General features: G+C 32.4%; 1 protein-coding gene and 1 long non-coding RNA gene across 2 annotated transcripts in view; both read right to left on the reverse strand.

Moving 5' to 3' along the window:
* Positions 1–921: 921 nt before the first annotated feature.
* Positions 922–28,175, reverse strand: LOC143072224 (uncharacterized). Its single transcript, XR_012977077.1, has 2 exons — positions 28,069–28,175; positions 922–6,013 (listed from the first exon to the last, which is right to left on the reverse strand). It is a non-coding gene; the product is annotated as an uncharacterized LOC143072224 (long non-coding RNA).
* A 40,478-nt stretch (positions 28,176–68,653) lies between these two features.
* LOC143072225 (MFS-type transporter SLC18B1-like) overlaps positions 68,654–72,089 on the reverse strand; it is a 19,443-nt gene continuing 16,007 nt past the window's right edge. Inside the window, exons 12-14 of the mRNA XM_076247067.1 lie at positions 71,715–71,789; positions 71,190–71,283; positions 68,654–70,774 (exon numbers count right to left, since the gene is read on the reverse strand). Of these exons, the coding sequence (XP_076103182.1) occupies positions 70,625–70,774; positions 71,190–71,283; positions 71,715–71,789 (319 nt within the window). The 3' untranslated portion in view covers positions 68,654–70,624. The remainder of the gene's footprint in view (positions 70,775–71,189; positions 71,284–71,714; positions 71,790–72,089) is intronic.

Below are 72,089 nucleotides of genomic sequence, written 5' to 3' on the forward strand. Positions count from 1 at the left end.
TGGTTTGCTAATGGATCGTCTAGCTCCATTCCATCTTATCTATTGTGTCTCTTAACTTAAAATATTTTAAGCCTGTTCTTAACCTCCTATATGCCATAGGGCCGATTTGGCAGATCTTGTTCCCTCGGCCAAGCTATTTTTTTTTAATTTGATTCAACGTCCCACAGAATGTGACGTCACAGCCAAAACAACACCAAGTGACAATGTCAAAAATGGCCACGACGGCAGATCAGCCAATTCGGTTCCGTGTGTTTCCACCAGAGGCAGAGCTGGACACGCCATTTCACGGAGATGCATTTTGACCAATCAGGATGCCAGCTATAGATTCACCTCCTGTTCTGTATTTTTATCTGTTATTTTCACTGGATCTGATAAAAGAATTTATGAAGCAAACAAACAGGTATAGACTTTGGAAGAATTTTATTTAAAGCGATTTTTTTTCTTTGCTGTGTGGATGAAAAAAATCATACTCTGTCTTCAGGGCTTTCGGAACCAACTGGAAAGTTTGATACGGGAAAGCCGATCGATTTTTTTTTATTGAAAAACTAAACGAAAAAAAACAACGAAAGGACCGACTCCCAAAATATGTTACTTTACAACGCTTTGACTTAAACTATACGAAAAAAGTGAAATCACAAAAATACTGAACTCAGAGGAAATCCAAACGGAAAGTCCATAATTACGATTTTCCATTATAAATATATAAAGGCACATGCCTTGTGTGTCTGTTGTATCGGTCTGTATCATATGTTCATTTATAAATATATATATAATTCAAAGATGGACACCAAAATTGTAGAAAAATTGCAATAAAAGCAAATCAAATTCCCTTATTTTTTTTATTTTTTTATGGGCTAGGATTGTGAAAGGCTCAAACAGAAACGAAATCATATAAAAAAAACAAAACATAAACAGACAAGAAGTGTCATATCGTTTAATAGGAAAAGGTAAAATAACAAAAATACCGAACTCGAAAGAAAATTCAAAATGAAATTTGTCGGTAATGGTAAATTCAAAGCTCTAACACTTTAAACGACAACAGAACAATTGTCATATTCCTGGCATTTTTCAATGTTTCAGTTGATTAAAACTGTTTACGAAGGGAATCTTTGGCTTGTTGTTTCGTAATTCTTTTCCAGGACTCTGGAATTTCAGGCAACTTCATGTCAAACTTTTCAATAATCATGTCTTGAAAAGTAGCTGTCACCCAAGCCCAGTAGTTAGAAAGACTTAATGTATTATCTGGTGCAATATCCCAATCCGGAATAAATTTCTTATATTCAGTATAGGAATGCATCTGTTTCTCATCGCCTTGACACTTGCCCGATTTCTTACATTCGTTATGGCAAGCCCAACAATTAAATTTTCGTTTTGTTTTATCCGACATCATAACTGTACAATTGCAAATTTCGATTTTGAGATAATTAGAGGGTGAAATATAAGTACCTATCAAACCACTTATCCTATGCTGTAGACATTTGTGTGGTGTTATATCTATGTGGTCTTTCGATGTAAACTGACAGGGCTCACAACAAAAAGGACAGTGTTTGTTACATCCCCAAGTTTCAACAAAAAACGTATCGATTGGATTTTCACTACTCCACACTATGTTCTTCCTGGTTTTAGACCTAAACTTTGTTATCATAATCTGTTCCAATGTTTCGATTTCCCTTTTGAGGAAGTCCGAGAAGTCTTTTATATCACCATCAGAAAATTCTATGGTTATCTGGCGAAAATTTACAACAGATAGCGGCAAAGATATATTAACCTTCTTTGTAAAGTGTTTTATCCAAATATTTAAATTGCGACTTTTTGTGTTTTCGGTTGCAAATATAATACTATCAGTGACGCAACCTATTATGTTTTGAGTATATGTATTGGCTATTTTGCAGTATTCATTTTGATCACTACATGATTTTTCAAATAGTTTGGATTCAGCAAAATTGACTACCCATTTATGTGCAAAATCCTCCGTGCATTGCATATAAGACATTATAGATTCAAAAGAACCCTCATCTGCAAGTTTATCAAGTACCATGGTCATCATAGCATGCTTTGATGATCCAATTTCCCCGCGAAGAAAATATTTAATGTCTTCGGTCATGATCTCCGAAATGTGTTTAATAGCAACCTCTAGCACAACATTTTTAAAAAGAGAGGCTGCAATATACTCTTTTTCTTTTTCTAGTACAGAATTATAGAATATTTCCCACATATTCTTTTTGAATACCTTAACTTTTGCCTCCCAACCATGTTTCCTTTCATACCTTTCGTTCATCTTACCGTACACTTCTTTTGCATAGTTACATACGTGTACTGCTAACATCGCTCTATATGTATCAAGTATGTTAAACGCGTCGTTTTCACAACTGTTGAACTTGTCTATCTCATTCATAATGATATCTAAAAGTTCAGTAATGAAAATTGAATTGAATCTCTCGTCCAATTTGATTCTTTTTGCAACGGCTCTGTCAGACTTCAGAAAAATCTTGTTTGTAATGTCCAATGTTCTCTTTGCACAGGTTTTAAAATTATTCTTTTTAAAAATATTTTGACGCAGAACGTTAGGTATACTTATATATTTTTCATGAATATTTTCAAGTTGAATGCTATTGATTAAAGATTTCATATTTCCATAAGATATGTCTTGCTTAATTTTAACCTCTTTTAGAAACGATCCTATTGTGCCTAAACGATCCATCATTACAGCCTGTAGTTGATCGTTCAAAGAAAGTTCATTTTTCTCAAGTCGAGGTTTATGGCGTTCAATCCAATCTTGCATCATACTGTTGAACTGTCGTTTCAGTTCATCCTCTTGTAGTCGTTTTCCTTTCATCCTTTGGATAAGTTCCTTAACTTGTTGATTAATTTCTTTCTCATCTTTTTCCATTGAAGATGCATTCAGTAAAATGAGTTTGTAGTTTTCCTTTTTTCTATCTACATCTTTAGCTGTATTATGAATACATTCTTCAGTCATATTAGTTAATTTCATGATTGTCGTACTTTTCCACTTACCTACAATATTCTGAAGAGTATTATTTTCAAAAAATATTTCTAAATCCTTCTTCCTATCCTCAAGTTCACACTCTACCTGTTCTCGTAGCGTTTGTTTGTATTCATGACAGATTGACTCAAGTTCTTGTTCTGTACAACAAATAGCAAGTTTGCCTTTAATGACAGTTTGTAGGTAGCGGAAAACGAATGCTCTAATTTGAGAAGACAAATTTTGAAATTTTCTCTCTACTTTAATGTAAGCTTTAATTTCAAGGCTATTTCTGAAACTGAAAATGAAGTCTTCCGAAAGTATTCCTTTCCATAGATCTTTTATTCGTTGACATGTTTCTGGTAAAGTAAGAATGGAGGCTGTTTTTGTTTTATCCAATAAAATTTTACACCGTAGCTCCTCCACACGTCTACTATACCCTGGGTTTGATGGTGCCATTGGGGGGTCTCCGTACCAAAGGTCGGGGAGGTACCATACGTCCTTTTGACCATCAAATTGAATAACTTGATTAAACGTTTTAATGTCTACTATATGCAGCTGATCAGCTGCTTCTCTTGTCATTGTATCTAGGGTTTCGACGGTTTTTTGTGTAGCATGAACTAATTTGCCCTTGGCATCCTGAAGGGAAACATTCTGATGCACAAAAATACAAGATTGCTTAAGCTTTATATTATTATTCACCAAAACTAACTTCATAAAAGCATGCACTGCGATTTGCAAAACATCTTGAACTTCACTGGTGTTTTCACCTTTAATATTTATGATAGTTATATCTCCTATACCAATAACAAACGTTGCTAGCTCATTGTCATGATCATATTTGAGCATTCCTAATTCTGGTGCTCTCAGACCTTCAGTGTCAACAACAAGAATATAATCAAAAAAATAGTCTTCGGTCGGAACAGGTAGCAATCGCATGAATACTCCACGGGTACATCTACCTGCTCTCACTGGAAATTCAAGACCAAACATACAATTAAGCAATGTTGATTTTCCCGAACTTTGTAGTCCAAGGATCGAAATCGTCAACAATTTTCGTTTGCCAATTAGGTTCTGAAGATTAAAAAAAACATCTGTTATCCATGATATAGCAACATTTGAGGCATCACCATCCATTATTTCAAATGGAAAGCCTTGGAGAATCAGCTGGGCTACTATCTCTGGAAACTTTCGTATTGAGAGGAAATTTGTAGGTGCTTTATCTTCATCAATATCTGAAATTGTCTCGTACATCTGTCCAAATTCTCTAATTACATGTTCTAAACCAAAATACGATTGAGATAAATTCATTTCAGCATCATCAACTACATGTCTGAGTTTTTCAATTCTACCAGTTTTGTTACTTTCGACTGCAGCTTTCCATTTATTCCAATGACATTGATATTCATTACTATATTTAGGAATTACTTTTCTAGAATGACAATCAAGTTTTTGTTGAAGATAATAGAAAAAGTAGATCAAACAATTATTCTGTTTTGATTCTATAATTTCATTTAAGTAACTTACAATGTCTTGCATAACCGGTGACAAATTTTTTAGAATTTTAATCTGTTGCTCTCTAAGATCACGCATTTCTCTTTGGATTCGATTTTTGTCTTTATATTGTGTATTGGTTCCTACTCTGTTATAAGCTTTCTGCATGAAAGACCATTCAGTCCATAGCTTTGCCTGCAATGGTAGAATTTTGTTTTTTGGTTTGTCGCCTATCTTTCCCATTATGACGTTTGTTTTCCTATTAACCCGTACAAAAGGCTCTGTTTCTTCCTCATTTTTGATACCCAATTCTTTGAATAGCTGAATGCATTCTATCAAAGATTTTCCGTGTTCCTTTAATTTTAGCAAATCGGAAATTACCACTCTGAAACGCTGCATCATATTAGCTTCACTCTCATGAGTTTTCCTTGACTTAATTGACATTACTTTAAGTAAATTGCCACCCACATTGGCGTTCAGTACATATTCTCGTAAAGTTTTTTCTACGTCTTGGTGAGCATGGAACGTTGCATCGAGAAAAAAAATAATTGGAATTTTTTTTTTATGAATGCTCTGAAATATTTTGTTCATCTCATCCTTATTCTCTAGGACTCGAGAGTCCATGAATGCTACGACAAGACTTGCAACTTGCATCAATATATTTGCTAGTGATGCTTCCACAAATGCATCACCTCTTAAATTTAAAAATGCTAATGTATCATTGAAAACTTCGTCTTTTTTTCCAGATGGAAAATACCAGGATATTTCTACTGATCCATTGGAAAGGATACGAGGTGAATTGCCCATTTGACAGTTTCGGTGATAAAATGTATTATGAGATTTTTCTGATAACACTTTGTTGATTATTTCAGACTTCGATATCGAAGAGTTACCAAATCTTAAACAAGTTACTATCTTATTAGGCTGGTCTACTAATGCATCCTCGTATTTTATTCCATCACTGTTTATACGTTGACTCGTAAGGGCTCTGAATGGCCATATCAAGCATGTAAGTCCTCGTTCTGTTGACTGGTAGATAAAAGGGATAGCAAGACGACACCTACTCATTTTTGTAGTAATTAGTTGTTTAAGTATTGGGTTACAGCATAAAAAAGTTGCAAAAGCAATATCTAACGGATTTGCTTCTTCAAAACTGTTGATATTATCCGCATCGTCGTCGTCGGTATCGTCTTCGTCGTCGTCGTCGCTTAAATCACCCATAATGCCTTTCAGTTGATCATTTACATCAAGCAATTTTTTTCGTGAATCTGAGCTTGGACTTTTTTTGCAGCGATAATAAATCGTTTTTATTTCTAAGTCTCGGGCATCAGGATTTGTCATTACAATTTTTGATAGATAATTCCACGGAATATGTTCAAACGTATTAGGTTTCCTTTTTTTCATTGCTTCACACATAACATCATTTAATGTTATTTTTTCCGGATAAGAGTTAGTCAATCCAAACTTTTTCAGAAACGCTTCAAAAAGTTCTCTTTGCATTTTTGATGTAAAGGAATTATCGTCAGAATTTAAAACCTACAAAAACGAAGTTCACTCTTAATACTTTAATAAGATTTTGATTGGATTAACAATGGCATAGTTATGCACTGAAGTCTACAGAGATTTTATTCATTAAATTTAACTTTCTATAATTACAATTCACCGAATCAGATTATTATGTAGGGATTATATTAACAATCAATTTATCATGTTCTGATTAGTTGCTTTTGATTATACAATATTTTGTCCTCGGCTTAACACCATTGCTATTTACACTGAACTCAACACAACAATAGTGTAATGCAGTTTCCAGTGATAGCAAACTAACTTTCTTTACCAGAAAGCAGCATTTGAAACGTAAAGACTTCCTAAATAATTGATGGTAGTATTTTGATCATATTCAAACTTTGCATGTTTCCATTTGTCTTCAAGGTAGAAGATTTCAGGCCCAAGAAAATAATTTGTAGGACAACTATTTCAAATTTGGACAAAATGTCTGGAAATGCATAGGATCCAGAAGCAATGAGAAATGTAAATGAAAACCATAGAGATTTTTATATGATGAAGTCACAATCACGTCATAGTACCGTTTTCTCTACAACGAGGAAAAATAAAGAATTTATGCAGTTTTGCATCGTTATTTCCACTGAGGAAACATCGTGAGCATCCAAGAAACAACAAAATAATTTAACAGAAGCTTTATAATGACTATTGAAATAATTTCACCAAATATAAAGTTGTTGCTTGGCTGCACACGTACTTTTCCAATCTAAACTATATTTATTTGGCCCAAAAATTACTGCAAATTCAAAAGTTGTCATACATATTGTTAAATGACTAAAAACTTGACTGAGGTATAAGATACCAAGAAAAGCAAAACAAATTTAACATTGAACAAGTTACCATGGCAACAAATCATGACTTCATTTGCATATTTTGTCAAATTTCGTGATTTTCCTTGTTTTTTTCATCAAATTTTAAGTATATTTTAGATTAAAAAAAGTATGTGCGCACCAAAGAAACACCTTTATATTTTGTGAGATTATGCCAATAGTTATAATAAAGCTTCTGTTTAGGATGTATTCTTTTGACGTTTCAGTCTCGATGAAATCCCGTTCTGGAATTATTTCCAAAACATGGGATATAACAGTGGAATATATTAATGAATTTTAAGAATATTATAATCAAACATAACTCTGTGAAAAAACTATGTATATACAATGAATGGTTTTTGTATAATTCAGTATTCAAATTTTAGGACCAATCAAGTCAGTTTTTTTAGCCAAAATTTTGAGAAAATGGATAAGTGAAACAAAAAATGATTTTCAAAGAATCATGCACATCCCATATCATTTTTGTCTTTTCCAATTTCTTAGATACATATTTTTTTCAATCATTTATAACAATAAAGTTGAAATGATATGCATTTTTATCTTAAACTTAAGAAAAATCACATATTTACAAAATTGACAGCATTGTAAATTTGACACAAAAAAGCATCAAAATATGATAAAACTTTCATATATTAACACCTACCTATAGTATTTTTTAAGTTAAATTTATTCAGATATGTCCACTTCATCTTTATTGAAAGTATAAAAAAAAAGCTTAATTGTGGAACTGTGTTTTTTTCACGATTATAGTCCAAAAATAGGTAAAATTTGAGGAAAAACGAGAAAATCATCAAAATTAGGTATTTTCAAAAGAAGGGTCGTAGCAAAATAAAAGTGCACCACCAAATGTTTTTTTTTTCACCAATAGTTTTTTTACAGTCTTATAAACCCAAAAATCAGGTTAAGAAAAAAAAGTTCAATTCTAGAAATGTTTGGCTCCTCAGAGGTGTACATCCTTAAATTATTTGGTTGTTTCTCGGCTTCGCACGATGTTTCTACAACGGAAATAAAGATGAGAAACTGCATAAATTCTGTCTATTTCATCGTTTTAGTGAAAACAGTACATATTATGACGTAATTGTGACGTCAACAGATAACAATCTTTATGTTTTTCATTTATATTTCTTGACCCTATGCATTTCTTAACATTATGTGCCAATATAAATGGTTATCAAACATTTTATTTTCTAGGGCCAAAACTAATAAAAAAAAAAAAGGGAAATCAATTTTTTTTTCAAAATATGCAAATTTTGTCATAGTTTGTTGCCATTGTAACTCGATCAATATGAAATTTGTCTTTCTTTTCTGAATACCTTGTATCATGAAATTGAGAAAGGAATTAGGGAATGTGTCGAAGCGACAAAAACCCGACCATAGAGCAGACAACAGCTGAAGGCCACCGATGGGTCTTCAATGAAGCGAGAAACTCCCGGTGTCCTTCAGCTGGCCCCTTTAAAATATGTATACTAGTACAGTGATAATGAACGTCATACTAAACTCCGAATTATACACAAGAAACTAAAATTAAAAATCATACAAGACTAACAAATTTAAATTAAACAAAGGCCAGAGGCCAAAGGCTCATGGTCTAGTTTTGACAAATTAAAGAATATGTATGATAACTTTTTTAATTTCGGTAATGTTTGGGTCAAATAATGCCTTAGTGCTCCTACTCCACAGATTGAACAATTTTTTTGAAGGTTTTTGACGGAATCTGACCACCATGAAAAATAGCATTCAAATTTGTAAGCTAGTAATCAGATCCATTCAGTATGCAAGTATAAATACTAGTAGTTATGCCCCTTCAATTTAATGATACATTTCAAATACAAAAATTGTATATATGTATACCCGGTTGGAGAGAATTTAGTTAATTATAGGACTTTAAAGAGCATTTTGAACTTCTTTTTTTTTTAAATTCTATTAGTGTGGACGCAGAATTTCATTTTAAGCATATTTAAGGAATGATTGTAGTATTTTGTCTGTCTATAAAGAAATAACATCAAAAATGTGATGCACATTGAATGACCGGTGTAGCAAGTTATTTTAAAGTGTTATTCCTTATTATTTAATTCTTAATTCCTTTTTAAGCCGTTTAAATCATGAAAAAAACGTTGATGACGTCACGGTTACAAAACAAAATTATGTCTACAAAAATGTATGAGCTGTTAAACAAATCAATGTCAGCCAGTCAACACTAAAAAATATCCAGGTACCTGATGTTCAGTTGTTGTCGTTTGTTGATGTGGTTCATAGATGTTTTCTCGTTTGAATGGTTTACACTATTATTGTTAAGGCCTTTTATAGCTTGCTGTTCGGTGTGTACCAAGGCTCCGTGTTGAAGCCCGTACCTTGACCTATAATGATTTACTTTTACAAATTATGACTTGGATGAAATTGTGACTTGGATGGAGAGCTGTGTCATTGATACTCATACCAGTTTTTCTTATATCTTTTTAATTAAGCTCCTTTAAGTTGCATATGTATTGTAATAACTAATAAGTGAGGGAAAATTATTGTTGAAAGGGAATTGGCCAATATGCATGAAAAAGGAAACTAAGGAATACTTGAAGTACAATTATACTTACTAGATTAAAAATGATTTGTGCATAGAAGAGTAAATAGATATGGTATAGGCATATTTTTGTCATATGATTTTGCCATCTGATTATGGACTTTCCGATTGGATTTTCCTCTGAGTTCAGTATTTTTGTGATTTTACTTTTTAATTGAAAGTGCTAAAATAATGTCATACAATTGTGAACAAAAAGACAAAATGATCTTTCTATTTTAAATGAAGTATTGATAAAGAATATTGATAAAGAAACATTTGTTTTAAATCTTAAGTAAGGAATCTCAGAATATGGTAAACATTCTTTGATAGAAAGTCATGGAATTTTTATTTCAATCTAGTGAGGTAACTTCAAGATGCTTGGGTAGTAATTTGAGTTGAAAGAACTTAATTTTTATTATAAAACATCTTCATTTTATTGCAAAAGATAGCTTGTTATTTATCGAAATAACAAAAAGAAGACAATATGTACTCTCATCTGACGATTGTACATTATAAGTATCTACATGTACTTACTATCGTATGATATGCACACTATACCGAAGCAAATTCATAGCTTGCTTATTATATCATTTTACAGATGAAATGTAACTATTATTTAAATAATTTTAAGTATATAAAGGCAACAGTAGCATACCACTGTTCAATAATCGTACATCGATTTAGCGAAAACAAATCCAGGTCATGTACTCAATCCGACAGAAACACATCAACTATGAGAGGAAAACAACGGAAGATCAAGTAAACGCTAAGAAGAGAAATACAGTACTATCCCTTTCATTATTTGTTTTTGTCAAATGCTTTTTAATTGGTATACAGGTCAGTCTGTCAGATCGTAACAAAACAAGTGAAAACATGTAGCTAGAAGACCAGGATTTATTGTCTTGTGAAAGGATATTAAATGATTGTTGACTTTTACCAATTTAAAATTATGCACAAAGAAGGACCTTTATCAGCTTTGGAACAACATCCCAAAATGTTGGGTAACCCCTCAATGAGGACTTTAAGAACCACTTTTAAGTACAAATTCCCACATATTTATGTTTTTTGAAAAAACCTTCCCAAAAAATATACATCTATCTGTTATAATATGGTCCAAAATCATGTCCAAGAATTTTGTAATGTTCCTTCATTTTTATCTTCTGATAGGCTTCAAGGGATAAAAAGGTCTATGCAGGTCTAAGTTCTACAGAAAAGGGTAACCAATGCATATTGTTTAAACAAGTAATGGTAACATGAGTAAAGAACTATTGTCACTTAAACTTTATCAGTCTTGTATCGGAAATGATGTCTATTTTTTAACACAATTTGGTCTGGGCGAATGCAAACATTCATTAAATTCACTTTTAAACAGTCATTAAACCGATTCTCTAAGTTGAAACACATTTTTTTGGTGTTTTTTAAGAAAAGGCTAATGTTGATCTTTTGATTGCTACCTTTCTGTATAGTGAAATCGGTCAACCATATCGTTTAACAAGATTTTGGAAACACCATTGAAATATTTGTATTTAATTACAGTCCACTCTGACTTGATGGCAACTTCGTTCTCATGATAAATCGAACTGTTTTCTAGAATCCAGTCACTCCTTAATTTTAACTCAACTTTCCTCAATTAAAGCTTAGCATATACAATGCATTTATGGACGAAGACAGTGCGTTTCCTTTGATTTTTGGTAATGACCTCATCGACGCATATGCTGCATCTTCTGCATACTGTGGTATTATATACCCACGTTTTCAATAAGTAGTAAGAAATCGTTTTTTTTTTGTATGAATATTATATACCGATCAAGTGATAGAAATAATTTACATAAAAAAAAAACACAATTGTAGTGAAGAAACAAATGCAATTGTCCAGATTATTTCGCCATTAAAATTTTGTATAAAGTGAAATAAGAAACGTATCTTTTTATAGACTGTAAAGATACAGGAACTGGTCCAAACTATGAACTTTATAACTGTTCTCAATTTACCAACTGTCAGAATAACTGCCGTTAACATTAAGAGAAAGAAAAATAGGAAAATCCCTTGAACATGACGCTAAATGGTAACCATACCAGAAAGCTTCGGAAAAGGAAATATCGATGAGTAAGTATGTAACTGAGTGGAAACATTTATAGCACTAACAGCAAATATAGATATAAAAAGATGTGATATGAGTGCCCATATGACAACTCTAAACCAAGTCTCAATTTGTAAAAGTAAACCATTATAGGTCAAAGTACGGTCATCAACACGCCGCTTTTGCTTAGCCCGAACAGCATGCTATAAAGGGCCCAAAAATGACGAGAGTAAAATCATTCAAACGTGAAAATCAACGGTCAAATATACTTATTTTCCAAAAAAAATTATCGTTCTAACATAATGAATGATAATGATTGCAAAACTAAGAAATAAATACACATTCACATTTTACTTGACGTGAATAATCCTATTCAGGAACCGACTTGGATTAAATATTCCTGTGATTGAAAAAAAGGGTATTACGGACACAACATCACATCGGCATTGATTAAACCTATGGAATACAATCATCTTTGATATAATTTTGATGGACACTTAAATAAACCAAACTGTAGAGAGTATTTACAATCTATTCACAGACGCTTATTTAGGGCTTCCAATCTATATACTTTCAATCGGGATCATGGTGATAACACAAATACACTCATACAGGACAATTCAAAAAGTATTGCATGCAAAACAGAATATTCTCAACATTCATGTTCCTCTGGTAAAAATTTCATTTATATGAAAGTTTACATTGTTCAAAGTCTTAGTTTAATCGTTCTGTCTGATATTCATATGATGAAGACATAATCTTTCAATGATTTTAATTGAGGTCTGGAGCTGGCATGTCAGTTTACTGCTAGTAGTCTGTTGTTATTTATGTATTATTGTCATTTTGTTTATTTTCTTTTGTTACATCTTCTGACATCGGACTCGGAGTTCTCTTAAACTGAATTTTAATGTGCGAATTGTTGTGCGTTTACTTTTATACTTTAGCTAGAGGTATAGGAAAAACGGTACTATTTATTCTGCCATAGGCGACAATACTAACATTTTCTAAATTTACCAGTTTTTATAACAAAAACCTGGATAAAACAGTTATGTGGGGTGTTAGTACTTTATTACTCTATTTTAAAAATTGAAGCCAAATAGTACCATGACCAATTTCCAACGGAGCTTGTTTATGTTATCCATGCCCACCGTCATTTTACACCAAATTTATGAAATTTTGGAAGCCTTTTCGAATAATTCTCTAGAAAATATTTCAATTAGTTTTAAAATTTATATTGTAAATTTACACACTGCAGTTATTCATAGATAATAAAAAAATATATATTGTACCCTTACATCCAATCATAGCCCTCCTAAGTTGACTTCCTTCACCTGTCTTTGGTACACAAAAGGCCAACCTAATGCTGGGAAAATGTAATAGTACCGCTTTCCCTTTAGGGGGAGGGTTGAGATCTCATAAACATGTTTAATCCCGCCGCAATTTTGCGCCTGTCCGTAGTCAGGCGCCTCTGGCCTTTGTTCACTGTGCTTAAACGGCTGTGGGTAACTTAAGCTACCCACAGCCCAAGATGGCGGACTCTAAACTCGTTGATATTTAATTCATACAAAATGTACCTTTTGCGACGTTTTTCATGCAGAATGTAAATATTTATAGGATTATTGAATAAAGAAATAACTAAAAATTACCATACATTTGTTAATATAGAGTTCACTTAAGCGCAAGGCCCACTTTAAAAAATGCATAAGACGTCCGTAACTTTTTGATCGAAACTAAGCAGACTGTCCGTAACTTTATTTTCAAATGTGGGTAACTTTTGATTTAAAATTTTAAGAATTATCATTTCAACAAATAGAAGACAATTAACATCACATTTGTAACCTTCGCGGCCGTTAATACTACTCATTCACCACCAAATGTAGTTTTATTAGCAGAAGTTTTTATGTGGGGTTTGTGGTACTCTATCCTGGTTGTGGTTTGAACGTTTTCGATTCGCACCATGGCTTTGTCATACTCTTTTAAATATTTTAGTTTAATTATCTGTTTGCGGTTTATTTACACCTCTGTTTCTTTTTATGTGTATTTTGATGAATACTCTTTGACGCGGCTCGGTATTTATACATCCAACCAGTATGTTATAGTGTTATGTTTTTTTGAATACGTTTCCTAGAATGTTTTTTTTTTTATTTCTCTTTGTATGTTATCAGGGATTGTTAAACTATTAAATTGCCCTGTTGTCTTAGTTATTTATATTTTCAAATACTATTTCTAATTGTTACACTATGTTGATTGCTCTATTCCTTTTATGCCACTGAATTTTAACTATTGTGTCTTTTAGTTTAGTTCAATTTAATGTAATTTAATGCAACTTGCATACAAATTAAATATGCAGCTAGCTGTAAAACTAGGTTTTATACATTTTTACAAAATGTCCTTTTTTCAAGTTTTCTCATTTACTGCAAATCCATTAAGTTCGAGCATCGAATGCAACAGACCACTATAAATTCTAATATCGAATCGTTATGTCACTAGACTTAGAATTAAGTGATTTTTTTAAATCAATGGAAATAAATGTCTTTTGAATATAATCGTTTTTGGCTGAACCTTTGATAATTGTCATGTGATCGGGCAATTTTGCCCACCCCCCCCCCCCCCCCCCCCCCAAAAAAAAAAAAAGAATAATCCCGGGTTTACGCATGATCTATTCTTGTCATTGCTGGTAGAAAATCATTTAGTGCATACACGCCACATGCATGTGTAAAAAATACTTGTGTAGTCTACTTGTTCAAAAATAAAAATCAACAATGATGTTTCAACAGATTATCTACAATGGTAGGAAACAACCCTCCGAACTGGGCGATTTGGGTATCCCGACGTTATAAAAAATCAGACCTGAGTTTAACGGATTTATCGTTATTTTTTTCATATTTTCCCCAATTTTGTCTTCCATTCTAATTCAAATGAATTATATCATACTAGAGATCTTCTTCATTTCTGATTATGTACTCGATGCAATCTCTAGCATAAGTAAAACATTACATCCACGTATGTCGATTCTTTGAAAGTTACGGACATTCCTATTGGTATAATAAAAAAGTTACGGACAAGTTGTTTTTAAGGTACGAACAGCCTAATCGTTTTTTTTCAAATCGTGCTGTGATCGTTTATTTTGTAGAATTTAATCACCTGTTAAGTTTAGGGGTTTCCCTTAACTAGTAATACAACTTTTTAATTCAGTGGTTTAATTGATGTATCCATGGGATTGTTATTCTATAGAAGAGAAGTCCCTAACCGACGTAAGGCGGTTCCATCTTGGGCTGTGGGTAACTTAAGTTACCCACAGCCGTTTAAGCACAGTGTTGTTAGTCTTGTATGATTTTTAATTTTAGTTTCTTGTGTATAATTCGGAGTTTAGTATGACGTCCATTATCACTGAACTAGTATACATATTTATTAAGGGGCCAGCTGAAGGACGCCTGCGGGTACGGGAGTTTCTCGCTACATTGAAGACCCACTGGTGGCCTTCGGCTGTTTTCTGCTCTATGGTTGGGTTGTTGTCGCTTCGACACATTCCCCATTTCCTTTCTCAATTTTATTCCTGTTTTCCATATCTTAAAGGTTTCCATTTATAAAAGAAACAGTATATTGAACGAAATGAAATAATACTTTATGCCTGTTTTACATGTTGTTTTGCTACAAATCTGTCAGCCATTTGAATTCAATGAAACAGAATACATTTGTTCATTTACCCTCTTCAATAGTATAAAAAAAAATTGAACGAAGAATGCATAAACTTTGACTACAACAGTGTCACCTAACCTTGGCAAATACACCTGAGGGATGTAATTGTGTAACCACTCTACTCTGAACGTTTTTTGTTTTGTTTTGGAAAATCCACAAATTACTGAAAATTATAATTTCAATTACATCATTTTCTGAATCAAAACATCAAATTAAATGCCATACAATTACAGATGACTTACACGTACGCACGCAAATCAAACCAGATGATATTCATATATGGTGTAAAGTTTTAAATCTAACCCAGATTTTCAAAAACGTTGCCGTAGAGAATTGCCGATGAGTGCCAACACAGTCGGAAGTTGACTTAAAAAAAAACCATTGGGTTGCAACTTTACAGCGGTATGGTGTCTATACGGGGCCGAATCCTATGACGTTTATATTTAGCAATTGCCGTGGTCAATACCTTTGAAATGAGCCAAGTTTGGTCAAGAAATTTGCCGTAGAGAATTTACGAGGAATATCGAAAGTGTGTCTTGATAGAGTTAAAAAAATATTAAATGTTAAGTCGCAAATTTGAACATTATGTCAAAACGGGCCCAAAATCCGGGACAATATTTTAAGCGGGTAATTGACTTGATCAATTTCTTTGAAATAGGCTAGATTTGGTCAATAACTTTGTCAAAGGAAATTACCGATTAGTATCTAAAGAGTAGGCTGTCGACATGGAAAAAAGACGTAAAAATGTGGTGTTTAAACGGACCCGGGTCCCAGAAGGTTTAGGTGGGCAATGACCTCAATTAATACGTTTAAAATAAATCAGGTCGTTTGATTTTGGACGTGTGTTATTATTTTCAATATTATAATAACTACTTGAATTGTGTCGTGGTGTTCAATGTTTATAAGCAATGACGGCCATATTGGTTTATAGACAGTAAAACACAAGGGTTATGCTTGATACCGCCTTAGCACATTTAACTTAAGTTTGGATAATATTTGTATTGTTGTTACAGTAAAGAACGTATTTGAAAGAAATTTCAAGAACTGCAGATGAAGACGAAACACTTCGGACGTTTATGTGATGGACTGGGCTATGTGACTAACCAGCCAAGTAAGCTTAAACGTGCTAAATCAGGTTTATGAAATTTCTTTTTTTTTCAATAAAACGTGTATTTGTTTGTCTTATCTTTATAAAGGGTTTGTCGATTTTGTCAGTTAAGAAGATTTTTGTTTTTGTTGTTTTATTTGCTTTAAAGATACCTTTGTTTGATAAATAACAAGAGTTCACATGCTGAAATGTCTGGCCTTCTTATAATTACTTATCATTGATATTATGATGATAGTCCTAAATATAAAGTTTAAAAAGACATAAACTAAACATTAACACCAAGAAAACTAAACATTGGCCAATGAACCATGAAAGTGAGGTAAGGGCAGATGAACCATGCCAGGCAGTCATGCGCAGCTAACAATTCTTCCATGTAACAAATATAGTAGACATATTGCATACAGTATAAGAAAAACTGACCGAAACACAAAATTTAACACTGATCAATGAACGTGAAAATGTCAAGGTCAAATTAAATCAGCACGACTGACATAAAATATACAAGAAATATAGTTGACCTATTGCATATAGTATTAGAACAAAAGACAAAAAATAAAAAAAAAACTTAAATACAACCACTGAACAATACAAATGAGATCAGGTCAGATGGCACCTGCCAGTTGGAATTGTACAATTTACAGTCCTTCCATACACTGATTATTCTAGACCTATTGCGTAAAGTATCCGAGATACGGACTTGACCACCAAAACTTAACCTTGTTCACTGATCAATGAAATGAGGTCGAGGTCAAGTGAAAACTGTCTGACGGGCTTGAGGACCTTGCAAGGTATGCACATACCAAATATAGTTATCCTATAACTTACCGTATGCAGGGTTATTTACATAGATCAAAATCGCCAAAATAAATTCCGCCAATTTAAAATTGCACATGCAAAGGTATTGATAAAATTCTTTCTGTTATTTAGTTCTGATAGATAACTTCAGGTTAAAATTTGTTAACGTATCCAACTTTCAGGAGGGTCTAAAGCTTTGCTCTGACTTTGTTTTGTTTTCTTAGTTGTAGTTAATAATGCATAAACCTTCAAAAATATATAAGGATGGCATATAATAGAAAAAAACACCATTTCAGTTTATTAAAATAGTATTTTTTTCAATTTATTACTAAATCGGTTAGGTGTCAAGAATCAGCTTAATATTTCTTTTGTACAGATATCTATAGATAATTGTTAACACACCTCGACTGGAAGTTTGTTAAGTTTTTCATTCAACCTATACATTTTTGTTAGATCTTTCTTTTAAATCATTAGACATGAAAATGATCTTTGGCTACGCTGCATGAGAATTACACTCAAGTTTACACATAATAACAAAACGATTTGTTTATAAAGATTTCAAAATAATATATACTGACGGACTTTAAAAATGAAACACACTTTTTGGTGGTGAACTTTTTTTTTACAAAATCATGATTGATCCTCAAATAACTACTTTTCATTCTTATAATACTTATTTCTGTTAGGGAAAAAACAATATCTGACTTGGTGTAGGAAACCAAACACCATATTATTGCAGTCGCACGGATTTCTTAAAGCGATATTTCAAACCCATAAATGATTGTTTTCATTTTTCTTACTTTTGAGTATAGTCAATTACAACCTATTTTTTTCAGTTTCTTCTTTTTTGTTTTTGTTTCTGTTACTGTACTGTCTCAGGTTTAGGGCAGGTTTGAACGCTCACATACAAGTTATACCCAACCCATTATGTATATGATTGTCCCAAGTAGGGAGCCTGTAGTACAGTAGTTGTCTTTGGTTCATGTCTGTCATATTTTTTTTTCGTGAATTGTTTGTTATAATGCTGAGTTCACACGTAATTCGAATTCGATTCGCATTAACTCATTCGAATAAGTTAACTTCGCATTCAAAATGTTTAACGTCCTAACGTCAATTCTAATTCGAATCTTAACTGTCCAAACGACTTCACTTTTTTAAATACGTATTAACAAAAGCGTATTTCTAATGCGAATTGGATAATTCGAATTAGCCAATACGAATCAATTCAAATTAAAAAGAAGAGTGTGTGAACGCGATTGTCGAATTCGATTCGCACTCGATTTGAATTCAAATCGAATCAAATGTACGTGTGAACGAGGCATAAGTTAGGCCGTGCATTTTCTCCTTTAAATTGTTTCATATTTTGTTATTTATACGACTATACGTAATTGTTTTTTTCTAATTGATGAAGATCGTATGGTGGTCTATAATTACGTACTTACACTTCATGTTTATTTCGTTGACTAGTTGTCTTATTTGAAATCATACCACATATCCTCATTTTTAGTAGATCTACTTTCAAACGGAATTATTATTGCATATTGAATGCAGTATCTGTCAGTAATATTAGTATTTGTATATGATCTTTAATTGTCAATCATCCTAGAATGTGTCAAAAAATAGGAAAATTTCCGTTCGATCGGTGATACAAAACAAAATACAGGTCAATTCAAAGGGTGTGCATATAGAGCAGAAGTTGGCATTGTTCAAAACCTTAGTTATTTTTTGTTTCCTGCCCCCTCACCCTTTTGGTACATGTTGCGGATCATGCAATGATATCTATTACACACAGATGGAAGTTTTAACCATCTTGACTGGCTGAACTTCGAGTAGACACTTTTGAAACAGTATCGATATCTTTAAAGTTTCAATTTATGAAAGAAACAGTATATATTTATAGAACGAAAAGAATTAATACTTTCCTCTGTTTTGGTACATATATGACTAAGCAACTAATGTTGTCGGATATGTTTAATCTTTACAACGGTTATTAGAAGATTCGCTTATCACAGTTAATTGTCGAAATGTGCATCTGGTGCCTAACAAAAATGGTACCGTTTATTTTATTTCTACCCCTGGGTCGATGACTCTGCTGGTGGACTGATAGTCCCCGCTGGTATCACCAGCAAAGTATTCAGCACTTGGGTACTGGCATGAAAATACGGATTTTGTGTTTTTCTTTGCAGTTACAATATTTTGGAAATCATTTAGAATTAGGAAATGTTTCTCTCTCATTCGAAACTCTAATTCCTTGCTCAGTTGTAGCTATACTTTTTGGTCCTTTTTGTTTTAAGATCTTCATTCTTTTCATAAGCTTTGGATGTTTAAATATTTGGGCCCAAGCATTATTGAAGAGACATTCATTGTCGAAACGCGCATTCGGTGCAGAAAAAATGCCTTAATGGTACCGTTTATGTTATTGAACTATACTTATTTTCTATGGAGATTGTTTCACCATCTGTAAGGAGGTTGAATCAATCTCCTCTCTATGCGTTTTTTTGTTTTGTTTCGGAAAACCCAGTCACTTCATTTATTGAATCAAACATTAAAAACATTAAATGATTTCTTGTTGATTTTGTTACTTTGTTTTCAAAGCGTTCATAGACAGAAAAGTATATCGCCTATAGTATGATTAATTTATATTGAAGTTTACCAGATGTATCCGTATCAAATCATACTCCAGATGGCAGCCAACTTTAGCAGCCTATCAGGCTAGCACCTAGCAAATTTGTTTGAAATGTCTAATAACCAAAATAACTGTATAAGACTAAAACGTTTCAAAAATATCAAAATCTTAGTAAAACTGTTATAGGACCCCCTTTGACAGCGGAATTCGACATTTCAAATTCATTTCGTGATTTTCATAAGATCATCTTTCTTTCTTTTTCTCGTTTTTTTTATCATTATTATTTTTACATAAGGAGGTACAGAAACATTTAAACAAATCTAAGTAGCATTGTTAATATTTGATTCAAGTAACTTGTTATGAGTTATGTTATATATATATGTCGTGTACTTGTTATTATTTTGTACAGGTTATTACTTGTACACACATTGTATACTAGTAATTACTTGTATAAAGCCATCATACAAGTTATTACTTGTACAAATACAATTGTACAAGTAATTACTAGTACAATTTTCACTTATAAAAAGATAATAACGTGTACAAATCACTATTCTACTTTGGCCTATTTGATTTTCTCAACAAATCGTTTTCCTTTAAACAAATAATTTATGTTCAAAACCTCAAAGTATGAACTTTCATTATGTTTGTACTTTTTGTAAAACAAATATGTAAGCAGAACTTCAAAAAAGTCAAGATTGAAAACGGTGTAGAAAAAAATATCATGATGACACAATTAACTTAACGAAACTCTTCTAATTATTCGGTATTCACACGCGTAAGATACATGATAGAATATTTGTAATATAAAGGAAGTCAAATTAAGTTACAACAAGAATGTGTCCCCAGTACACGAATGCCCCACTCACACTATAATTTTCTATGTTCAGTGGACTGTGAAATTGGGGTAAAAACTCTAATTTTGCATTAAGATTAGAAAGAGCATATCATAAGGAACATGTGTACTATTTGTTTCAAGTTGATTGGATTTCAACTTCATAAACAACTACCTTGACCCAAAACTTTAACCTGAAGCGGGACGAACGGACGAACGGACGAAAGGACTAGAAAACATAATGCCCTCTACAATTGTAGGTGGGGCATAAAAAGACAGCACTTCAAAGTTTCTTACGGCAGTCTGGTGTTTTGAATGTAGTAAAAATTGAAAAACTCGTTCGCAAAGGAGACGAAATTATTAATCATGTACAGTTAATAAACTTTACCCTTTGATTAGAACAGCAAATTCCAAAAGATGATTAAAAAATTATAGAAATTTGAGACAGTGTGATAATACCAGTGCAAAGAGTAGACCGAGGTTCGATGGACTGTAGAAATATCAAAGGAAGTGTGCTGAATATTGCAGAAAATGGATACAAAATACGAAAAGATTCAGAGACAATGTTAGACATACCACAGAACACTGAGGTCAATGTTACGAAAGTAGTACAACTGCTTTCTTTAAGTAGTGACCAATGCCATGTTTACTGCTGCTGTCAGATGGTTCAGCATATTGAAGAACCCCATATATTCATTTTTTGTTGAAATCAAACAAAGTTTAATTTTGGACCCCGATTTGAACCAACTTGAAAACTGGGCCCATACACAAAAATCTATGTACATGTTTAGATTCAGCATATCAAAGAACCCCAAGAATTCAATTTTTGTTAAAATCAAACTAAGTTTAATTTTGGACCCTTTGGACATTTATGTTGACAATTTGAAAACAGGACCAAAAATTAAGAATCTAAATACACGGTTAGATTTGGCATATCAAAGAACCCCAATAATAATTAATTTTTGGATGAAATCAAGTTTAATTTTGGCCCATGTTGGTCCAAATTCCTAACCTGTTGGGACCAAAACTCCCAAAATCAATCCAACCCTTCCTTTTGTGGTCATAAACTTTGTGTGAAAATTTCATAGATTTCTATTAACTTATACTAAAGTTATTGTGCAAAAACCAAGAAAAATGCTTATTTGGGATCTGTTTTTGGCCCCTAATTCCTAAACTGTTTGGATCAAAATTTCCAAAATCAATCACAACCTTCCTTTTATGGTCATAAACCTTGCGTTTAAATTTCATGGATTTCTATTTACTTTTACTAAAGTTATAGTTCGAGAACTAAATTTCGGACGACGACGATGACGTCAACGTCATACCAATATACGACCAAAATTTTCAATTTTTGCGGTCGTATAAAAATGGCATTTTTGCACCAAAGGAAGATAATTTTGAGCTTTTCAACAATATAAACATTTTAAAAGTAATCTGGGACCAAAATAAATCGATTGTTTTGGTTGATTGTGGTATCATAAGTAACAACTAATAGTGTAATAAATAAAATTTGTAATGAAAAAAAAATGTTTAAAATTTTGCTGAATATTTTGTACCATCAAGCCTCCTTATGTGTCCAGACGGGCCTGTATTCCGTGCAAATATTCTAAGTGGGTAATGGTCTCGGGCAATACCTTTGACAAAAGCTCTGTCTGGTCTTGAAATTCCGAGAAATACCAATGAAAACTCAGTTGACATGTAAAATATGCAATTTTGCAATTTTTATCATCTGTGGTGTCTAGACGGACCCGAATTTCAGAAAAATATTTAAGTTGAAAATGGCCTCGGGCAATGCCTTTAGCATGAACCCGGTCAACGTATGTTTTTTTCTTCAAAATATATGGTACTACTTAAATAGTGATCTATATTAAGCAATAACGGCAATATTGGTTTCTTGACAGTAAAAGAGGTACCAGAGGGACAATCAAACTCATAAATCGACAATAAACTGCCAACGCCATGGCTAAAAATGAAAAGGACAAATAGCCAAATAATAGTACACAAGACTCAACATAGAAAACTAAAGAATAAGCAACACGAACCCTACAAAAAACCGATGATGGTCTCAGGTGCTCCGGAAGGGTAAACAGGTAAAAGGGTAAATCACTAGTTTTATACTTTACTAGAACACACCCGTAAATCGCGGGTCAGTGACTGAATTAAAGTATATAACTATGCGCAGCCTTATTTTAGCATTAGTATTGTCATCTGATAAAGTCATGCTGATTATAAGATACACAGTTTTCTCTGCTTTCAAATCTTTCTGTTTGAACCCGTCGAACTGGAACTTATCAATTATTGATAATATTAATTATTTGGAAAACAAAAGGTCCTGAAATGGAGTATTTTTTAATCAACCGCATTGTCCTATAATAGTTATAAATATTAAATTCTTTGATTCGCTGTTTTACGTCATGCCCGCTAACAAATTGAAAACTGTACCTATACGCCTTATTTTAGTCCAGATTTTTAGTATTCGTATTGTTATCTTAGAAAGTCTAACTGATTAAAATACTACAATAGGTAACAATTTGACAATTAAGTAGTGTCAACCCTGTGATTATGACTCGTGTAATACTATATAGCATATTAATCCTGAATACATCGTTTGGTGGTGCGCCTGTCAGATGCGGAACGTACAACAGGTGAATATACAGTAATTATTGGTATCGGTATCGGACTCGACCCGGAACTTCTTAATTATTGGCAATATCAATTACTTGGAAAACAAAGGGGCCTGGAGTGGTGTAATTTTTAATCTACACCTTTGTACTATATTAGTTATATATAAAGTTGAATTTTTTATTCGTCGTTTTTACGTGATGACGGCTGACAAATTGGACCTCGTAATTTTAGTATTATAGATTCGTATTGTTATCTTAGAAAGTTTAACTGATTAAAATACTACAATAGGTAACAATTTGACAATTAAGTACTGTTAACCCTGTGATTATGACTCGTGTAATACTATATAGCATATTAATCCTGAATACACCGTTTGGTGGTGCGCCTGTCAGATGCGGAACGTACAGATAAGGTAATCGGTGAATATACTATTGGTATAGGTATCGGACTCGACCCGGAACTTCTTAATTATTGGCAATATTAATTACTTGGAAAACAAAAGGGCCTGGAGTGGTGTAATGTTTAATCTACACCTTTGTACTATATTAGTTATATATAAAGTTGAATTCTTTGAATCGTCGTTTTTACGTGATGACGGCTGACAAATTGGACCTCGTAATTTTAGTATTATAGATACTCTAAAATCAGTCAGATCAAATTAAATAATATTTGTAATGTTGTTTCAATAAAGAAGATATTTGAAATGACTTTCGACCAAGGACGATGAAGACGGAAAACGACGGACGTCCTGTAATGGCAAGGGGTCATATGACTTACGGGCCATGCCCAATCAGATTTATGGCACGTTTTTCTTTCAATAAAATATGCATGTGTTTGTCTTTTATTGTTATTTATAAATGTTGATTATGTCGGTCAAATAAATAAACTCATCACAGATACAAGGATTAAGACGTGTGTTTCGTCTACAAAAGACTCACCAAAGACGCTCGAAAGTTAAAAAGGCCAATTAAGTACAAAGTTGAAGAGCACTGAAGATTTTTTGTTTTTATTTTTGTGCTTTGAAGATACTTTTGTATGATACAAAAAATTTAGTGCATGAATTGCTTTGTAAGAAACTGAAGGCGAAAAATTTAGTAAGGAAACAAAACCTCATATTAGTTTGTTCATTAATTTTCGAAGATATAAGGACAGTTCTAGTTGGTAAACTCTAAATTAAACAAAATAACATATAGGTCTGTGACTTTATTTGATTGATACCGCATTTAAAAGAATTAAGCGTTAAAAATAAAAGCGTCAAACATTCTCAATATTTTGAACTAAATTTGACATAAAGTATGACATATAATACAATGACATATGGCAGTTTATTGAAATAGTAATTCCATTTATCATCAAATTGGCAAGGTGACACGATTCAGCTCAATAATTTCTTTTGTATATACAGATATCTATAGATAATTGTCAACACACCTCTTCTGGAAGTTTGTCAATAGCATACTAAGTAACTTCATTAAAATGCATTCAGTTCTTTATTCAACTTATATTTTTTTCAGATCTTTCTTATAACTCATAACTTTTGAGGATGTACTTAGGTGTGGTTAGGTAGAAATTAAGAAATTAAGAAATCAAAATTGATAATATAAGCTTGTAGAGCATCAATTTAGTATAACGATAAGCTAAAAATATTGAAAGGTCATGTTTCGAGATATTTGAGATTTAAAATATGGCGGGAAAAGACTGACTCGGACTTCTACCTTATATTTGCATTGGTATTATTTGGGTGTCAAAACTAAAAGAAAAAAAAATTAAAAAATCTTCTAAAATTTTGGTAAATGACCTTTCATGAGCTATTTAGACTTATATGAAAAAATAAATGGGTGTTATGAGGCAAAATATTTTACATTGCATTGTATGGAAAACACCAAGGAGTCCGAACATTTGACACAAATTCCAAGACCTCACCTAAGTACATCATTAAAAACGTAATACATATTTTGGTAAAGTCATGATTGATCCTCATATAACTTCTTTTCAAAATAACAATTATTATATTTTTTCTGTAAAGACAAAAATTAATATCTGACATAGGATTAGCGTGGTTAATCGAACATACCAGATTATTAAAGTCACACGGATTACTGAAAGCGACATTTGAAATCCTTATTTTTTTAAACGTTTACTTTTCTTTTATTTCATTCCCACATTTAAATCAACAAAACATTTTGCATTTCCATATTGCCGAGAATAAGCAATGAAAATCTGACCATAGACATATTGCAGACAGGAATACGTGAACGTGTTGTTGCTAAACAATTTCTCATCAGCAACTACTCTTACTTTCCTTACACTTTTCTTGACCACGCACAACCAGATCAATATGAAATAAAAACCAATGATTATTTGCGAGACAATTTTAATGCAACGTCAACTACTAATCGGGTCATCGAATGTTATGGCAGACAGGTTCGTGTCATAAATGTTTCCCATATACTGAAATGCCAAAGAATCGAATCCAGAAAAAAAACCCCATAAGTTTAATCCGCACAATCGCCAAAACACTGTAATGGGTAGGACAATGACCAGATCAGAAGGTACAAAAATGTATAAAACATAATTCAAACTATACCCCAACAGAACTTTTCTGTCAATCATTTAGGCGTTGGTTACATGTAGTCATTGCCTTCGATAATGACATTTCGTTATTTCGAATAAACTGACAAAATATTACAGTTATTTCTTATAATTTAATACTAAATTCCATTTTTAAACCGGCGTAAATCATGAAAAAAACAACACGTTTATGACGACCATGACAAAATTTTGTCTATGATATGATAAACAAAACGACGTCAGCAAATCAGAAGACGCGTTACATCAAAATTCAAATTATAACAACATGAAAAGTCTAACACATGAATAACATACTACTCTCTAGACTGATGGTTACCTGCTATTTGAAAATCCAAGATGGAGGAAGATAACCCAGCGACTTTTAAAATAGATTTACAGGTAGTTATTAAAAATATTTAAAGCTGAAACGGAAATTAATTTGAATGTACGTTAGGTCTATTCACAAACCATTAATCATATTTGATTTAATTTTTGGACTATGAAATGATGTCCTCAAGCTTCTCACGTATGTGTAAACATTAAAGAAGAAAGAAAGAAAGAAAACCACGAACAGGCTGATACCCAGTTGAAATTAAAAGAAAAAAAATGGATCTCTTTAATAGAGAAGGTAGAACACAGCTACGTTGATATATTGTTATTGTTTACATCTGCTTTTGTGGACTTTTAAAGTTTAATGTAGTTGCAATTAGTTATCAAAGGTACCAGGATTATAATTTAATAGACAGACGCGCATTTCGTCTACATACAGTGACGCTTAGATCAAAATAGCTATAACGCCAAACAGATGCCAAGTGCATTGAGAACCCGAAATTCCAACAAGTTGTGCCAAATACGGCTAAGGTAATCTATTTCTGGGATAATAAAATACTTAGTTTTCCGAAAACTTTAAAGTTTTGTCAACAGGAAATTTATTAAAATGACCATATAATTGATATCCATGTCAACACCGAAGTGCTGACTACTGGCCTGGTGATACCCTCGGGGACGAAACATCAACCAGAATTCGTTTCTTTGCTTTTGTGCCAATTGGCATTTCATGTGCGCCAAAATAGTTTTTCATTTGCGCCTCAAACCATATTTTATTTGCAACAAAATAAAACATTTCATTTGCGCCAATAATACAGGTAAATACAGGTAAATTTGCATTCTTAGTAGTGGCATTGACCCAGAATTTCATCCATCTTTCAAGATACGTGTTTCCATTCTATAGAATAGAGCTTATATTTGTAAACTTTTAAATTAAAAAATCAAAGCTATACTCCGTCGTAAAAAAAACCAGAATTATATCAGTCAAGTTATTAGTTATCAAATGTACCAGAATTATAATTTAGTACGCTAGACGCGCTTTTTGGTCTACATAAGACTCATCATTGACGCTCATATCAAAATATGTATAAAGCCAAACAAGTACAAAGTTGAAGAGATTTGAGGATGTAAAATTTCAAAAAGTTGTTCCAAATACGGCTATGCCTGGAATAAAAAAATCCTTAGTTTTTCGAAAAATCAAAAGTTTTGTAAACAGGAAATTAATAGTAAAAAAATAACTACATTATTGATGTTTGTCAACACCGAAGTGTTGAATACTGAGCTGGTGATACCCTCGGAGACGAAACGTTTGCTAGCAGTGGCATCGACCCAGTGGTGTAAATAGTTATCAAAGGTACCAGGATTATAGTACGCCAGTAAAATGCATTTTAAATGAGTCAAAAGAACAGGGTAAGTGTGTTTCAATTATTACTAAATGTGTTTGACGACAGACGTAACTTGTGGAACTTTTGAGAATCACTCCAAAAGAAAAATCATTTTTGTGTGTGTTATCTATGGTTATTAGTCTTCTACATAGGAAGATTTTTAATTTTCCCTTCAACGAAATATTTAAGTAGAAATGTTATGAAATATTTGTTAACTTTGACTAAGTTGACATAAGGCATTCACGTACAGTTAATGATGCCTAATAGCAAGTAGATATATTTACAACAACAAAAAAGTGTCATTCAAGGATCGTAGTGATGTTATTTAGTTTTAAACAGGTATATCAACAGCACGCCAACCCTACAATGCCCTCTATCTTAACGATAACAAAAAAGAAGGCGTAATGGGGAGAAAATTTTGACGAAGTAAAATGCTCAATGCAAAACATCAGGAGATAATAAACTTTATGAATAAAACAGTCGATCTGAAAAATTATAATTGAAGATCATTAAAAGTTGCCAAACAGACAGTTACAACCGTCATTAGATAATTATGTTCTTTTAAATAAATGTTGTGGTATAATAGAACCTACCTTTTTGTTTTTCTTTCTTTTCAACTAATCGTTGTTAAATATATCATAATTTGGATTCAACTTTTAGCTTTCCAAGTTCTTTAAGTTGTTGTTCCATTTCAACGCCTGCTTATAAAACAGATATAGTGCACGTTATGTAATGAAATAAAATACTTGTATGTAAAACTTTGAAATGTAAAGTAAAATCACAAAAATACTGAACTCAGAGGAAAATCCAATCGGAAAGTCCATAATCACATGGCAAAATCAAACGACAAAAAATATCAACCAGATGCTCCTTAGGGCGCAGCTTTATACGACCGCAGAGGTTGAACCCTGAACGGTGCGGGCAAGTTTGGATACAACATTCAAGCTGGATTCAGCTCTAAATTTGGATTGTGATTAAATAGTCGACACAGCAAAGGTTTCTGACACAAAATGAATTTGGTCTAATGAACTTAAAATTTTTTATTTGCCTTTGAGCAATTCACTATGCTGTTGAATATTAATCCTCTCAAAAAAATGTTTGAAGAAATTTTCTTTTTATTTCTGAAATGAGAAAAATTGAACTCCCCCCTTCCCCCAATTTTTTTTCACACCCCCTTTCCCTTATTCCAAAACTGATCTCAATTCAAATTTCTAATGGAGTCTGCAACAATAACTACTCAATTAAATACATCATAAAATATTAAAATGTAAAACAAGTGCTTGTTACCACTGAATGGTAAAGATTGTTTTAATTTATCAGTTGGTAGTAAAAGTGAATATACATTGTATATTGTGTAAAACAATGATTTAAGTTGATTCAACTACTATTCTGGACAAAGAAAGATAACTTCAATTGAAAATTTCTTGCTGTTGCGCAATATTGTGCAATTAGATATTTCTTGCTATTGTGAAATACTGTGCAATTGAAAATACTTGCTATTGCACAATACTGTGCAATTGAAGATTTCTTGCTATTGCGCAATATTGTGCAATTGAAAATTTCTTGCTATTGTACAATACTGTGCAATTGAAGATTTCTTGCTATTGCTGAATACTGTGCAATTGAAAATTTCTTGCTAATGCACAATGCTTAATATAATAATTTTAGACCCTGATTTGGACCAACTTGAAAACTGGGCCCATAATCAAAAATTTAAGTACATGTTTAGATTCAGCATATCAAAAAAGACCAAGAATTCATTTTTTGTTAAAATCCAACTTAGTTTAATTTTGGACCCTTTGGACCTTAATGTAGACCAATTTGAAAACCAGACCAAAAGCAATCTAATTAAAATATTGATCTCTGATGACGTAATACTACATATGAGATCTAACAACTATCAATATGAGGTTTCACTTTTGTGAACTTTTATTACGTAATATTTGACCCCAGAAAGTATTTATATCTAATTGGTTTAAAAAGTCACGTGTGAAATCGTCAGAAGTGAAACTACATATTGATAGTTGTTAGATCTCATATGTAGTATAACGTAATCAGAGATCAATATTTTAATTAGATTGGACCAAAAGTAAAGAAACTACATACACAGTTAGATTTGGCTTACCAAAGAACCCCAAATATTCAATTTTTGATGAAATCAAACAAAGTTTAATTTTGGACTCCGGTTTGAACCAACTTGAAAACTGGGCCAATAATCAAAAATCTAAGTACATTTTTAGATTCAGCATATCAAAGAAGCCCAAGGTTTCAATTTTTGTTAAAATCAAACTAAGTTTAATTTTGGACCCTTTGGACCTGAATGTAGGCCAATATGAAAACCGGACCAAAAATTAAGTATCTACATACACAGTTAGATTCGGCATATCAAAGAACTCCAAGTATTCAATTGATGAAATCAAACAAAGTTTAATGCTTGACCCTTTGGGCCCCTTATTCCTAAACTGTTGGGATCAAAACTCCCAAAATCAATTCCAACCTTCCTTTTATAGTCATAAACCTTGTGTTTAAATTTCATAGATTTCTATTAACTTATACTAAAGTTATGGTGCGAAAACCAAGAAAAAATGCTTATTTAGGCCCTTTTTGGCCCCTTATTCCTAAACTGTTGGGATCTCAACTTCCAAAATCAATCCCAACCTTCCTTTGTGGTCATAAACCTTGTGTTTAAATTTTAATGATTTTTATTTAATTATGTAACACTCCCAAACGTGTCCTTCCCCCCAAACGTGTCCGATTCCCCCAAACGTGTCTTTTCTCCCTAAACGTGTTCGAAATGTACAATATTCCCCAAACGTGTCCAAATTCATAACCCCAAACGTGTCCGATAAATGTTATTCACCAAAACGTGTCCAATATTTAACGCCAGAACGTCTCATGTCTTTTAGCGTTGATACATGTATCGCCTAAATAACGTTTACGGCAATTTCATGATGGGGACACAGGTGACAAAGTTTTTATTTAATAGCTTTAGTTAATTAAATGTAGGTTTTTAATGAATATCATAATTCAAAATTTAATCTGTAATTGTTAATCAATTTTTGACTGAAATTGTTTATTGTTCAGTTGCAAGTATTTCAAACTCATTTAGAGCGAACCTGCACATAATTATAGAGTTGAATTAATTGGTGACTTTGTAAATTATTTTGTACTTATAAACTCCGATGATGTTTTTTATATTTATCCGAATATTGCCTGGCGGGCGTTAAGCAGCTTTTTTTTAAAAACTTTTGTTAATAGTTCTCCATCTGAATTTGTGTGTATTTCAAAAACTCATCGAATTATAAACTGGTTATCCGTTTTTTTTAAAAATAAATTTTAGGTTTCCAGCATCACTAAAGACACACGATCAAGAGACATAACGTCCAGTGCCAAATATTTCATGCATTGGTTTTATAGCTTCTTTTTATTAATATGAATGTTATGTGATCAACGCCGGTTATTAGTGGTTACCGTAATTGCAAATTTAATTTGTACTGTAAAAATTTACTTTCTAGACTGTTGATAGCGTATTGTCCAGTTGCAAGTACTCTTGCATATTTAGAGCGAAATAGTTTTACATTTGCTGTATAAATTAACTTTAGACTGTTGATAGCGTATTTCCAGTTGCAAGTATTTCATGCATATTTAGAGAACATACATGTTTTAATGATTTTACTGTTATATACTGTTTAAATTATCTTTAAACTGATGATTGTGTATTGTCCAGTTGCAAGTATTTCATACATATTTAGAGAGAACATAGGTTACAAGTTTTTGGTTTTTTTTTACATTTGTACTGTATATATTTGACTGTTGATCGTCCAGTTGCCGGTGTTTCACAATATTTAGAGAGAACATACAAATTTTAATGTGCAGAGAAAGGGACACTTTCGTCCGTTAACTGTACAGTTTAACTAAACATGTTTGCTTACAATTTACATACAACATAGCCGAAATGACGCCCCCACTTTTACCCAGTTTTTTCGGCCGGTTTAAAAAAGTACCTTATCTATATTTTTAATGAAATGGTAAAATTAGTATACGTTAATGGAATAGCAATAACCAAATAACGCTTGATATGGACACGTTTTTGGGATTGGACACGTTTTGGGGTTTGTTGAAAAATGGACACGTTTGGGCGTTTATACAAATCACACGCTTTGGCGATGTTTTTAACTAGACATGTTTTGCAGTTCAGTGACGTCAATGTAGACACGTTTGGGGGAATCGGACACGTTTGGGGGGAAGGACACGTTTCTGAGTGTTACAATTATACTAAAGTTATGGTGCGAAAACCTTGAAAATGCTTATTTGGGCCCTTTTTGGCCCCTAATTCCTAAAATGTTGGGACCAAAACTTCCAAAATCAATCCCAACCTTCCTTTTATGGTTATAAACCTTGTGTTTAAATTTCATACATTTCTATTGACTTAAACTAAAGTTATAGTGCGAAAACCAAATATATTTGGACGACGACGACGACGACGACGACGCTAACGCCAACGTGATACTAATATACGACCAAAATTTTTTCAATTTTTGCGGTAGTATAAACACGAATGGACAAGAACTGTCAAATTTCTGACTCGGTACAGTCTTTTCAAATTTAGAAAATGGTGGATTAAACCTGGTTTTATAGCGCTAACCCTCACACTTTGTTGACAGTCTCATCGAATTGTTATATTTACAATGATGTGTGTTACTATTAATGATTGGAAAAAAAAAAGATATTGTGCGGCAATGTTATCGTTGACGTTATAAACACGTCAAAGAGTATTTGACAATAACCAACCTTCACTTTGTAAAAATTGATATCATCGACAGCAATTAAGAACATGTTTTTCTTACGTCAACATCTATGGATAAGATATTTTAGAGGTAAAATTTTCTCTTATCTTAATACCGATAAGATAAAGATTTAATTAGAGGCTCCAAAGAACATTCAAAAATAGAATACAGCTATATCTAAATGAGTTTGCACAAACTCCACAAGAAGGAAAACAAAAATCATCATGTAAGTGCAATAAATCCTGAAGTAATCATTAAACGGTATAGTTATATTAGTATTTTGTAAATATTGTATGGTTATTTATTTTCTATGTGTACTGGTTTTACCCAATTGTATTTCCCAAAGCAAAATGAAAATGACAAGTTCAGGTTTATTGAGTCGATGGTTTTTCTGGTTTTATCTTCGTTCATACCTAAATCATTAATGGCTCCGAACGTAAAACATCCCTGATATATGGAGATATAAATGATTAAAAAAACACATTATAAATGATAAAAAAATTTAAATGAAAATAGAAAAAAATATCATTTTAAGCAAAACAGAGGCGAAAGAACTAAAAAGACATTCAAACTCATAAATTGAAAATGAACTGTCATTGCCATGGTTAAAATGAAAAGAAAAAGACAATCAGACAAACAACAGTACACAACACACAACATAGAAAACTGAAGACTGAATAACACGAACCCCACCAAAACCTGGGTGTGATCTCAGGTGCTCTGGAAAGGTAAACAGATCCTGATCGTCATATAATACCCGTCGTGTTGGTCATGTTATTACAAACCCGATGATGAGTCTAAATTGGTAGGTCAAATACGCTGAAAAGGGGACGGATCATAGTAACGACCATTGGTACATATCCGTTATCATCTGTGAAACGAATATTCTAAAACTTGAAAGGAATGATTTCAACGTCGTCACTGCGAACTCTTGGTTAGTATTTTCCTTGTGAGCAGCAACTGTGTATCAAGGAAATCTTGATAGAAAAAACAAGCCCCGAATATCGTATCCATTAAGAGATATTGTATCCGTATGCAGGCGCTGCTGTAATGCTGCTACATAGAAATTAAAAGTTGTTCGAAGTGTTTATACCATTTTTCTCAACGACAACACAAAAAAACCTTTCAAACATTTTAAATCCAAGGATATCTAAAAACCTGAAAACGACAGAAGCTATGTATCGAACCTAAAATCAAATTTATCTACCGTCAACTTTTCATTAACTGTTTCAAACTACTGAAATACTGATACCCTCTTGACTTACCGCTCAACTGCAGGGGTGTTGACAAATAAGTTATATCCTAGGATTATTTTCGAATTATCAAGCTTTTAATTAGAGGCTTCAAAGATGTTACAAAATATTCAAATTTGCTGTATAGAATATACTATTATTATTTCAAAATATACTATATATTTGTGCATCCTTATTGTATACTTTTTTTTTAATTTAGTAAAAACAATCACACAAGAGACATACAAAAATCTTATAAAAACATATGGACACTACTCTTACCTTCCTTTTCTTACGTGTGCATTAAAAGCCTTCAAAATGATATCTATGATAGTTTCCATAAACAAAGTAATACAAAGTAATTCGACGCTGTTGTTATTGACAACTGTATCGCTACCCAGTAAAAGAATTTATTGTTATTTTTAGAACATATACAAAATCGAGTAATCCAAGTCTTTTTTTATTGACAATATTAAGATGTATAGAACATGTCGTTCGTTGTCAATAAACAAAAATGAATTCATCTATCTAATATATACATAATAGGCTGAATTTGGTGTAATAAGTGCAAATGATCTTATCATTTCTTTTTGAATGTTTTAAACTGATATATAGTCAAAGACTGTTCATTTATGTTGCGTTAGTTAGTTCGACATTCACATATCAAAGAAATGACTAGTAATGTGCTTTTAAAAAAAGTTGAATAACTCTTTCAAAAACATTATGTTTTTGGTGATTTTCAGTTCTAGATACGGTTCAATCGGTTGTTCGTTTTCATTCTTTGTCCGTAATCAAATCATGTATCAAATTTGTTCAAGAACAAATCTTTCGCTTTTAATCTTTTAACTTCTTTTAATTCTTCTTACATTGATTATCTATTGCATAAAATATTATGTAAACTATGCCTTACGTCTCTCTCACTATGGTTTTCTCTTTTACATATTGTGAAAATGACACGTATGATAACTGAACTGATTGTTCAGAAATGTGTTTTCTACGCTTGTTGAATATGTAAAAAAAACGTAAATAATGGCAACATCAGTTTACTGGTGTATAAAAATCATTAATCGATTGAGAGTAAACAAATACGAGTTGCAAACTAAAACCGAGGGAAACAAACAATCCTCTTCATGACGTCTTTTTCCTTTAGTCATATTAGACTGAATGTAAACGGGATTCTATCAAGGAGAATGAAAAGAAGCTACAATCATCCCTTAACTTTACGTTCCACTAAACAGACGATATTCTTTCAATAAAGAATCCAGTGTTTGGTAACAATTTTGAAAGCATTATTCCATCACACTTGAAATAAAGGATACTATATTCTAAGTGAGGGCTGTTTCATATCTTGAAACATCAAAGTGACATCAGCTTTCCAATTGTGAACTTTCCATTTCTAGGCAGCAACATTCAACCAGTGTCTGCATATGCAATACAGATCTCCAAGTTGGTATGATATTTCAGAGCTTGTATTTCCCATCATGATTTCTTTGATGGAAGGTTGCTACTTAAATGGAAGCCATTAAACAAGGGTTATGAATGGTGAGGTTGAAGGCATCTCATAGAATATTACGGACGCATTCACTAGTTGATTGTCCGTCATGGTATATCTGTGTCAGTTTAGGACCATTGAAAATGAAAAGAAGCTAAAATAATCCCTTTACATCAGGTTCCGCTAAATAGACGATATCCTCTCAATAAATAGGCCAGTGTTTGCTGACAATATTGAAAGCCTTGTTCCATCGAACTTGGAATAAAGGATACTATATACTTAGTGCGCGCTGTTTCATATCTTGAAAAATCTAGAAATGTTGTTAATTTTTGTGTCATTTGGTCTCTTGTGAAAAGTTGTATAGTTGGCAGTTGTACCACATCTCCCTATTCCCATATCAACTATCAGATTGATGCAAACCACATAAAACCATTAATACAGACGTGACCACGGATTTGTTCCAATTATCTTCAATGTGATTTCGTCCTTTTTTCATCGATTGTTACATAACCGAATGAGACTTATCCCCGTGTTTTGGCGATGTTCGTGTTGCTCAATTTTGTTCTAATTTGTTCATAGTTTTGTAAGATTGCGAATTAAGAACAAATTCCCATGACAAATAATGACATAGAAGCAAACAACTATAAGTCACTGTACGGCATTCAATAATTTGCAAAACCCATACCGAATAGTAAGATATAAAAGTGTTCGAAATGACAAATGTAAAAGAATTCAAAAGAGAAAACTAGCGGCCTGATTCTTGTAAATAACTATGAACAGAAAAAGAAATGATTTACAGCAAAACAAGACAACAACTGAATTACAAACTTCGGACTTCGGACAGGCACATGTTGGGGACTTTTAAGTATGACTATGCTATATCGCTTTTCTAATTGATGAAGGCCGTACGGTGACCTATACTTGTTAATTTTTTAGTCATTTGGTCTCTTGTAAAGAGATGTATAATTGGCAATCGTACCATTTCTCCCTATTCCCATACCAACTATCAGATTGATGCATATCACATAAAACCCTTAACATAAACACAAGACATAATATACAGGTATGATATGGACAGTAATTATGTTCAAACTAATGTATCAATCAGTACACATTAAATAGCAATGAAAAAAAAAGAAAACTTAGATTAATTGAAAACGTCACTTTTATGACACAAAAGAAACTAAGTATACGTAGCAGCGATTCATAAAGCGACTTCATCTTGATAGTTGCCGGATGGTCTTCAACAATACTTTTAAAGAATCATTAATACCGTAAAAGATCGTTAAACAAGATGAAGATGGTCCGTATAGTGTAGACTTAAGCAGTACTAGTACTTAAAGTATAATACTGCAATGTCACTATATTTTAATCTAGTCATAAAAAAATCACCAAAGTCTAATCACAATACAAGACAAGAACAGACAGACAGACAGACAGATACGGTATTAATAATTATGAGAATTACGATGTTTGCTTTATCCTACATATCGGTCTTTTAATGTTGTCTCTAATACCTAAAAGTCTTACTTTACAATGAATCTTTGTTTTTGCTTTGGGACCTGATTGTCGAAAAAAAATATCTAAATATTAATTAAGCCGTTTCAATGCAAGAAAGAGTCTGGGAAACGCTCAGAATGCACGATTTTGCGATATTTTTCCGAGTCAGAGCTTCTGGGGGCCTTATGCGGCCCCCAGACCCCTCGCCCAAATTTTTTCGCATAGCTCCACTCGGCGAATATATTTTGCTTCACTCTGCTCGGCGAATATATTTTGCCTCACTATTAAAAGAGGCTAGTTACGGCCCTGAAAGTGTCAAACAAGTGATATCATTTTTACCACAAATGATGAAAGCTGGAACAAAACGCTACGAATAGATAAAAAATGTTTTATTAATTTATATATATCTCTTTAAAAAATCATCTTTAAAGTTGGCATGCATCCAAATCTTAGTTTATTTTTTTAAACAGTTAATTAATTTATCGTACATAGCTTAAATGTTTAAGGAAAATGAAGTAAAAACATTCGAGTTTTCTTTATTTTTTTTCAATTGTCGTTTGCAATGAAACCGTTTTAATCAGTATATCCGACGTTTTACCTATTAGTATGTCTTTAATAAACGAATGTCAACAGTTGCTCTGTACCTCAAGAATTTAACAGGCACAATAAATAATTTTGAGTATATGTCAGCAGTTTCGAATTAAGAACAGTTTGTGTGGTGGTCAAATTCATTTAAAAACCATGAATATCACGAAAACTTCATCTATATTACACTATACAAAACTATTCTGTCAAATATTGAATGAAAACAATTTAAGTAAAATAGCTACATTAGGAAATTTCAGACTCATACAGTTTAATGCAATAGCAAGTATCGAAATTACCAAAATATAAAACACCAAACATTGACTTATCAACGGAGTCAATTGAGATTTAGTTGAATTGGGATTAGGTACAACGACGGCAAAAACGTCCTTTGCTGTGCATCACACGTTACAACACAGAGCAGTAAGTAAACAAGGAATTGATTTCATGTGAAACGTCTTTCATTGTGTTTTCAATGCGTATTACCTCTGAAAATCAGATTTGATTTAATTTTTGAGGTTTTAATGCCACATTTAAGCATCGCTTTTGGGCAATTTCGTGGCGGTAAGATTTAATTCATGGAAGAAGACAAAGTGCCCGGAGAAAAAAAAAAAAAAATCTGGAGATATGTGTTTAATACAGATGGTACCCAAAGATGATCTAAAAATCTATTAAAAAATCTTTAATCACAACCATTACAAATCAGCAAACGTTATAACACTTTAGCATTGTCTACGCTGTAAACATCTATTTTTTCATTCTCAGTAGAAACAACCATTGAAGAAAAATTGTATGCTTCAGTGTATTTATATTCATTTAGTAGTACTAGCTGTCAAGCACGGTTTGTTTTTATTTCTTTAATTTTTTCAAACTTGGTCCAAACAAACATTTTAAACTGGGTACAAAGTTTTTCTCTATTTCTTTCCTTTTATGAAATTGGTATAAAATCAATACTTTGTGGTACTTGACTATAAACATTTAATCATTCTTATCGAATTCTATTTTGTCAAACATACAGTATGACAAAAAGACAGAAGAATACCGATGAATGGTTATGTCTTATACTTTTCAGTCCGTTGGTCTTAAATTGTATCTAATTGTTAGTTTTAGTCTGACAGTGGTTATTGATTACTACAGATAAAAGAGGTTTGTGACACTTTTTAAAGTCTTTGTTTACTTATACACGCAAAACGTGACATATGAGTGGTAATTTAGATATTAGATACAAATGACTAATGGAACAGTCTTCTAAATACCCTCAAAATTATCTATATACAAATTTGATAATATAGGCACACAAAAATTTAATTGCCTATCAAATTTCATTAATTGAAGGACGAATGTAGTTTGAATAACTTCCAAATATGTCTGAACAATTTCAAAAATATCAAAGCGACATATAGCAAAACGAAAGTTTGACGCAACATAAATAAAAACTGATTCCACCTGAACTTCGATAATTAAGGATTGAATTTAAAAAAAAATACATATGTATAAGAAGATGTCACTTCTGATTCATATGAGTTGTTGATTCAAACTGATTCTAAAAATAAAGGCTTCTATTATTTTTCATTAAGAAGGTTGGAAATTGGTTTTCAGATAGAATAATGCTACTTCCGAATAAAAAAAATGTCACTTTCAGTTGACCTTTTTAATGTCATATGTATACCAACCTAATGCAAAAGACTTACGGTCTTATAACGAACAAGTATGCATTTTTTGTAAAATCTAGAACGTTAATTCCGTTTGACTAAGACATCAATTTCACTATCATAGGTAAGTAATCTCAAATCGAAAGATCCCATGTCATTGACTTTTATAGTTGAGGATTTATTCTGATTCCAAATACATAAGGGGAGAAGTCTCCTATAAATGGTGACTGAAATACTTCGACTTAAACGGTTGAAGTTGCGCCATGTCGTGAAATTTTGATGGCAAACACATTTTTTTCATTTACTGTTACGGTTTCTCTGGAATCAAGATAACAAGCTGATTTCAAAATTAACAACATGACCTTGACCTGTGACCTTGACCTCTTTTTCGTCCAAAAGAACCAATGACTTCACATCAAAAGACTCAATGACTTATGATATAGTATGAATTTATTCCACATACTAATTCCTAAACTGTTGGGATCTCAACTCCCAAAATCAATCCCAAGCTTTCTTTTGTGGTCATAAACCTTTTGTCAAAATATCTATCATAAAGTGGGTGATAGAAATAAAAGACGTCTTGACTATTTGATAGATGTATTAGAAAAGCATAGTAACACGTCGAGGTGACGTGACGTTACATAAAGCGCGGTACATAGTAAACGTCCAGTGTGCGGTATTTACGATAGTGAAATTAGCAAAAAAAATTACTAAATTACATTGAATTTAGCCATTAAGAAAATAAAATAACTGAAAACTTAATTTCTCAAATGAATTAATGTCGATGAAAAACTAACTTGAATCTCGCTATTAACACATTTAAAGTCTTTGTATAATTCACTTAGTCCATTTCTTTATCTTCTCCATGGCAACCATTTTAGCTTTGCGACATGTTTTAGTTGCACAGTCTGTATTGTCATCATCGCTATTCAAACTTACTTCAAGTGGGTACAGTTTTGTGATCGGACGCGATGTTAGTCCATTTTTGGTCCGTATGACGGCAGATCTTGCTAGTCCGTCTCCTCCTACATTGAGTTTTTCGACAACGGCTAGTGTCCATTTTATCCTCGGCGAATCTTCATAGATTATTACCACGTCTCCAATGCTGATCAGCTGTTTATTGTTCCCTGTATTGCGATGATATTCTCGTAGAGCTGTTAAATACTCATGTTTCCATTTATACCAAAAATCTTAAACAGTTTATTTGTAGATTTATGTGTCATATCATTTTGTGAATGTTCCAATTCCTGATTCGTAGGGTAAGGTAGTGATGTTATTCTACGTCCGTAAAGTAAGTGGGACGGGGTGAGCGGTTCATCTAACGGGTCGGATGATACGTATGTTAAAGGTCTGTCGTTGAGTATAGCTTCAACTTCCGTAACAATGGTTCTTAATAGTTCAATCTGAATCAATGAACGGCCTAACACCTTTTTGATAGAGTCCTTCGTTAGTCCTATAAGCCTCTCCCAAAAGCCACCATACCACGGTGCTCTTTTTGGTATAAACTTCCATGTAGTGCCGAAGTTGTTTAGTTTTTCTATAACGGATGATGATCTTGTTAATTGCTTGGCGGCTGCAATGAATGTTGTACCGTTGTCTGAAATCATAATTTTTGGTCATGATTTTCTACTGGCAAATCTTCGAAACGCTAATATGAATGTCTCTTCAGATAAATTCATCACTACTTCCAAATGTACAGCACGAGTGTTTGCGCAAGTAAATAGACAAATGTATACTTTACTGGTAAGTCCATCTGTGGTTTTAACATTCAAGGCGCCAGTAAAATCTACCCCGGTTACTGTAAACGGGGGTGCTTCTGTTAGTCGGTCTTTAGGCAAAGGAGGTGGATCTGGAGCCGAATACGGTCGACCAGCAACTTTCTTGCAGATCACACATTTATGTATAATGCTCTTGATAACTTGTCGTATCGATGGTATCCAATAAGTTTGGCGTAGTAATGTTACGGTACTCGATAATCCTGAATGAAAATGAGTTACATGTGCGTCCATTATGATAAGTTGTGTCAATTTGTCCTTTGCGGGTAGCAATATCGGGAATTTTGTATATTCTTCAAGAGGTGCATTATGAATGCGTCCGTCGCGGCGAATTAATTTGTCTTTAGCTATGTATAATTTGAGTTGTTTGACAAGGTTGTATTTTTCCCCTCTCCTGTTTGCAAATCTTGAATGATTTCTGAATAATGCTTTTTCTGTGTGTATTGTATCCACGTTATAGATGCGTTTTGTATTTCGATCGTGTTTAACATACCTGTTTGTATAGCTCGTGTTCTACAGTTTGTAATAAATCTTCTCAAGTAAGCGGTAATTCGAAGAAGTTTCTTGAATGAGTTGAATCTATTCAAATCGATGACATTTCCGACCCCTTGTATCATGTGTATAGCAAATTTGTTCTGTGTAGCTTGTACGGTATCTACTACGACTTCTTGCTGTGCAATGCAATAGTGGATAAAATTATTGCTTCATCTTTGTGCCATTCTGGCCAATGATCTTCTTCTGTGAGCCAATCTGGGCCATGCATCCAAAGTCTGTTGTCTTTGAACTTGTCTATGGTTATCCCTCTTGACAGTAAATCAGCCGGATTTGACTCACTTGGACAGTATCGCCAAGTCAACTCTTCTGTTAGCTCTGTAATTTCTTTAACGCGGTTTGAAATAAATGGTTTTAAAGTTTTCTTTAAACTTATCCAGGTCAAAACTATCTGGCTATCACTCCATAAAACTGCACGGGTTATCTGCAAAGTGTTCCTAATGTGTGCTAAAAGTCTGCTTCCAATTACGGCAGCCATCAATTCTAATCTGGGTATTGTCAGTTGTTTCAGAGGTGCTACTCTGTTCTTTGCCATTATTAAAGAACCTTTTCCGTTTGCGACAATGTACGCGCATGCACCGTAGGCTTTAATACTAGAGTCCGTGAATACATGTATAACGTTGTCGTTGTTTGTACCTGAACTTTCATCAAAATAATGTCGGGGTACAACTGTCTTTGTGGCTTTCTGTATATCCTTTCTGATATTCACCCATTCTGTGATCGTTGAGTCAGGTAGTAATTCGTCCCAGTTGAAGTTTTTCTCCCATATGTTTTGCATTAACATTTTACTGCGGACGGTTATAGGGCTTAAAATTCCTAGCGGGTCATAAATCCTTCATGATTGTCTTAGTACTTCGCGTTTTGTTATTAGTTCTGATATATCCAGATTAGGCGTAACGAATCCTAATGTGTCACTAGTTGTATCCCATCGTAATCCTAAGATTTTAATTAGTTGATCATTGTCCATAACGTTTTCGGTTCTTGCTAATACTTGTAATAGTTGACTGTTCGAGGCCCATGAGCGCAAATTAAATCCTCCATCTGCAAATAAACTACGAACGAGTTTAAAGTATTTTAACAGTTCTTCTTCTGATTCAAAGCTTGATACAATGTTATCTACATATAAATCTTTGGTAAGTTTTTCCGTGAAATCAAATGGATGGTTATTCAAGTGCTTTGATAATACGGCGTTTAATATAAATGGCGAGCATGTAGCACCAAATAGTACGGACTTGAATCTGTATCTTGTTAAATCGCTGTTTGGGTCTGTTGGTTTACTCAACCAGAAAAACCTAGTTACGTCCCGGTCCTCAATGTCCAGTCCAACATTTAGAAACGCCTTTTCGATGTCTGTAGATACTGCATACTTATTCAAGCGGAATCTGAGTAATATCCTTCTTTACTGGGTGATGTGGTATGTAATGCAGCTTGATATTTTGTTTGATTTCTTCGTTATCAACTCTCTCAATGAACCCTCGCTTTTCCTGCTCATCAATTATTTCTCCGTATTTTAAAAGTAATTTTGGTTCCTTTCGTAAACGTTTAATTACACTCTCAGTCCTTCTGAAAGCAACAGCTTTGTTTGTTTGTAGCGGTGGATGTTCTGCTTTCCACGGAAGTTTGGCTGTATACCTGTTGTTATTGTAAGATATTGCTGTTTCTTCGTACATTTTCTGAAATTCGTCGTTTTCAGTATTTGCGGTCTTATCTTCAACTCCAAGCGATTCAATCTCCCAGAATTTCTCTAGGTTTAATTCCTCTGTCTTGTGTGATACGATAACATTAAGAATAGAGCTCCTACTTGTGGTACATGTACTTGTCATTGTGGGTCCTGATAGGAGGTATCCAAGCCTGGATTCAACGGCGGTTGGTCCTTCACCTCTAATAATGTCATCTCCAACTATACTCCAATAATAATCTGCTCCGATTAGTATTTCAATATCGAACATGTCATCGTCCGATACAGGATGTGCTAATTTTAGTCCTCGTTAGTGTCTCATGTTAGTAACTGATTTCACGTGAATTTGTAGTGGCATTGCAATTTCAGGAATAATTAGTACATTTAGTGGTATATTTTCGCCTTCATCTGTTTGAATATAAACTGTTGCCGATTTCATGTGTCTTACTTGTCTATTTTGTTCTCCGAAACCGGAAAGGTGCACTACTTCGTTTCCGCTTGAAACTATATCCAACTTCTCTGCAAGTGTCTCTGTTATGAAGGACCTCTGCGCACCTTCATCTAACAAAATATTGGCTTCTGTACTTTGTTTTCTCGAACTAACAGTAGCGACGGCTGTCTTTAACAGTACATTTGTAGTTCTTTGTGTTAGGGACGAATGTAATACCGTATTTTAGGTTTCATTGGCTGGCGGTTTGCTCGATTCCTCAAGATTTCTCATCTTTACTACATATGCTAGTGTGATGACGTTTGTTACAATTTCGGCAGTTACTTTTTGATTTACAATCAGCTAGTTTGTGGTGACCTAGGCAGTTGAAACACAATCGTTCACTCTTGACTATATTCATCCGCGCGTTAGCGGTTGTGACTTTAGTGCAGTTGACGGGTGTGTGTCCAATTTCGTGACAAAATGCGCATTGCTTTGTGTTTATCTTTTTATCCGAATACGACCTTTCGTTCTTGTTGAATGATGATTTTGTACGTGATTTTGCGTTGGTAAGAATGTAGCGGTAGCGAGTGGGCTTTCTACTTTTTCCGGTAATTTTCCGGTTTCCTTAATATTAAGTTCTTCGAGAAGCGCTTTGCGTAAATCGTGTAGGGTCCAGCTTGTGGATCTGTGTTCTCGTGCTAAATGTTGACGTATCTCTGCGGGTAATTTATTTAGAATTACAGGGACTAGTAGTGATCCAAACGTATCGTCTGTCTGTCCGAGTGACTCGAGACCTCTTACATACGTTTCTGTCTTATCATAGTAGTTACGGAGACTAGTAATTGTATTAATTGGAGCATGTAAATCAAGTAAGGCCTGCATGTAGGTTTGGACGATTTTATGAGTTTGCCCGTATCTTTCCTGGAGTAATGAAATTGCTTTGTCGTAATTTGTGTTCGTCATTGAAAAACCTGCTATAGTTTGTAACGCTTCGCTTTGTAGAAGGGACTTTAGGTAGTTGAATTTTTGTGCATCACTCAGTGTAGGATTAGTGTGGATCGCGGTTTCATAGGAGTCCCAAAAACGATTGCCAGTCTAGTATATCTCCGGTAAATATAGGTAAGTTTAACTTTGGTAGCTTGTGATACTCGCTGTTTGCGCTAGACGATGAGCGTGAATTTGAGCTATGCGTATATTGTTGGTTTGCTGATGTTGAAGGTTGACTAATAAATGTAGATGGAACTGGTTGTATAAAACTATCGGCATGAGGGTTCAAATTCAATGAAATTGGTTCATTTGCGGTTATACTCTGATTTTGAACTGACTTTGACAATTTTGTAATTTGCCGTAATTTATATTCTAAATTGAACATGTACTCATCTGATTCCTGTATTTCCACTGCTACATCTTCATCCGAAGTTTGCTCCAAGATCTTCTCGTTGATGTTCTCTAAAGTTCTTTTCTTCTGAGTGACTACTTCTAATAATGTTGAAATTATCTCGTAAACCGCTTCGGAACTTTGTTGAATTTCTTCAAATTTCTTCAGGAGTTTCGTTACTGCACCTTTGTGTCCCGCTCGTACGGCTTTCATCTTCGTATCCATTTTCCCTTTTGGTTACGGCACCATAATATCATAAAGTGGGTAATAGAAATAAAAGACGTCTTGACTATTTGATAGATGTATTAGAAAAGCATAGTAACACGTCAAGGTGACGTGACGTTACATAAAGCGCGGTACATAGTAAACGTCCAGTGTGCGGTATTTACGATAATATCATTGATTTTTTTTGACTTAAACTAAAGTTATGGTGCGAAAACTTTGAAAATGCTTATTTGGGTCTTTTTTGGCCCCTAATTCCCAAACTGTTGGGACCAAAACTTCCAAAATCAATCCCAACCTTTCTTTTATGGTCATAAACCTTGTGTTTAAATTTCATACATTTCTATTTACTCAAACTAAAGTTATAGTGCGAAAACCAAAAGTATTCGGACGACGACGACGATGACTACGACGCTGACGCCAACGTGATACCAATATACGACCAAAAAAATTTCAATTTTCGCGATCGTATAAAAACGAATGGACAAGAAATGTCAAATTCCTGACTTGGTACAGTCTTTTTCAAATGTAGAAAATGGTGGATTAAACCTGGTTTTATAGCGCTGATCCTCACACTTTGTTGATAGTCTCATCAAACTGTTATATTTACAATGATGTGTGTTACTAATGATTGGAAAAAAAAGATATTGTGCGGCAATGTTATCGTTGACGTCATAAACACGTCAAAGAGTATTTGACAATAACCAACCTTCACTTTGTAAAAATTGATATCATCGACAGCAATTAAGAACATGTTTTTCTTACGTCAACATCTATGGATAAGATATTTTAGAGGTAAAATTTTCTCTTATCTTAATACCGATAAGATAAAGATTTAATTAGAGGCTGCAAAGAACATTAAAAACTAGAATACAGCTATATTTAAATGAGTTTGCACAAACTCCACAAGAAGGATAACAAAAATCATCATGTAAGTGCAATAAATCCTGAAGTAATCATTTAACGGTATAGTTATATTAGTATTTTGTAAATATTGTATGGTTATTTATTTTCTATGTGTACTAGTTTTACCTAATTGTATTTCCCAAAGCAAAATGAAAATGACAAATTCAGGTTTATTGAGTCGACGGTTTTTCTTGTTTTATCTTCGTTTATACCTAAATCATTAATGGCTCCGAACGTAAAACATCCCTGATATATGGAGATGTAAATGATAAAAAAAACACATTATAAATGATAAAAAAAATTAAATGAAAATAGAAAAAATATCATTTTAAGCAAAACAGAGGCGAAAGAACTAAAAAGACATTCAAACTCATAAATTGAAAATGAACTGTCATTGCCATGGTTAAAATGAAAAGAAAAAGACAATCAGACAAACAACAGTACACAACACACAACATAGAAAACTGAAGACTGAATAACACGAACCCCACCAAAACCTGGGTGTGATCTCAGGTGCTCTGGAAAGGTAAACAGATCCTGATCGTCATATAATACCCGTCGTGTTGGTCATGTTATTACAAACCCGATGATGAGTCTAAATTGGTAGGTCAAATACGCTGAAAAGGGGACGGATCATAGTAACGACCATTGGTACATATCCGTTATCATCTGTGAAACGAATATTCTAAAACTTACGAAAGGAATGATTTCAACGTCGTCACTGCGAACTCTTGGTTAGTATTTTCCTTGTGAGCAGCAACTGTGTATCAAGGAAATCTTAATAGAAAATACAAGCCCCGAATATCGTATCCATTAAGAGATATGGTATCCGTATGCAGGCGCTGCTGTAATATTGCTACATAGAAATTAAAAGTTGTTCGAAGTGTTTATCCCTTTTTTTCTCAACGACAACACAAAAAACCGTTCAAACATTTTAAATTCAAGGATGTCTAAAAACCTGAAAACGACAGAAGCTATGTATCGAACCTAAAATCAAATTTATCTACCGTCAACTTTTACCCTCTTGACTTACCGCTCAACTGCAGGGGTGTTGACAAATAAGTTATATCCTAGGATTATTTTCGAATTATCAAGCTTTTAATTAGAGGCTTCAAAGATGTTACAAAATATTCAAATTTGCTGTATAGAATATACTATTATTATTTCAAAATATACTATATATTTGTGCATCCTTATTGTATACTTTTTTTTTAATTTAGTAAAAACAATCACACAAGAGACATACAAAAATCTTATAAAAACATATGGACACTACTCTTACCTTCCTTTTCTTACGTGTGCATTAAAAGCCTTCAAAATGATATCTATGATAGTTTCCATAAACAAAGTAATACAAAGTAATTCGACGCTGTTGTTATTGACAACTGTATCGCTACCCAGTAAAAGAATTTATTGTTATTTTTAGAACATATACAAAATCGAGTAATCCAAGTCTTTTTTTATTGACAATATTAAGATGTATAGAACATGTCGTTCGTTGTCAATAAACAAAAATGAATTCATCTATCTAATATATACATAATAAGCTGAATTTGGTGTAATAAGTGCAAATGATCTTATCACTTCTTTTTGAATGTTTTAAACTGATATATAGTCAAAGACTGTTCATTTATGTTGCGTTAGTTAGTTCGACATTCACATATCAAAGAAATGACTAGTAATGTGCTTTTAAAAAAAGTTGAATAACTCTTTCAAAAACATTATGTTTTTGGTGATTTTCAGTTCTAGATACGGTTCAATCGGTTGTTCGTTTTCATTCTTTGTCCGTAATCAAATCATGTATCAAATTTGTTCAAGAACAAATCTTTCGCTTTTAATCTTTTAACTTCTTTTAATTCTTCTTACATTGATTATCTATTGCATAAAATATTATGTAAACTATGCCTTACGTCTCTCTCACTATGGTTTTCTCTTTTACATATTGTGAAAATGACACGTATGATAACTGAACTGATTGTTCAGAAATGTGTTTTCTACGCTTGTTGAATATGTAAAAAAAACGTATATAATGGCAACATCAGTTTACTGGTGTATAAAAATCATTAATCGATTGAGAGTAAACAAATACGAGTTGCAAACTAAAACCGAGGGAAACAAACAATCCTCTTCATGACGTCTTTTTCCTTTAGTCATATTAGACTGAATGTAAACGGGATTCTATCAAGGAGAATGAAAAGAAGCTACAATCATCCCTTAACTTTACGTTCCACTAAACAGACGATATTCTTTCAATAAAGAATCCAGTGTTTGGTAAAAATTTTGAAAGCATTATTCCATCACACTTGAAATAAAGGATACTATATTCTAAGTGAGGGCTGTTTCATATCTTGAAACATCAAAGTGACATCAGCTTTCCAATTGTGAACTTTCCATTTCTAGGCAGCAACATTCAACCAGTGTCTGCATATGCAATACAGATCTCCAAGTTGGTATGATATTCCAGAGCTTGTATTTCCCATCATGATTTCTTTGATGGAAGGTTGCTACTTAAATGGAAGCCATTAAACAAGGGTTATGAATGGTGAGGTTGAAGGCATCTCATAGAATATTCACTAGTTGATTGTCCGTCATGGTATATCTGTGTCAGTTTAGGACCATTGAAAATGAAAAGAAGCTAAAATAATCCCTTTACATCAGGTTCCGCTAAATAGACGATATCCTCTCAATAAATAGACCAGTGTTTGCTGACAATATTGAAAGCCTTGTTCCATCGAACTTGGAATAAAGGATACTATATACTTAGTGCGCGCTGTTTCATATCTTGAAAAATCTAGAAATGTTGTTAATTTTTGTGTCATTTGGTCTCTTGTGAAAAGTTGTATAGTTGGCAGTTGTACCACATCTCCCTATTCCCATATCAACTATCAGATTGATGCAAACCACATAATACCATTAATACAGACATGACCACGGATTTGTTCCAATTATCTTCAATGTGATTTCGTCCTTTTTTCATCGATTGTTACATAACCGAATGAGACTTATCCCCGTGTTTTGGCGATGTTCGTGTTGCTCAATTTTGTTATTATTTGTTCATAGTTTTGTAAGATTGCGAATTAAGAACAAATTCCCATGACAAATAATGACATAGAAGCAAACAACTATAAGTCACTGTACGGCATTCAATAATTTGAAAAACCCATACCGAATAGTAAGATATAAAAGTGTTCGAAATGACAAATGTAAAAGAATTCAAAAGAGAAAACTAGCGGCCTGATTCTTGTAAATAACTATGAACAGAAAAAGAAATGATTTACAGCAAAACAAGACAACAACTGAATTACAAACTTCGGACTTCGGACAGGCACATGTTGGGGACTTTTAAGTATGACTATGCTATATCGCTTTTCTAATTGATGAAGGCCGTACGGTGACCTATAGTTGTTAATTTTTTAGTCATTTGGTCTCTTGTAAAGAGATGTATAATTGGTAATCGTACCATTTCTCCCTATTCCCATACCAACTATCAGATTGATGCATATCACATAAAACCTTAACACAAACACAAGACATAATATACAGGTATGATAGGGACAGTAATTATGTTCAAACTAATGTATCAATCAGTACACATTAAATAGCAATGGAAAAAAAAAGAAAACTTAGATTAATTGAAAACGTCACTTTTATGACACAAAAGAAACTAAGTATACGTAGCAGCGATTCATAAAGTGTCAAACAAGTGATATCATTTTTACCACAAATGATGAATGCTGGTACAAAACGCTACGAATAGATAAAAAATGTTTTATTATTTTATATATATCTCTTTAAAAAATCATCTTTAAAGTTGGCATGCATCCAAATCTTAGTTTATTTTTTTAAACAGTTAATTAATTTATCGTACATAGCTTAAATGTTGAAGGAAAATGAAGTAAAAACATTCGAGTTTTCTTTATTTTTTTCAATTGTCGTTTGCAATGAAACCGTTTTAATCGGTATATCCGACGTTTTACCTATTAGTATGTCTTTAATAAACGAATGTCAATAGTTGCTCTGTACCTCAAGAATTTAACAGGCACAATAAATAATTTTGAGTATATGTCAGCAGTTTCGAATTAAGAACAGTTTGTATGGTGGTTAAATTCACTTAAAAGCCATGAATATCACGAAAACTCCATCTATATTAGACTGTACAAAACTATTCTGTCAAATATTGAATGAAAACAATTTAAGTAAAATAGCTACATTAGGAAATTTCAGACTCATACAGTTTAATGCAATAGCAAGTATCGAAATTACCAAAATATAAAACACCAAACATTGACTTATCAACGGAGTCAATTGAGATTTAGTTGAATTGGGATTAGGTACAACGACGGCAAAAACGTCCTTTGCTGTGCATCACACGTTACAACACAGAGCAGTAAGTAAACAAGGAATTGATTTCATGTGAAACGTCTTTCATTGTGTTTTCAATGCGTATTACCTCTGAAAATCAGATTTGATTTAATTTTTGAGGTTTTAATGCCACATTAAATCATCGCTTTTTGGGCAATTTCGTGGCGGTCAGATTTAATTGATGGAAGAAGACAAAGTGCCCGGAGAAAAAACAAAAAATCTGGAGAAATGTGTTCAATACAGATGGTACCCAAAGATGATATAAAAATCTATTAAAAAATCTTTAATTATAACCATAACAAATCAGCAAACGTTATAACACTTTAGCATTGTCTACGCTGTAAACATCTATTTTTTCATTCTCAGTTGAAACAACCATTGAAGAAAAATTGTATGCTTCCGTGTATTTACATTCATTTAGTAGCACCTGCTGTCAAGTACGGTTTGTTTTTATTTCTTTCATTTTTTCAAACTTAGTTAAAACAAACATTTTAAACTGGGTACGAAGTTTTTCTCTACTTCTTTTCTTTTATGAAATTGGTATGACATCAATACTTTGTGGTAATTGACTATAAACATTTAATCATTCTTATAGAATTATATTTCGTCAAACATAGAGTAACCAAAGTATGACAAAAAGACAGAATAATACCGATGAATGGTTATGTATTATACTTTTCAGTCCGTTGGTCTTAAATTGTATCTAATTGTTAGTTTTAGTCTGACAGTGGTTATTGATTACTACAGATCAAAAAGGTTTGTGACACTTTTAAATTAAGTCTTTTTTTACTTATACACGCAAAACGTGACATATGAGTGGTAATTTAGATATTAGATACAAATGACTAATGGAACAGTCTTCTAAATACCCTCAAAATTCTCTATATACAAATTTGATAATATAGGCACACAAAAATTTAATTGCCTATCAAATTTCATTAATTGAAGGACGAATGTAGTATGAATAACTTCCAAATATGTCTGAACAATATCAAAAATATCAAAGCGACATATGGTAAAACGAAAGTTTGACGCAACATAAAACAAAAAATGATTCCACCTGAACTTCGATAATTAAGGATTGAATTTAGAAAATTACATATGTGTAAGAAGATGTCACTTCTGATTCATATGAGTTGTTGATTTAAAATGATTCTAAAAATAAAGGCTTCTATTATTTTTCATTAAGTAAGTTTGCAAATGGGTACTTTCAGACAGAATAATGTTACTTCCAAATAAAAAAATGTCACTTTCAGTTGACCTTTTTAATGTCATATGTCTATCGACCTAATGCAAAAGACTAACGAACAAGTATGAATTTTTAGTAAAATCTAGAACGTTAGTTCCGTTTGACTAAGACATCCATTTCACTATCATAGATCAGTGATCTCAAATCGAAAGATCCCATGTCATTGACTTTTATAGTTGAGGATTTATTCTGATTCCAAATACACCAGGGGAGAAATCTCCTATAAATGGTGACTGAAATATTTCGACTTAAACGGTTGAAGTTGCGCCATGTCGTGAAATTTTGATGGCAAACAAATTTTATCATTTACTGTTACGGTTTCTCTGGAATCAAGATAACAAGCTGATTTCAAAATTAACAACATGACCTTGACCTGTGACCTTGACCTCATTTTCGTCCAAAAGAACCAATGACTTCATATCAAAAGACTCAATGACTTTTCTCCTGATATAGTATGAATTTATTCCACATATCGCCTTTTTAATTTTTTGAAGGGAAATAACTCCCATGAGATGTCATTGGATCACTTTAATTAATTTTGACCAAAACATTCTTAAGAGTAGACAATTTGGAAAAACAAGGTTGATGATATCTTTTACGGTTTCAAAGAAATAAAGATAAAAAAAAATAACCAACATCATAGGCCAAAAATCCTTCAAATATGTGAACAAGCCTCGTGACGTCACAATCTGACGCAAGAGACGCGCACGGGACCTGCAATGGAATAAAACTTTCCAATCTAAACCAAATCAAGAACGTGGACCTTTGTATGAAAATACGAACTTGTGTCCTGCTTTTCCGTTTAATATTGGGGAGGGTGTGCCAATAAACCTGTATCTTTCTTTTACTCGCGTTTGTTTTTTCTCTCTTTGTTATGTGAATAAACTCATCATATAATAGATACCAGGATTAAATTTTGTATTTATGCCAGAAACACGTTTCGTCAACAAGAGACTCATCAGTGACGCTCGAATCCAAAAAAGTTTAAAAGGTAAAAAAATGTACGAAGTGATGAAGAGCATTGAGGACCAAGATTCTTAAAAGTTTTGCAAAATACAGCTAACGTAATCTATTCCTGAGGCAGAAACGTCTTAGTATTTCAAAAATCCGAACGTTTTGTAGATAGGTAATTTATAAATATGACATTATCAATGATAATTGATGTCTGCACAGATGTGAGCAACTGACTGGAAGACGTTTGGACATTCATTGAACAAATAAAAGAAACATAGAAACAAAGAAAGAAAGAAATTGATTTATATTTTAATCAGATTTTCTTTCCAATAAATATTTGAATGTTAATTCAATTATCATACTATTATATTTCTAAAATGCGGAAAGAGCTGTCATCAAAAACGACAATTTTGAGATGTATTATGCGATTTAGAAAAGACAATGAATTTTCTTATATATAGACAATAATAGTGCATTGACTTGACATATCAACGATATAAGGATGAGGCTCAGAAACGGGGAAATGCGAGGCTCTGCAGAGCTTTTTCCCCGTTTCGGGCCGAATCCTTATATCGTTGATATGTCAAGTCAATGCACTATTATTGTCTTTATACTGCAATCTAAAATAGTACCTTTTCAATTGTTGTTTACTGTGTATGTAATTATTTGAGTTAAATATTGGGAAACTTCCCCCTTTTATAAAAAGGCCTCATATCATGCAGGCGGGGAAATATACAGCACAATGAAATGTACATCTACCTCCAGTCGATGATGAACAAGTTTGTTTGAGAATGAACTAAAATATCAACAATAAGCATAAAACATAATGATATATAATAGTTTGCAAACCAAAAATATTAACAAGTGAAATATCTTTTTTTATGTCGTTGTATACATTGGAACCAAGAACAGGTTGAATAGGTCGTATGGATAATTAATTAATAATTTCGTCAATTTCTATTTAAATATTCATGAGAAAAAGTGATATCAGGTCAGTGACTGTATATGACATAGAAATATACAGACAGCGCATTTTGAATGCCCAAATAGAACGAGTGCAGTATAAATAACGATGCTTTCCTTTCAATGAGAGAAATTACACAACTTCAAGCTTTCGTAAAATACATGCATAACAGCTGAGACTATGAAAAATCAGCCATGAAGTAAAATATTTCTAAAAGGAGGAAACTCAATATTAAGTTATCACTGAATACAATTACTGTTGAAGTTACCGACTCGGAATGACCACATTGGCGCTTTGTGTGGTTGAATATTTCGTACAGCGCCCAACCTTTGCTTTATCCCTAAAAAGAACTTGACACTATGGTGTCTGCTATTTTTGTAAATGTTAGGGTACTTACAAATTTGACTCTATATAATTGAACTGTTCTTTAACATTAGAGAAATAAATCTATAATTATAGATTACCGTTGATCATCTCAACGAGATTGAATTTTTCGCCTGAGCCGGCACGGGAGATAACATATGATAATCTGTTTATCGCTATTTTACCTATGACGACGTTGTCAATTTCTTGTCAATTTTATTATCAACGCCACTTGCCCCCTTAGTTTCTAGCGATAATTTTCATCATTCGACTCAGCTGAGAAAGGAAATATTCATTCAACAAGATCATCTTTTTGTTGTTGTAAAATAGCGATAAATATAGATTCCTACATTGATACCAGTTGATAATCGGATATATTCCAATCGAGATAGTTAAATTGTCCATTTTAAAGTCCAGGCCTCGGCGAGGACGTTAAAACTTATAATTTAACTATCGAGATTGGATAAATCCGATAATCCATGAGTAATTATGTAAAAAACTGTTTCTCTAATGATAAAAAAAGAAATTTTCATTTGTGTTAAACGAAAATCCCCTTCTAGTGCCTTCCACATTTCACAAAGTTGTCAATTTCATATCACCTGTTAGCATAGTTTGATTCCTTCAGTTAGCTGATTAAGCTTATGACCCTTATTCTCATCCAATCACAATCATCTTCTGAGATCACCGGCAACCACACATTGATTAAAGTGCAGATAGGTATCAATTGTCAAAGAATTAGAAAAATACAATTATCAGCGGCATAATCACAATAACTATTGTACACTATGACTTTAAACAAATTATCAAAAGTCAAATGTGCAAATACATATTGAAGTTATCGAAATTTTTATGTCAAAATTAAGTGTATACTTTTTATTCCAAAACGTTGCAAATGTAAACTAGTATTCTATTAACACTCCTATGTGAACAGATGTTGTAAAAATTTTCGAAATAATACCATTGAATCTTTGAGGTCTTAATCTAGGCTGTGTTTCTATGTCCTTTTTAGCTCACCTGACCTGAAAGGTCAAGTGAGCTTTTTTTATCACTTGGCGTCCGTCGTCCGTCGTCCGTAAACTTTTACAAAAATCTTCTCCTCTGAAACTACTGAGCCAAATTTAACCTAACTTGGCCAGTGAGAGAAATTCAACCTTTTCCCAAAATTAAATCTACTCACTTAAAAACCCGAATAATGTTTCATTTTTATAACACTTTAGTTACAAGGTTGCCGAATAACCATCAGTTTCAAAAAGTACTGCAGACTACCTAAATATTTATACTTTGAAATATACACTAAAATACAGACATAAAATTGAGAATGGAAATGGGGAATGTGTATAAGAGACAAAAACCTGACCATAGAGCAGACAACAGATGAAGGCCACCAATGGGTCTTCAATGCAGCGAGAAACTCGGGCACCCGGAAAAGTCCTTCAGAGCCGATGTTTTCTCAACTGGACAGGTGATACGCTTGGGGACTTAAAGCACATCAACCGAGGTAGCAACCCAGTGGTATTAAAATGACAATGATAGTAATTTTACTGCATCAGATGCTAAATAAATGTCTTATCCGTGAAGTAAAATATCTAAAACTGTTAGACTGATTTTTCACAACATCATTTAATTTGGAATTAAAGTCCTATAGGATTGTAAGTATGCATTATTTTATCACCTTGCACTTTCTTCACTTGGCTTTGGTTTTCTACGGCAATTTGGTCAGAACTTTAAATGAGTTGGACTAGGAGGAGAGCAACACTAACAGTCAAGTTACAGTAAAAGGTATAAAGTTGAAGCAATAATTAATTCATGAAATCGAATTGCGTAAGATTCAATGACAAAGCAAAGCGTTGTGGTAAATATGTTAGAAAGAAAATGGACATTTTCTTGTAAAAACCGCAAAACAATAATCACAGTTTTTTTTTTTTTTAATTTTCGATCTCTCATTAGTGCATGTAATGCATACAATTGAAAATCCATTTACACTCACTCTAAATGTTATTTACTTTGAAACAAAATGGAAACCTATTGAACAAACACACAAAATATCAATTTCATCCTTTGATTCAAACAAAAATTTCTCTGAAACTGACATAAAATCAAGATGATTGATTTCTTTGTAAATTCACAGGTTGGCAACATATTTGTTCATTTGGAAGATATATTTTTCAACAAACATTCGGTATTCCTATGGGAACCAACTGTACTCCTCTTCTCATTTATTCATATGAGGCTAACTTCATACAGGAACTTCTTGGGAAGAAAGAATAAAAGTAGTGTACTTCAACTTGCCTGTCCGCTATATATACACCTGGAAAATAGTAATGCAAAATAAAGGCAACAGTAGTATAGGTGGCACGGTAGTATTCCTTGACCATAAGGGATAATGAGAACCTTTTTAGAATTTGTAACCACATTCTAACACTGCAAAAAATTCTACATTCATAGTTAACTGAAGTACTTTCAATTTACTATTCAGAAATGGATTTGAATGTGTATCATGACCATTTACTTTTTTTTGCTATTTTTAAAATCCTAAGGCCACTACTGCTTTTAAGTCTTTTATCATGCAGTGAATACACAATTAAAAAAAATTCTCAAAAATTCATTTTCATCTGTTTGTGAAATTATTTCATATTTTTTTACAGCTGATTCATCCCTCAGTTTGGGAAAGTGTGTTCAGTTGATACTGTATTTTTTGTCCAATAACACTATTCAGATAGATTGACTTATGTAGGGTACACAAAAGAGCAACCTTAATTCTGAAATGCAAATACTACCGTGCCACCGATACCGCTGTTCGAAATTGATAAATCGATAGAGAAAAAACAAATCCGGGTTACACACAAAAACTGAGGGAAACATACCAAATATAAGAGAACTACGACACAGCAGAAACACAAAACTAAAATGTAACACACACAGAAACGAACTATAATATAACAATGGTCTGACTTGGTACAGGGCATTTAAAAAAATAATAATTGTTGGTTGAACCTGGTTTTGTGGCATGTCAAACCTCCCGCTTTAATGACAATGTTAATTATAACATTTAAATCACAACATTACATGACTGGACCACAGTACAAATAACTGAGAGAAAACATAGGACAGAGAAACAATCGAATAATTATAGCCAACAAAAGGTACCAGGTTAAAATTTTAATACGCCAGACGCACGCCACGTAAAACAAGAATAACCAGCGACGCTTAGATGAAAAAAGTTCACTTTCATCGAAAACAGCGTAAAATGACATGATTGTAGAATGGTTATAATTTGGGTTTTACCCAATACTTTTTATCTGTTTATGGATTAAAATTGAAATTCATGGTATTAACTTACCTTTCGTCCAGTATTAATGCTACATAGATAAGACATAAGAGCTGCATGGAAATAGTTTTTCACTCTTTTCACAAAAAATGCAAATTTTGCAGGACTCATTTTTTCAAAACATTCTGCAATAAATACATATTTTTTTATGCATTTAAACTCATTCAGAACTGTTTGGAATTCCTAGTTTAACACACATTTTCTGTATTTGATGTTCAGTTTGCTGTCAAGATTACTTTTTATAAAATGTTGGTACAGAAGACAAGACAAAGCTTGAATAACTTTTTTAGTACAGATCTTAAAAATGAGTCTCTCTAGTCCTAATTTTGCCTTAAATGTCAATAAATACATGCAACACAAATTCAATTTAAAAGCAAAAACGGGTTTAAAGTATTTGGTAAAATCCAAAGTATACACATTCTACAATCAAGTCATTTTACATTGTTTTCAATGGAAGTGTTGCAATACTTGCAATACTTTTTTCCAGGTTTATAGATGATGTTCACTCATTGGAGAATTTAACATTTAGTTACCATGTTGAAGATAAAGGACGCAACAGATACAACTAAGTCTGCCTCAAATCTTGACTTTCGTCTAGATATGGACGATGTAGGCGAGTGATATGACAGCAAAATTTACATTTTTAATGCACCTACCTAACACACGGCTAAATTATATATCACTGGAAAGCTAAAAATGTGTACTTTCTAAAAATCCCGGTCGTCAAAAGAAATTATGGTGCATTTTTTTTAAAATCGAGGTCAAAGGTCATGGGTGCAACTTCAATTCAGGGATACCTCCAGTAGCAAAATCGAGTCAAAACAAATGCAAAAACGAAATATTTTTATAGGAATGCTGTATTACTGTTTGGAAAATATATTTCTATCATAGTATTAATTAATTTTGGTTGATTTTAACGGTAACGCATGTTACGTAACGTTTTCTCTCGGAGTCTTTGAAAATCAACCATTAAGTCATACAAATGTATCTGTAGTCTCCCATGCATTATCTAAATCTTATAATACCTCCATATCATTTGTTTGCACGTATTTACAAACATATATCTGCAAATTTGATATAAATAATCAGAAATAATGTATTTGAAGCAAGGGGAAAATTTAATATATGACGTATTTTTAATTGTTCAGAAAAGTCCCATGATGAGCTGTACATTAAAATTGAGGAAGCGTATGGTCTCCTGTTAGTTTGAAAGCCTGCCAACCGCTTAAAGATCAGACAACCATACGGCAGATTTTTTATTATTATTGTTATGCAATATGTTGAGTCTGGATCATTTCATTTACATCACTAAATCAGATATGATAAGAGTACTAACTAACATTACTAAAATGAGTAACTACTAGTATATTTATATCAACAAATTGACAATTTTAATATAAAACATCACAGGAAAATATGATCACTCATTGTACGTCAAACTGTGTTTGATTTTACTTTAGTCGGCCGCCGTGTATCTTGAGATATCTAATTAATCAAACAACACTTGACAAAGTAGTTAGTACTTGTTTTAAATTACGCTAGTGATGACGTTCGGCTACTTTGTCACTAAGTATTACTTTTTTATATCTTGTTTCACGGCTTCAAACGGAGGACAAGGTTATCCTAATATTGAACCTTTTAATTGGCTTCCTTATGTTAAAATTATGTCAAAGAGACACCAACCCGTTCAAAAAGCAGGCAACGACCGAAGACCACCAATGGGTCATCAATGCAGCAAGAAACTCCCAAACCCGAAGGCGTTCTTCAGCTGGCCAATAAACAAAAATGTACTAGTTTGAAATGATAACGGACATCATACTAAGCTTCGAAATATACTCAAGAAATTAAAATAAAAAATCATACAAAACTAAGAAAGGCCAGAGGCTCCTGACTTGGGACAGGCGCAAAATTGCGGCGGGTTTAACATGTTTTTGGAAATCTCAACCCTCCCCCTATACCTAAACCAATGCGTAAACAGATCATATCATGTAGAAAGTTGGATGACATCATACCGGACCGATGTTGCCTTTTAGTCAACCAAAGTCATACGGAGAACTTTTATTGTTTCTGTAGTTACATGTAGGTCGACATTGTCTTGGATAAAATTTTGACCCTAGAAGAAAAATGATGCCATGTAGAATGTATGCCCCATTTTCAATTTTTCTAATCTCCTGATGAGTCAAACTTGTTAATAGTTATCAAAGGTGTGTCCATAAATACGGTGCATTTGTAATGATTAGCCTATATGAAAAAGATTAAAAAAAAATATTTATAGATTATATACATTCTACTAAAGCCATACATCTAAGAACTTTGTCAATAGGAATATCGTACGCTTTATTAACTGCCGCAGATGCGCCATCATCCAAAAGACAATACAGAAATGTTTTTAAAGCAGGTGGCATAATTGCAATTGAATAATCCAGTGAAATGTTTTAGATATTGGATATTCATTTGATTGGATTACAACTTTACCCTATATTTGCTTCCGTAAAATACTAGTAGCTGCATAAAGTGCTTGCAACCAGTTTCGCAGTCACTGCTCAAATGTTTTACAGACTGTCTATCACAGTCATTTTAAACGGTAATTTTCCGTCATAACGGCATAAGATAAAATTATAGAGCTACTGTATACAATATTGGATGTACCTTGGCCTTGTTGAGGCTGTATACATGTAACTATAAATTAACCATATATTTTTAGTTTTTGTTGAAGCTGATAATATGTTGTGTAGTTTTCTCGGCGGCGATCCTCGGGCAGAAATTAAGCCCGGTTAACTGATTAAGTAATTAAAGTTGTTAACCAGAATACTTCCTTGTGTACAGGCACGTCATCTTTAATCGTCGAAATGTTAGTAAAAGCTGTTTTATGTTCAGAATTACATAGCTCTTTACTTTCTGATTTCAAATTTTGTAGCAAATATTTAGCGATGCAAGCTCGATGGTATACAGATTTAACAATAAAATGATCATGAGTTATTTTGTAAATCAGATCATTGTAGGAGATAAATGTAGTTACACTCAATACAGCTTGAGTTTGCTCCTTAGAGGATACTTTATGAAGTTGTGTAACTTGCTTATAGGCTTTATACATTTGAAAATAAACAAACCGAAACAAATCAGAATGAGTTGTAGATCTACTGCCCTCGTTGATATATGAGAAGAGACTGGTCGGTAGAATTGGTACATGTAGTACAAAGTCTTTGTACAGACAAAACAGAAGATGATAGGTTGTGATTACTTTTGAAATATTTATAGCAACTGTTATGATATTTGTATTTTCAAATGGGATGTTTTCATTTTTTTCATATTCAACGACCAGTCTTCTGTATTTAACTTCATCTTTTCGTTTTCCCACTGCGGCAATACAACTGTATCTTCATTTAAGTGTTTAACTACATAGTTTCTATGTAGTAAATACATGACAGACTATGCATCTGTGTCAATCAATGGATAGTTTTTGATTAGTTTTTACTTTTTAGCATAGAAAGGGTTTCATCGTGAACTGGACTGAAAAATTGACACGACTCGGAAGATTTTCTACAATTTTCCGATACGATTCCTTATTTAGAAAGGGGTGAATTCTACAGAACTCAAAAACTATGTTTTACTTTGATTTGATCTTAATTTCGGACGATATTATATCTATTTAAGCTACACTGAAGTTAAAGATAGAAATAGAACCGTTAAAATATGATTTAGCATACTCTAATAGCACTATTAAGTACACGGAAATCGACTAATATATTCAGTAAAAAACGATAACGAAATAGATAAGGGATTCCGGAAACTATAGCGACTTTACCCAACATCATAAAATAACAGAAATTCGTGATTTTAAGAAACCTTGAGATAAAGTCTTGATCTTGAATGAAAGAACGATAACTGATGAGTAATTTGGTGTGTTCTAAAACGGATAGAGTGCAAAAGCATTTAATAAAAATTTAATTGTAGATCCGAAAAGGTCAGGATTATGAAAATTTTCGTACAAAATGTCAAATATTTAGAAGGAATACAAAAGCATGCGGACTTACAGTTGTAAATATTGTTTTTCATTATTTTAAGAATCTAATTCACGTAATTATTCTGTCTAAAAGAAGAGATATGACTAATTTCCTTTGCTTGAAAAACATGTCGTAATTTTATAATTTTCAACTAATTTCTGAAATAAACGTCAATTTTACAAAAACTGCACCGTACGATTTTGTGACGACCGGGCAAAAATCAAAGTTAAATCATTATTCTTTCATTTAAAAAAGAAATTAGCCGTGTGTTATGTGGGTGCATTAAAGTCCTTAACTAGACGTCTTTTTCAAATATTACACTCGCCTAATGTTTGTCTATTAAAACAAAACTTTACGACAAAAGTGATGATTTAAGTTTCCTTATTGTGAACTTGCTATTTCTATGCATAAACATTTCAGCAGCGTCTGCATACAGAGTATTTATCTCCCAGGTGATATGATAATCCAGAGCTTGTATTTCCTATCATGCTTTCTTTGGTTAAGAGTTGTTGCTCATATGGAAGCTACTTAATAAATAGTTTAAGTGATGAAGTTGAAAAAGTCCCTTCGAATATTTTATTGACTCACAGTAAAGTCCTTCAATCATTTACTAGTAACAGTTTTTGAAATAGTTCATCTTCATGCCTTCATTTACTACATTGAATGAAAAGAATGTATTCTGGTATCAACATAAGAAAATGAACGCCAAAGTCAGGTATATGACAGTTGCTATCCATTTGTTTTCTGTGTTAGAGCTTTTGACTTTCAATTTGATTGAGTTCAGTATTTTTGTTTTTTTACTTTTTGTTTCATGAGATGAACATATGATTTATATTGCAATTTGTTTTACAAAGTTCTCACCATAGGTGCTAAACAGGCAGACTACTTGTGTTACATATAAATAAATCCGCCATCCCTGATATGTAGGTAATAGCAATAATTATTGACACTTCAGTTGAAAATTGCTAATCCAGAAGGTAAAATGGCAGAAATAGTAATACTACATTCAAGAAGTTTATAAAATACAATTTTAGTATTTTAGAAAGTTTATTATAAACATATCTAATTAACAACATTATAAAAAAAATATTTATAAACTGATACAATATAAATCCAACATAAAGCATTAATTTTTAAATAAATATATAGCACAGTCTTTAAATATTTTAAAGCAAAAACTACTATTCCACTGACTAATAACTGATTATTTCTTAATAGAAAATAGAAATATTCATCACAAAAATTATGATTTCATTTTGGCTGTCTGCTTAACATTAATTAAAGGAAAAAACTACATAAATAGTTTGCAAATATGCCAAGGCAAAATGTTTTTATGTCAATCAGGAGAATCGGCAGACAAGTTTCATCATCACTGAAAAGAAAAATGTGTAGCCAAACCATAAGTGATGTACAGACCTCTGAAAAAACGTAGTTGTTTATATATTTAAGAATTTGTTTTACAAACTTTGAAGCATGATATTGTAGTAATCTATGTTTCTCCAAAATAGCTTTTTCAAACTCCAAAGCATGGTATTGTAGTTGTTTTAAAGTTTGTATTTTCTAATTGTTTTACAAACTTTAAAGCATAGAATTGTAGTTGCCTATGTATTTTGTAAATAGTTTTACAAACTTAAAGGCATTTAATTTCTATATCTTATTTAAAGTCGTTCACTTTGCAAGCAAAAGCATTAGGCAACAATATCAAAATAGAAAAAAATCTAAAAGTTCAATCTTGAAAAAAATGTACTATGGATCCTCATTTAAACTTATTACAAAGGAAAAATTTACATACAAACATGAAAGTTCTGATGGCAAAATTCTTTCATATTCATTCTGTACTTCATCAAGTACTGATAAAATATTAACTCAATATTGGAAGAAACATCTACAATGAGTATTTTAGTGATTACAATATAATCTAAATTTAAAAGCTGTATTACTATTCAACTCATTTCAATTAGATCGAAATACAAAATCTTTTTAACTTAATAGTTAATCTTTAATAGCAAATCCAATCATCATCGTGTGATTATCATACCTAGATCTAAATAACCACAACAATATACATGTTGTTAAAAAGTGCAGTGAATCCCCAGTGATAGAGGAAAAGAATGAAAAACCATATGTAACTTTAATGTCACATGAATACCTTCAACTTCAGCATATTAGATAATATTACAAGGTCAAATACCCCTTTGATAATTGAATTTTGGAAGGGGATACAACAGTATTCATTATTGTTTGATCATTTTTTCTGGAAATTGTAAGTAAAATTTCAATTCAATCTATTACTACTTTAAAATTGTACAGTGTTAAAAATCAATATTGCTCAGAAATAAACTTTGATTGTGGAAATTGTATCCATCAAAGATTAACATGAAATTTGGTTTCAGTTTAAATAAATTGCTATGCAAGCGCAGCTGGATACGATTGCAGTTGTCAAACCCTGAAAAGTTGGGGCAAAAATGGACACAATGTTCGTGCTTGATACAGGTCTGAATTTGGATTGTAATTAAATATTTGACACATAATAGGTTTCTGACACAGAATAATTGCCCCCCCCCCCCAAAAAAAAGATTTTTTTTTACCCCTCATTGTTCTCTTAGGTTGTGCAAGACACTAAGCTGTTGAGAATTGACCCCCTCCAAGAAAAATCCCCCCAATTTTTGTTTACCCCCCCCCCCCCACCCCACCCAATTCTTTTTTTGGCAAAAGTAATTTGAAGAAATTTTCTTACATTTTTGAAATCTTAAGAAAATATTGTCCCCTAAATTTCTTTTTTACCCCCCCCCCCCCTCCAACATAATTTCTTTTCCTTCCCCCCCCCTTTTCAAAAAAAAAAAATCTTTCCATCAAGATATGGTCAAAATCTCAATTAAAATTTCCAATGGAGTTTGGAACCATAATTGCCCATTTGATAATTTAAAAGCAGTTTAAGGGAGGTAATCCAAATTTTTACTTAAAAGGAATTGTCCATTAACCAGGACAACCTTGTTTTCCCCCTTTTTTGCCCCCAGTTCCTAAACGGTTTGAGCCGTAAGCCCCCAAAGCCAATCATAATCATCCCTTTCTGGTATCGAACCTTGTGGTATAATTTCAGAGAGATCCATACACCGTTCCATAAAATATTGTCTGGAAACTAGAAAAATAATTATTTAGGCCCCTAATTCCTTAACTGTTAGGACCACCACCCTTAAAATCAATCCCAACCACCATCCTTTTGAGGTTATAAACCTTGTGTTTAAATTTCATAGATTTTTATCCACTTATACTAAAGTTATTGTTCGGAAACCAAGTGTCTTGGGAAGACGCTGATGATGACGACGATGACAACGTAATAGCAATATATGAAAATAAATAAATACCCCATGTTTTAATCAAAACTAGATAGATTACTTGAAAGACATTTGGTATAAATCTAAATTGATTAAGGGTTTAACAAAAAGTAAAATAGATATCTAATGACACAAGTCAAAAATCATATATTACCTACAAAAAACTTTATAAACTGTAAACTAATTTTTGGGTTTTCTTATTACATCACTGTCCTTCAATCATTTAAAAGATTGTGAATTAATTCATTTTCATGACTTCATTTAGGGAGGACATCAAAAGATCAATGTAAGATAAAAAAAAACTTCAAATAGTTTGGGGGTGGGGGGTTGAACTGCTGCAAGATTTGGTTTTCCGACATTGATTTTTACATATATCCATATGGGTCAATCAATCTTTCCTAAATTAAGTTAAGAGGGGGGTAGAGGGGTCAGTGAAAAAACTATGTGAATTAAGTTTTTTATCCTTCGTTGAACTTTTGATGTCGTCCCTTACTGGATTGAATGAATGTATTTTAATATTTATCACATTCACAAATGATGACAATTAAGAAATAACTGTATTGTATTTGAAGCTTTAAGGACGTCCATCATTAATGTCACAAATTTAGTTTACCTGGCGACGCGTAGCGGAGACAGGTAAACGGGTATTTGCAACAGTAAAACTACCGATGGACGTCCGCAAAGCTTCAAATACAATACAGTTATCTCTATTCTAATGCAAAACAAGTTCATAATTAAATTTCAATCATTATTTCAGTGTAAAATCTTCATTGAAGAAAATTCCGCGAAAAGATGTCATCTTCTTTGGTCCCTACACTAGGTGACGTCATATGTATGCTTCCGGCGTCAAACATAAACACCGGGTGTTTTCTGGCTTCTGTGCTGCTTTAGAATGTAATAAAATTTGATCAAAAGAAGATTTTTAGGTGCAACATGTGAGTTATTTGACTTATTATTGTAGAAATTACATGTCAATACATTCAGCAATTCAAAATGTCGGCTTCCTTAGTTACAGACAAGGGAATGGAGAATTTTATGCTAACTGTCATCCAATCAGAACCATTGATACAAAATAATTGCATTAGAATAACAGGGTTTTAAACTTTTCGCAATTGACTCATTAATTAATTATGAACTTATTAAACACTTTCTACATAGCACCAGTATTCTTAAGCTTACCAGAAAGTTGAAGATTTTCTATTAACATTTCATGATGACCACCAGGACAATGATGAAGACCATGAAACTTCCAGTGGTAAATTAAATCCTTATTCAGAACTTTTGGCTATTTCATGGTGGTCAGTTTGTATTTGTTGGAGAAGCCTGCATGCTCAAGAGAAAACAACATTTTGCAGAAACTGATGATATTTGTCATTCTCAATTTAGATTTAGGTCAAGTGCACCTGCCCTATGCCGGATTCAAACTCACAACCTGACAGTGATAGAGTAGAAGAGCCACCTAGACCGCTCAATGCACCTAATGATAAATGTAAATATTTAATATAAAAATATAGTATAAAATTTCATTTTTTCTTTAACTGCTCATTTATTGTTGAAGATTTAAAAACAAGACATACATATGGAATGACTGTTGCGATGGATGTAAATTCACTTTCAATCTAAATACAGTATTCATGTATGACACTGTTCTCTTGGCACAATTGTGTCTGGAATAATAACATGTATGTTTCATTATATTATGTTATTTTGATTGGCTAACAGCAAGCTAGCATCAGTCTTAAATCAATCTTAATTTCAAAATGAAATGTAACATTAATGATGAAACGAGCTTCCACAATAAAGTGCCGAGGTAACTCAAGAGAAAAACTAGATAGAAATCAGGTTTTCGTGATACTACATGTAGTACAAACATTTAATTATAAGTCTTGAATGATTTTTTAAGTAATTTTATAGGGTTGTAAAAGCATTGATCATGCACAAATTTTTAGAATGAAGTGCTTCCATGCTTCTTTAAAATATACTTTGGTCAATACTTTTACACCCCAATAAAACAAACAAAAAAGCATTCAATTCTTAAATAATAACCTCCATCCATATCCTCAAAACAAAAAGCTATAGAAACCAAATTCTAGCAAGTTGACAAGTATATTTTCTACACATTGACTTATTTTTTATGTACAGCATAAACGTTGATGGATGCAAACAATTCAATCACTTAATATCAAAAGGAAAGCCAACTTCAGTATAAAAATTGTTAAGCTAAATATGTTAACAAGTATTTATAGAGAGAAAAAAAGACTAGCAATTATATGGCATATTTTCTTTCAATAAAAATATATCAATTTACAAAATACAAAAAAGCAAAATTGTATATAAAAAAATAACAAAAATAAATTTATCTGGAATAATCAATATTCCTCAATATAACAATCATATATCACTTAAGTATGTTAAGTGTAACCTCTCATAGATGGTGATATGGCAAAAAGCTGCTATACAAAATATATCACGAAAGCATTTTGAAAGAGAAAAAATACATAGATTTAACTATATTTCTCATTTCTAACTAGTTGTAAAAAAAAAATGCCCAACACTTACAATCTTGCTGTATAGCATAAAATTGGTAGCACACATCATTATAATTCTAATGAAAGCCTTTGGTTCAGTTGGAGAATAATTCTAATGAAAGTCTTTTGGTTCAGTTGGAGAATAAAAAGCACAACTTGCGTAAATGTCAAAAAAAGTTTTCTGTCAAAATATCAAGGGAGGGCATTTAGTAAGCCAGAATTTTATAATCAAATATAATATTGTAGTTATTAGTACTGTTTTTATCTCTAAACACAAACTGCATCTTTTCATTTCTCAGCAAAATTGTAAATGAAAAAATATATATTTAGCATTATTGAATCATAACTTCTTAAAAGGGAAATTAGTTAAGGGATGTATAAAAACATTAAGACATGATATTTTTTGTTCAATCATTAATGAAAGTGAAATAGTGAAGTAAAAATTATCATTTAGCAGCCATTATGGTTAAATTTGTCAAAATAAGGTAAGAAACGTTGATGAATTATTCACATGCAAGTGAATAATTCAACCTCATTGAATCCATATTCATGTGACCTGCAATTTAACCTGTTACACATGAATAAGGCGTAAAGTGAAACCATTTGATTGACTGATTTGGCAGTCTTCGGGAATCACCTCAAAAGTTAATTAGATGGTGGGTAAGACTAAAATACACCTGAAATGTTGATACTTATCATTGAATCCTTTATAATTTTGATATATGTTTTAGTATGTTACAAAGCAAATATGACAATTTAAGTCAAATAGATGAGCATGATTTTAACAGCTAATGCCCCTTTAAAAGTTGCATAATATGAAATAAATCATAATCTTGAAAATCTCTATGGCAACAAAGAATGATTAGAGAAATATGGACAATTTCTTGCAATTTCAACTTTTCACTCCAACTTAGCCTTATTTATATGTAACATTACTATACAATTATAACATTACATAAATATGGCTAAGTTGCATTGCAAAATTTCATGGCATGTGAGATCAATAAAACTCGACTTTTATTTCTTTTTGAATAATACAAAACAACATCCAGTTTTCACATATCATAGATTTTTTTTGTAAAATGACCAAATATTATTGTTAAATTCAAATATTTAAATATTAAGCAGAATAAACCTTAAGTCCAAAATTGGAAAAAAAATAATAAATTAAAGCATGTGCTGACATATGCATTATCCCTGACAAAGCCTTAAAGACATAGGTATGTTTGCGTAGAGTTTGAACAATGCTAATATAACAGAAAAGAATATCACAAGGAAGCTTTGATCACAATATAATATGTAAATAGTAAATATAGGATGTCTAGAGGGACACACATCTGTTGGAGAATTGAAAGGATGGGAAATTCCATTGAGATATATAAATATATATTATTACATTGATACAAGTGGATTATTGGATTTACCCAATCAAGATAGTTAAATTATCAATTTTAAAGTCCAAGCCTCGACGAGGACTTGAAAATTTATAATTTAACTATCAAGTTAATCCACGCGTTACTATGTAATAATATGTTTCTCTAATGATTAAAAGATAAATTTCCTTTTTCGCTTAACCAAAATTCCCTTCGAGTGCCTTCCACTTTCCACGAAATTGTCAATTTCATTAACACCTGTGAGAACATTTTGATCATTTCAGAGAGCTGAGAAAGGTTATGACCCTTTGACTGAGCCAATCATCTTTTGAGATAACCGGCAACCACACTTTGATTAATCTTTTTTATACAATGGGTTCGAAAAGGGATATATTTTCAAAGAATTAGAGAAAGAAAAATAAAGACTTTTTACTAATATCAGAATGCACATTTGAGAACAGTTGAAACTAAACACAAATAAATATTTGTCATGTCTTGGTTAATATGATTTCTATAAAAGTATACACAGAATGAATGTGGTCTAAGAACCTAAACTTAAAAACTTTAAATTGGACATTTAATTATTATGGTCCAATATCCAAAATCTAAATACATGGTTATATTCAGCATATCAAAGAACCCCAAGAATTCAATTTTTGTTAAAATCAAACTTAGTTTAATTTTGGACCCTTTGGACCTAAATGTAGACCAATTTGAAAATGGGACCAAAAATTAAGAATCTACATTCACAGTTAGATTCGGTATATCAAAGAACCCCAATTATTCAATTTTTGATGAATTCAAACAAAGTTTAATTTTGGACCCTTTGGGCCCCTTATTCCTAAACTGTTGAGACCAACACTCCCAAAATCAATCCCAACTTTCCTTTTATGGTCATAAACCTTGTGTTTAAATTTCATAGATTTCTATTTACTTATACTTAAGTTATGGTGGGAAAACCAAGTCTTCGGACGCCGACTACGGAAGACAATGCCAACGTGATACCAATATACGACCACAAAATTTTCAATTTTTGCGGTTGCATAAAAAAAATTGGACATTTACTTATTATGGTTCAATATCCAAAATCTAAATACATGGTTATATTCAGCATATCAAAGAACCCCAAGAATTCAATTTTTGTTGAAATCAAATGAAGTTTAATTTTGGACCCTGATTTGGACTAACTTGAAAACTGGCCCCATAAGCAAAAATCTTAATACATGTTTAGATTCAGCATATCAAAGAACCCCATATATTCAATTTTTGTTGAATCAAACAAAGTTCAATTTTGGACCCTGATTTGGACTAACTTGAAAACTGGGCCCATAATCAAAAATCTAAATACATGTTAAGATTCAGTATATCAAAGAACCCCAAGAATTCAATTTTGTTAAAATCAAACTAAGTTTAACTTTGGACCCTTTGGACCTTAATGTAAACCAATTTGAAAATGGGACCAAAAATTAAGAATCTACATACACAGTTAGATTTGGCATATCAAAGAACTCCAATTATTTAATTTTTGATGAAATCAAACAAAGTTTAATTTTGGACCCTTTGGGCCCCCAATTCCTAAACTGTTGGGACCAAAACTCCCAAAATCAATCCCAACCTTCCTTTTATGGTCATAAACCTTGCCTTTAAATTTCATAGATTTCTATTCACTTACAATAAAGTTATGGTGCGAAAACCAAGAAAAATGCTTTTTTGGGCCCTTTTTTGCCCCTAATTTCTAAACTGTTGGGACCAAAACTCCCAAAATCAATCCCAACCTTCCTTTTGTGGTCATAAACCTTGTGTTTAAATTTCATAGATTTCTATGTGCTTAAACTAAAGTTATAGTGCGAAAACCAATGTGTCTTCGGGAGACAACGACAACGACGATGCCAACGTCATACCAATATACGACTGCAAAATTTTTTTGAGGTCATATAAAAACTTTTGGTCATTGCAGTTCTACACTTAATTGATAAGAAAATATATCAAACAAATATTACTACAAAACAATAAAAAAAAATAAACCTCTATATTGCTTTAAATATTTGATTACTAAGCTATCACATCACCCTATGTTCTGCCCAACTGGCCTGTAGACTATCAAGTCTTTGAACTGTTTATCAGACCCTTAGATTATTAGGTCTTGCATTCTATTCTTCTAACAATTTATTTCTAATTACTTGTCTGAATGGCTACCCATCGTATCTTTAGAAAATCAGATTTTTAAACTGTATATCACCACTTCTGAATACTTTGCTGATTGCATTCATGAACTACCATTTATGGATTTCATCAAAAAGAGAGAAAAAAATCTTAATAAAATATATTGAGGTAGCTATACCAGTTCATTAGATGAGGAAATAATGTTCTCTTAATATCCAATACTGACTACATGTATATAATCTTCTATGGTTGAATTCTATCACAATTTTTCAATGTCAACCCATATCACAGACAACATGCTACTTTTTGCTATCATATACTGAATTAATTGTACATATCATACAGTATTCTGTGCTTCTCCATTGGTCATAATCTCTACAGAGCTGTTTTCTCCTTCAATCTTGAGATAATCAGTTTGTGAGACTGTGTATGTAAGTGGTTCCCTACACATTGATGACTGAAGTCCATAAAAGAAAGTTAGAAAAGCCTGAAATAATATATAAATGTTTAATTGCTTGTAAAACTAAGATTTATTATGTGCCCATATCAAAGTTAAATGATTTTTAAAGCCAAAGGAATACAATTTTAAAGAGGCTTTAAAGTCAAATAAGTAATATTAGAAAGCCAAGATATTATAAATACAGAAAGTTTTATTACACGTATTGCAATATTTGAAAAATGGACAAAAATTTAAGAGTAATTACCATGTTTTCAGCAAAATCTACATAAACATGATAAAAAATACCATACAATTTTAGAATGTGAGTGTTTATGTTTTTTAAGTACTTTAATGCAATTTGGCAAAATAAATTACAATGCCAAATTACTGAATTTACAGTAGACTAAGGGAATTGATACCTTCACCTAGAAGAAGAATATATTTTAGGTAAAGTTATACTTACAGCTAATAAAAACAAACAAGCCACCCCTGTGGATCCCCAGTTAAATCCAAATTTATCAACAAAAGCACCACCTACAGTTGGTCCTAAACATGCCCTGTAAAACAAGACAACTATAACTCAACTATGTTCAAAATTTTGTCAGAAATCAACCTTTTATGATTAAATTAGTGTTTATATTGAACAGTTTGAAAATATATTAGTGATATTGAATAAATACAACATCATATGCATTTTTTTAAGTTAAAACATGAATTTTCATCTATTTACAAGATGCATTTTTTACACAGGTAAATTAATCAATGAGTGATTTCTCCTAGAAGAAATGTAAAGGTCAGAGTAAATAAACCACACAGAGAACAACAGCTATGTGTTTATTGAACCGAACAAAAGAACTAACAATAGTTTAATTAGATTGAACAATATTAGATGAATCTGTGGAAAAGTTGGTTCACTTGAGGCTAAGATAAAGTTACATGTAGATGTTGAATAGTGAAAGATTTATTAAAAATGCATGTATTAACATACCCTAATGAAAACAAAGAATTAAAGTATCCTGAAACTATACCATGGGTGTCCATGTTTTCCGGCATTCCAATTTGTCTGAAATAGAAGAAGAAAACAATCATTTGATTTTACGGGTATCTTTATAAAACAGGAGTACATACAATGTATACACAATACATTTAATGCTATACAATAAAAAGTCAATGAGGAATGAATTGACTAAATAAAAGGTTAAACACAGAAATTAGGATAAAAAGACTCAAAACCTTTAGATGATCAAATGATACATAACTTTTTTTAATTAAAAAACTATATATTTGTCTACTGGATGAAGTGAGATAAAGTATGCCCCTCCACTCAAAATAGTTAAATTTACAAAGGAGTTGGTTGACTAAC

Source organism: Mytilus galloprovincialis, chromosome 4 (genome assembly GCF_965363235.1).
Source record: "Mytilus galloprovincialis chromosome 4, xbMytGall1.hap1.1, whole genome shotgun sequence".
NCBI lineage: Eukaryota > Metazoa > Mollusca > Bivalvia > Mytilida > Mytilidae > Mytilus > Mytilus galloprovincialis.